At 49.2% G+C, this 60,948-nt stretch overlaps 6 protein-coding genes across 16 annotated transcripts in view; 3 read left to right on the forward strand and 3 right to left on the reverse strand.

Annotated features, from left to right (window-relative positions):
• ELOA (elongin A) overlaps positions 1–1,346 on the forward strand; it is a 16,878-nt gene extending 15,532 nt beyond the window's left edge. Inside the window, exon 11 of the mRNA XM_008148101.3 lies at positions 1–1,346. This exon is cut by the window's left edge and continues 908 nt beyond it. The gene's annotated coding sequence lies outside the window, so the exon portion shown is untranslated.
• Positions 1,347–8,530: 7,184 nt separating this feature from the next.
• PITHD1 (PITH domain containing 1) lies at positions 8,531–14,691 on the forward strand. The gene is made up of 6 exons (XM_008148099.3): positions 8,531–8,847; positions 9,501–9,544; positions 9,905–9,982; positions 12,158–12,262; positions 13,044–13,152; positions 13,751–14,691. The coding sequence occupies exons 1-6, from the start codon at positions 8,650–8,652 to the stop codon at positions 13,850–13,852; spliced, it is 636 nt and encodes a 211-aa protein (XP_008146321.1). The 5' UTR covers positions 8,531–8,649; the 3' UTR covers positions 13,853–14,691.
• Positions 14,692–16,778: 2,087 nt separating this feature from the next.
• Positions 16,779–21,309, forward strand: LYPLA2 (lysophospholipase 2). Of its 2 annotated transcripts, none has more exons than XM_054721135.1 (10): positions 16,779–16,824; positions 18,471–18,573; positions 18,828–18,859; positions 18,990–19,055; positions 19,534–19,581; positions 19,672–19,742; positions 19,878–19,951; positions 20,025–20,126; positions 20,216–20,389; positions 20,478–21,309. In XM_054721135.1, the coding sequence occupies exons 2-10, from the start codon at positions 18,496–18,498 to the stop codon at positions 20,526–20,528; spliced, it is 696 nt and encodes a 231-aa protein (XP_054577110.1). In that variant the 5' UTR covers positions 16,779–16,824; positions 18,471–18,495; the 3' UTR covers positions 20,529–21,309. The 2 variants fall into 2 exon arrangements, with proteins under 2 accessions (XP_054577110.1, XP_008146320.1); XM_008148098.3 differs by lacking the exon at positions 16,779–16,824 and adding an exon at positions 16,935–17,070.
• Positions 21,310–21,368: 59 nt separating this feature from the next.
• GALE (UDP-galactose-4-epimerase) lies at positions 21,369–25,453 on the reverse strand. 2 transcript variants are annotated; one of them, XM_028155357.2, is made up of 11 exons: positions 25,408–25,453; positions 23,997–24,122; positions 23,747–23,862; positions 23,552–23,665; positions 23,142–23,318; positions 22,753–22,866; positions 22,592–22,658; positions 22,414–22,499; positions 22,228–22,305; positions 21,901–22,015; positions 21,369–21,756 (listed from the first exon to the last, which is right to left on the reverse strand). In XM_028155357.2, the coding sequence occupies exons 2-11, from the start codon at positions 24,115–24,117 to the stop codon at positions 21,698–21,700; spliced, it is 1,047 nt and encodes a 348-aa protein (XP_028011158.2). In that variant the 5' UTR covers positions 24,118–24,122; positions 25,408–25,453; the 3' UTR covers positions 21,369–21,697. The 2 variants fall into 2 exon arrangements, with proteins under 2 accessions (XP_028011158.2, XP_008146319.2); XM_008148097.3 differs by having other exon boundaries at positions 25,404–25,444.
• Positions 25,454–26,403: 950 nt separating this feature from the next.
• On the reverse strand, positions 26,404–39,679 carry HMGCL (3-hydroxy-3-methylglutaryl-CoA lyase). Of its 7 annotated transcripts, none has more exons than XM_008148095.3 (9): positions 39,562–39,679; positions 38,149–38,232; positions 36,473–36,580; positions 35,742–35,837; positions 34,185–34,333; positions 31,212–31,275; positions 29,674–29,862; positions 28,250–28,375; positions 26,404–27,050 (listed from the first exon to the last, which is right to left on the reverse strand). In XM_008148095.3, exons 1-9 carry the CDS (start codon positions 39,622–39,624, stop codon positions 26,949–26,951), a joined length of 981 nt encoding a protein of 326 aa, XP_008146317.1. In that variant the 5' UTR covers positions 39,625–39,679; the 3' UTR covers positions 26,404–26,948. The 7 variants fall into 7 exon arrangements, with proteins under 7 accessions (XP_008146317.1, XP_054576973.1, XP_054576977.1 ...); XM_054720998.1 differs by having other exon boundaries at positions 31,206–31,275; XM_054721002.1 differs by lacking the exon at positions 39,562–39,679 and adding an exon at positions 39,444–39,528 and having other exon boundaries at positions 31,206–31,275.
• Positions 39,680–42,527: 2,848 nt separating this feature from the next.
• FUCA1 (alpha-L-fucosidase 1) lies at positions 42,528–57,283 on the reverse strand. 3 transcript variants are annotated; one of them, XM_008148094.3, is made up of 8 exons: positions 56,869–57,283; positions 53,344–53,478; positions 50,599–50,736; positions 47,572–47,677; positions 46,561–46,761; positions 44,854–45,041; positions 43,655–43,754; positions 42,528–43,356 (listed from the first exon to the last, which is right to left on the reverse strand). In XM_008148094.3, the coding sequence occupies exons 1-8, from the start codon at positions 57,243–57,245 to the stop codon at positions 43,216–43,218; spliced, it is 1,386 nt and encodes a 461-aa protein (XP_008146316.2). In that variant the 5' UTR covers positions 57,246–57,283; the 3' UTR covers positions 42,528–43,215. The 3 variants fall into 3 exon arrangements, with proteins under 3 accessions (XP_008146316.2, XP_054577098.1, XP_054577099.1); XM_054721123.1 differs by lacking the exon at positions 53,344–53,478; XM_054721124.1 differs by lacking the exons at positions 50,599–50,736; positions 53,344–53,478.
• Positions 57,284–60,948: the final 3,665 nt, after the last annotated feature.

The following is a 60,948-nucleotide window of genomic DNA, read 5'->3' on the forward strand; positions in this document are numbered from 1 at the left end:
TTAGGGTTGTTTTTTTTCCTTCCCTGTTTTTCCTTCTCCCATTAGCATGGGAGAGAAACACAAATACATGGCAGGGCTTTCGGTAGGGTCCCCCCACCCCCCAGATACAGCATCAGAATTTTAAAAGCCAGCACTTTAATCTCAATCTCTATGAATTACTACTAGAAGTGAATGGTTTTAAAAGTTGTAATGCTATGTTGGGAATTTTGTCTTTGCTTTCTTGAAAAGTAAGATCATGTGATTGAAAGAGCACAACACTTTGCTATGTTTTGTAGAGAACTTTGCAGCTGAAGCTCTCTCTACTTTCCGAGTGTGGAAGCCAGAATTTGGAGGGAAGGGCCAACGTAGCAAAAGTGTCCAAGCTGTAGCATCAGGGTGGGAGAGAACCGCAGGGCGTCCATCTGGTTTGGGAAGGGAGGGCCGCACTTTTGAGTTTACTAAGGAGCAAGATCAGTGCTTTGCTGTACAGGCGCCTGTTGTGATGTGACATAAGTATTGCTCTGTTTTAATTTGCTGTTTTTTAACTGGGTGAAACATTATTTCTCTTAATGGATTTTATTTCTCTTGATTGATTGTATTGCCATTCCATCCCTATCCCCAAATCTTAGGAATATTAGGAAGCCTCTTCCCTAAAACCAAATGAACATCTGGGTCAGGTGCCCAGAAAGCTTCCTCCAGGTGTCCACCTTAAGTCTGTCTCTCAGCTGTGTGTCCAAGTCTGTCATTGAGACCAGTTTTTCACATTTCAAATTCAGTTGTGTATGATTTAATTTCCTTTATTAGGAGTCTTTAGACAGGGAGGGGAAAACACATTTTCATCCCAACATCACCTCCATAAAGGTTTTTAATCACCCCTGTTTGCATAGAGCCAGGTCTTTCCTCCTCCCCTTCCAAGCATGTCTGCATCGGGGATGTGACTTGGTGAAACCAGGAAGGACGGAAGAGGAGAAACCAAATTTCTAAATGACCTCCTCACCTGGGTGCTTGAAATGGCTGCAGAGCAGACATAGGATGACGTTGAACTTTTGGTCTCATTTGTGAAAACGTGTGCAATTTTTCCCCCCTATGCTACACTACATACAAATCAGCAAATTACAAATTAACCCTTTGTGATCGTTGATATAATGAGCAGTTTCTTTAGGGCTTTCTCTTTCTTTCCGGGAAGCGGGAGGGGAAGGAGCAAGGTGTCATCCTGCTCTTCATTTGTATTTTGGTCCCAAAATGTAAATATAATTTTCTATGTTACTTTTTTGTGGTAACTACTAAGATGAATATTTTAATTAGATAAGTTATATGAAATGAAAGAAAAATTCCATGTCTAAATAAAAAACAAACAAAAAATCCCATATACTGGTCTTTCTCCCTTATTGTGTCAAAGAATGGAAGTTGGTCACAAAAGGTCTGGTTCCTAGCTGTGAGGCAGAGATCTTAATCCCTGGGCTGGATAAAGGGGGGTTGGATTTTTGTCTGTAGCATAGCAGGCTGGGAAAGCGGGGAGAGCCCTGTAGACAAAGGGAGGGACTCAGGTAAAAAGGAACGAGTGGGGACCAGGCACTGTCCTTTGTTATACTTGGAGCCCTGGACTAAGCTATTAATCCCATTATAGTTGAAGCTGAGGTTCAGACCATGAAGCAGCACAGCCAAAAGCCGTATAGCTAGGAAGTAGCAACAGAAAGGATTTTAAATTCAGATTCTCTGACTGCAAAGAATGCCCCTCCACCTTTTAGTCACTTCTTGTGGGTGTGAAAGACAGAGGAGGTCTCCTCAGTCCTACACTGGCTTCCTAATGAGAACATAATGAACACTGAAGCGGACAGGTCATGCCAACAAGGAATTAATGAGAACCTGCCATGTTGGCTGAGCTACTGGAGTTTCAGCAGTTGCTAATGGAGCCAAGGGCTTGGTTTCAGCCCCTGCACACATCCAGTGGGTTGGATCTTCCCTTAAACCTGCATCTCACAACGACACAGTCTTACTACCCCTTCTCTCCTAAAGAAGGCATTTTGGGTGTATATATGGTCTAGACTTATTTTCTCCAATTCTTTATTGGATCTAATTCTCACTGTTAGAAATTACTATGCATTGAAGTTAATTGTGGAACATGGTATCTGATGGATGACTTTATCCAGAATTTGTAAGTTAGCCCTTAGTCCCTTATTTATTCAGCATTTGCTGAGCCTGGACCTGTATTAGACCCTGGACTACAGACTAACACAATCAAGTCTGGCACCCAGGTAAGAGTAACTGACTCTGCTGGTTATGCACCTACTATGTGCCAAGCAGCACTCTGTCTTGTATACATTGTCTCCGTTATCACAATGATCCCACAAGGTAGGTGGTCATGGCCCCATTTTAAAAATGAGAAAACAAGCACAGAGCAATTAGGGGCTTGCCCAGGGTCACACAATCAGTGAGCAGTGATGCTGTGTGTTGGCCTGACTCCCAAGCACACATTCTCAGTCACATTTAACTATCTCATAATCAAACATATATACCCAATGTAAGGCTTCTGCAGCAACGCTGACTCCAATGCAAAAGATGCCGGGCCAAGGCCCCAGTCATTTCTAAGAATGACTTCTTTTGTCTGCTGCACCTAACTGATGCCCAGAAGAATCCTCAGCATCTGGCTAATTACCTTGACAAATGCCTCCGTCACAGGGCTTCTCCACTCGCATTCCACATCCACTGTGTCTCTCCCTGGTTATTGGCTAAATGGTGACAGACAGTTTGTCTTCACAGGTCCACAGACTTCTCTTGCTGTGATGCCTACTGTCTTATTTTAAAAATTTTTGAGGAATATGAGGAAAGTTCGGGTCATCAAGATTGTATATAGCTATCTATACCTGTGTTTCTCAAACATAGAGTTTCAGGTTGGCCCCTAAGCTATGTCCAGAAGTGACATCCATCATTTCCATGCTGTATCATTGGCTGCACCTAAATTAAAGGGGACAGGAAAGGACAGTTCATCCATGTGCCTGGACACAGAACTGATCTGCTAAGAGCACCAAAGACTCCAAGGGCAATCACAGTGCCCTGGGTAATCCACAAGGCCACCCAGTCTCCAATCCCACAATTCCTAGATGTGTGCCCTTGAGCAAGTCACTTAACCTCTCTGCGGATCAGCCTTGCAGAGCCATCGTACAATGATCTGGGTCAGGCGTCCTCAAACTACGGCCCGAGGGCCACATGCGGGTGTTTTTGCCATTTTGTTTTTTTACTTCAAAATAAGATATGTGCAGTGTGCATAGGAATTTGTTCATAGTTTTTTTTTTAAACTATAGTCCGGCCCTCCAATGGTCTGAGGGACAGTGAACTGGCCCCCTTGTTTAAAAAGTTTGAGGACCCCTGATCTAATGAGTTAAGAGAAACATGTAAAGTGCTTAGAAAAGTGCCTGGCATATAAAAAGAGCTCAGAACATGCTAGTCAGGATGCTGGTGATGAATTAGGTGAATTAGCCAACATGGAATGGGCATTTATTAAAGGATTGTTATAACTGAAGTTCTGAGGAAAAAAGACTTGTCCAAGGTAACCCAAATACAACATGGTGGTTAAGAGCCTGAGCTCCAGAGTCTCAACTTGGCACACAGTAAGTACTCAATATTATCTTTAAAATTTGTTTTTATTGATTTCAGGGAGAGGGAGAGAAAGAAACGTCTATGATGAGAATCACTGATCAGCTGCCTCCTGCACACCACTTACTGGGGATCAAGCCTGAAACCCAGGCACGTGCCCTGATTGGGAATCCAACAGTGACCTGATTCATGGGCCGATGCTCAACTACTGAGCCACACTGGGCTGGGCCTCAATATTAATTAATATTTGGAGGAGGCTCACTGTGGTAAGAACACAGACTCTGGAGGCCTACTGCCTGTGTTCAAATCCTAGTTCCACTATTAACCAGCTGTGTGACCTCTTGTAAGTTACTTAGCCGTCATGGGCCCTGGTTTTCTTATCTATAAAGTGGAGATAATAATAGGACACTTGTAGTTGTAAAGATGAAAAAATACACGTATAAATAAGGCCCTTTGGACAGTGCTTGACATATTATTAGTACCATTTGCATACTAGCTATTATCATTATTACATTCTTCAGTTTGCCACAAAAGTGTTTTAGCCTCATTGAGATAAGCAATATGGGAAAATAGATACAAATTCAGTTTTTTGGTGTTTTGTTTTTGTTTTTTTTAATAATTAGTTTATTTTTTTGTTAATTCTCACCCAAGGATATTTTTCCCATTGGTTTTTAGGGAGAGTAGAAGAGAGAGGAAAAGAGAAACATCAATGTGAGAGAAACACAGTCATTGGTTGCCTCCTGCATGAGCCCTGACCAGGGCCTGAGCCTGGGAGGAGCCTGCAACCAAGGTATGTGTCCTCGACCAGAGTTGAACCTGGGACCTTTTGGTCCACAGGCCAACACTCTATCCACTGAGCCAAACTGGCTAGGGCCAAATTCAGTTCTTTAAAAAAATTTTTTTATTGATTTGAGAGAGAGAGAAAAACATTGATTAGCTGCCTCTTGCACGAGACCTCCCCCCGCAACAAGCTGAGCCACACATGCCAAGGCCAAATTCAGTTCTTGAATAAGAAAATGTTTGCAGATGGAGCCTGGAAGTAGGAGAAAGAAAAAAAAAAATGGAAGCTCTTCCCATCTGCCCCAGACTAGCCCCAGAAGTCAGTGAGATTCCCATTTGGCTTCAGACAAATATAGGAGTGCAAACCAAGCAGCAGGCGGAACAACAGAGGCTAAGGCTGATTCCCAAATCAGCTAAGTGCAGTTTTTTCCAAATTCAGCCTTCTAAGCAATTGCTGTTTTCCATCCAACCAGACGGGGGCGCTGAGTTGAAAGGCTTGCTTGGCAATAGCAATAGACAACTATTTAACCTTTTCCCATCAACCCAAACATTTTTCATGCATTATCTCATATTACCCTCCTAATAAAACCCTTCAAAGTAGGTACTTTTACTCCCATTTATGTACCACAAATCTGAAGCTTAGAGAAGCTAAGCAACTTGCCCAGCAGGCCATTCCTAATATTGTGGGATTGGGTCGAGAGTACAAAAGGAAGCATACTTAAAAGGTTATAAATGGAGCTAATAAAATGTGAAATAAAATACTGCCTATTCTGCTGCCTTGACAATGAGCTGGAAGGCCACATTCACATTTCTGAGTCTCATGGAACTCTGTACTAGAAGACAGTGGTGAACGGGGGAGAGCAGGGTCCTTGCCCCGCCCCCTTCTCGTCATATCCCTAAATATTTCCCTGCAAGGGGTCTTGTGCACATGCAAGCAGATGTCCTAACCTGTATGCCCACGTTCTGTACTAAGAGTTTCTAAACTGAAAGGGCCCATTAGGTATCGGGCACAAAATGACAGAAGAGCCACATCATCGCGTGTCAGAATACTAGGTTACCAAGAGAAGATCTTAAAAGCTTCTAGAAAGAAACTGAGGGGAAACCCAGACAAAGAACCAGGAATCAAAATAACATCGTACTTATCAAAGCTAGAAGAAAACAGAGAAATCGCTCAAAATTCGTAGAGAATTGAATCCTCAGTCAAATTACCAAATAAATATGAAAAGAATGAAGGCATTTTTAGGTGTCACTTAACATGTAGGTAGAGTGGTAGCCACCACTAAGGTGGCCTCCAGTGATTCTACCTCCTGGTGTTCACACCCTTCTGTGGTTCCCTCACACCTTGAGTATGGCTGACCTGTGGGACCAATGGGATACTGCAGAATTGCCAGTATGTGACTTCTAAGACTCGGTCATAAAAGACCTTGTGGTGTCCCTTGCTCTGCTGAAAGCCAGCCACCATGTCCTGAGGATACTCGAGCAGTCCCAAGGAGAGGTTCATTTAGCAAGGGACTGAGGCCTCTTGCCAAGAGCCTGCCCCAACTTGCCAGCCATGTGGGTGCACCGTCCTGGAAGTGGATCCTCCAGCCCCAGTCAAACTCTCAGAAGACTTCAGGCTCATGAGCGAGCAGAGCCAGAACCACCCAACTAAGCCAGAAATTGTGAGACAGATGTTTTCAGCCATTAAATTTGGGAGTAATTTGTTACACAACAAAAGATAACTCAGGCACCGCCAACAGTGGTTGAGCGTCAACCTATGAACCAGGGCACATGCCCGGTTTGTGGGCTCGATCCCCAGTGTGGATGTGCAGGAGGCAGCCGATCAATGATTCTTTCTCCTCATTGATGTTTCTCTCTCTCCCTCTCCCTCTCCCTCCCTCTCTGAAAGTCAATTAATATATATATATAATTTTTTTTAAGAGAACTCAGGTATACTGGGGTGGGCAAAGTCACAGTGTTTTGCAGTTCTTCCACTCAAAAGGTGAAGTCTATCCACCCTTCAATTTGGATTTTGCCAATGAAACTTGTTTTGGCTGAAGGGACATTAGCAAAAATTATAGAAGCCGAGAGTTAAAAAGTGCTTGTGCAACTGGATCTCCCCTCTCTTGCTCCTGGAACTCTGATACTGCTGCCATAAGCTCAGGTAGCCCAGCCTGCTGGAGACATGTGGCCCATCACCTCAGGTGACAGCCAGTATCAACTGGATATGTGAGTGAGGCCATTCCAAACTACCTAGCCCACGCCACCTGGCTCAGAAAAGAACTTCCCAGGCAATCTACAGAATCATGAGAAATAAATGCTTGTTGTTTAAAGCTTTTAAGTTTTGGGGTGATTTGTTACACAGCATAAACTAATTGATACAACATATTTACTTCCTGGGAATCTTTTGTTTCAGGAAACTATAGGATGTGCTCAAAGCCTGGTTAGTTCCTCAATTTATCTGGTTTGGGGCAAGTTAATTCACCTGTTTCACCCTCTGTTTTCCTCATCTTCAAATTGGAGATAACAGTGGGTAACACCACCTATCAGAGTTCATGTGACAGATAATTGAGATGAACTGCATAATGTGCTCAGCACAACGCCTGGCCCATCATGCTCAATAAATCAGTCAAGGATGACAATGATGCAAATGACAAAGAAGCCAAAAGGGAGAAGTCCTCAGTAAGGCCTGGGTTAGTCCTGCAGGGGGACACAATATTTCCAAAGAAAGGCTACTGAGTGTATCATTCAATTCAACATTTACTGAGCTAACACATGCCAACCCCCTTGCCTGAAACTGTGATGTGACAGCAGGGATAATTCGTGACATTGAGCTATGTTGAACCAGAGCCAAGTTTGCCTATTTCACAAGGAATTGAACTAGGACATCAAAATATTTCTGAATGAAACGCGAACATTTGGATATTTTGGTTTGTATTTCACCAACCTCATCTTGTCTGTATGCTCCAGATCCAGAAGGGGAGAGCAGGGGAAATCCAGCATATCCCATCACTCTCTACATCCTGTGTTTTCTCACACACACACCCCGTTTCTCTATCTGCAAAATGGGGAAACTCGGTCCTGTTCGGCTCCCGAAGGGCTAGCAAAAGATGGGCACGGGAAAGCGCTTCAAGGGGGAAGAACACATTCTATCCTGAAACCAAAATCATTTCAACTCTAAACAGCGGCTTTCAATTATGTTGACTTCAGTCCACAACATGAAAAACATTTTAAGCTGCACGTGGGTGCACAAACCCAAAACGGAAACAAAGTTCCATGAACTGGGACTTAAAATGAGTGATACGTTCTGACTTTCTTATTATATTCTATTTTACTTTTGGAATACTGGTCATATACCTCTAAATGGACTTTAAACCCCTTTAAATGGGTCGCACCCAGCCCTTTGAAAAAACTGCTCTGAATTATCCCCCGGGGAGGGAACTTCAAGGTCTAGCTCCAGGCCAGGCCTTGCCCCGCACGGCACAGGGGGTAAAGCGAGACCCTGAAGCCAAGGCCACGCCGCTGGAAAGTGGCAGCGCTTGGATGTGAATGAAGACTTGGCTCAGCCATTGAATTCTTATCATGTGTCAGCCACCGGGCCGAGTTCTTTTCAGTGCGTGATGTCGTTTAATACTCACTGCGATCCTACGAAACAGACATTATCATTCCCACTTTACCGATGAGGAAAGCAAGTCTCGGGATGGGGAAAACGACTTGTTCAGAGCGTCACCCCGTCAGGAGCAGACTCGGGCCTTGTCTCCAGGTCCGGCCCTCCATCAAGCCCAGGCTCTCGCCCGCCGAGCCCACTGCGGAGAAAGTGGGGGTGAGATGGGTTTGTAACGTCTAAGCGCCCAAACGTGCACCTGTGAGGCGGCGATAACGTCGTCTCCCCGCTCGCCGGGGCCTTATCACTGCGCACGCTCCCCTCCGCCAGCTCCCGACACGTCGGCGGTAAAAGAAAAGCACCGGCTTGAGCCTAAGCGGAAGGAGGACTCGAAACCCAGCACCGCCATCTACTCGGAACGCCGGCTTCACGTCTCTGCCCTTCAGTTTCAAGTCGGTGAAACGGGGCTGGCAATAGCATTCGTCCCCAGGATTAAAAAAAAAAAAAAGGCAACAGGAATTCCCAGGCACCTGGAAGCGCGGGTCGAACGTCAATCCTCTCCGAGCCCGCCCCCTGCTCCCTGGACGCATGCGCCGCACAGGGGCGCCTTTTACGACGCGGCGGCCGCGGTGCGCTTGGCGGCCGGTGCGGAGGGAACGCGGGGCGAGCGGCGGCGACGGGGCTGAGAGGACGCGCGGGGCTGCGGCGTCGCCATGTCGCACGGCCACAGTCACGGCGGGGGCGGCTGCCGCTGCGCCGCGGAGCGCGAGGAACCGCCGGAGCAGCGCGGCCTGGCCTACGGCCTGTACCTGCGCATCGACCTGGAGCGGCTGCAGTGCCTCAACGAGAGCCGCGAGGGCAGCGGCCGCGGCGTCTTCAAGCCGTGGGAGGAGCGGAGCGACCGCTCCAAGGTGGGCCTTCCAGGGCCGGGGGCGGCGAGGCGGGGCCGCGGGCCGTCCGTCCGCTCTGTCAGCCTCCTTCCCGAAGTTAGAAATAACGACAGCCCGATTGCTGAGCGCTTTCCGTGCCCATCTTCTGCTAGCCCTTCGGGAGCCGAACAGGATCGAGTCTCCCCGTTTTGCAGATAGAGAAACGGAGGCCCAGAGAGGGAAAGGGGCGCAGCCAACGTTCGGTGGGTAGTGAGGGGAGGTGGCCATGAGGTTCCTCCCCTCCCCTCCCCCATTTGACCACTGGTTCCAGTGGCTGCCTGATTGTGTCACCTGGAGACCAGCCTAGGGCGATGAAGCTTGTGACCCATTCTAGAGCGTTTCCCATTGTGGGGTCACGGAGCCATTTGAAAGTCGTGGGCCGCATAGGCTCAGATCTTGGCGCACAATTTCGGGGGCTGGTCGGCCCTGGAAGTTCATTCAGGGGCTCCCCATTAAGAACCCTTTGATTGGATGGTCTGTGGCTATCAACTTTTTAATATTAAGTGCTGAAAAGCCAAAGGAGGTTAACCATTGTGCACTGCACTCTGGTTGTAGAACAGGGTCAGATAACCTGAAATTGTAGGCTCTCAGCAAATGTTTGTTGCTTTCTCCTCCCTCCTCCCCATCCCCTCCAGTTTGTTGAAAGTGATGCAGATGAAGAGCTTCTGTTTAATATTCCGTAAGTATCTCCTTGGTGCTTGCCTCAGGCTAAATACCCAGTTGCCTTATCAGGACTCATTCATTGGTTTTGTCAAGAACCATCTGTGTCTAGAAATGGGGTAAAGGACCGTGGTGGGTTTGAGGAGGAAAAGCGTCATAGATTTCTTGGTGCAGGCGAAAAAGATGTATTCGTTGAAAGATAACTGAAAAGTCAAGGTAAATTTCTTGGAGCTGCACAATGCCAGAGGCAGACAGGATCTTAGGGATGACCTAGTACAAGCTGACACTTGAACTGAAGCCCAGAAAGGGGAAGGGTCTTGCCTGGCGTCAGCCGAGATTCAAACCCAGGTTGACAACCTTCTCTTTTGCGTTCTGGCAGATTTACAGGCAACGTCAAGCTCAAAGGCATCATTATAATGGGAGAGGATGATGACTCACACCCCTCTGAGATGAGACTGTAAGTGTTAAGGGCTTATGCCCCCAAGAAGCTGCTAGCTCTCTCTTTTCTCTGGTATTAACTTTATTCCAGAATAATATAATTCTTTCTTTTTACTGGCTGAAATATCCCCTCCCCCCCTTGAAATAATGTTAGTCTTGTTCTGCATCAGAATATACTTATCTCTTCCTGAATTAACGACTTTCTTAGTTAAGCATCTTTAAGACCAACAGCTTGTCTCTTTTTCAAAGTGCTTCCGTGGCACCACTTATTCAGAGAGATCCTATTAAACGCCAATTGTTGATGACTTAGCAGTTTTCTTAATGATCCAGCTGCAGATCTCAAATGATTCTACTCTTTCGGTTAGCTTCAGAATTTCCCCTTGCTTTTTCATACAGTTATATATAATCTTTCCGTGTGTTTCGCTGACATGGAATTACTCCATTTGAGTTTGTGTGGCCTTTAGTTAGTAAAATTATATATACCTCTTGGAACACTGGATCTGTTGCCACCAGAGCTGGCAATTCCCCCCTCCCCCGTTTTTGTTTTGTGTTTTTGTGTGTGTTCCCCCCCCCCTTTTCTTTAAATATGTTTTTATTGATTTTTAGAGAGAGAGAGAGAGAGAGAGAAACGTCAGTGTGAGAACATAACATCGAGATAGGCCACACACATCCCAACAGGGGATTGAACCCTGACAGGGAATCAAACCCTGACTGGGAATCCAACTGGCTTCCTTTCAGTTCACAGGACAACACTCAACCAACTGAGCTACATCGGCCAGGGCTAGTACTCCCTTTTTAACAACTTGCCTAAAAGAAGAGAAAATTGCTTTTGGAGTATTGAAGAAACAAATATTAGAAGAATTTTACAAAAAATTGCTTCTGGCCCAGCAGGTGTGGGTCAGTGGTTGAGCATTGACCCATGAACCACGGGTCAGGGCACTTGCCTGGGTTGCCTGCTCGATCCCCAGTAGGGGGCAGCAGGAGGCAGCCTGTCGATGTTTCTCTCTCGATATTTATATCTCTGTCTTCCTTCCTCTAAAAAATCACTAAAAACATTTTTTTAAAGAGAAATATGTTTTTTAAATAAAATTGCCAAAACCGGTTTGGCTCAGTGGATAGAGCGGCGGCCTGCGGACTGAAAGGTCCCAGGTTCGATTCCGATCAAGGGCATGTACCTTGGTTGCGGGCACATCCCCGGTAGGGGGTGTGCAGGAGGCAGCTGGTCGATGTTTCTCTCTCATCGATGTTTCTATCTTTCTATCCCTCTCCCTTCCTCTCTGTAAAAAAATCAATAAAATATATATTTTTTAAAAAATAAATAAAATTGATCAATATAAAACATATTTAAGAAATTAACACTATTTTTTAATGTTAGGAACATGAATTTGAAAGAAACTTCACATATTTAATCATTTTAGGAAAACAGTATGTTTGAGTTAATGCTTATGGATTGGATTGAGAAGACTAGACATTCATGTACTGTGATTAGGAATGGGCTCTGGAATAAACTGCTTGGGTTCAAATTCTGTTTGTACCACTTGCTAGCTGCATGACTTTGGTACTTGTCTTCTCTAAACTTCAATTTTCTCATATGTTAAATGGCAGTAGTAATAGTATAAATCTCATAAGATTGTGGAGAGAATTAAATGGTATAAAACATATAGAGCTTAGAATGAGTCATTCATCAGTTGTGTGCCTCATGCACCCTGACCAGGAATCGAGCCTGCAACCTAGGTGTGTGCCAGGTTGGTGTGTGGGACAACGCTCCAATCAACTGAGTCCTGTAGTGGAATTTGGACACAAAAAATGCTTGAGCAGTGGGTTGCCTGATCTTATCTCTTAACTGTTCAATATGTTTCTGCCAAAGTATTTCCCCTCATGAGTAAGCTGTTTTATTGAAACATCCTCGGCATGGCCTGAATGCGCTGAGTCGCTTATTTTCTCCATGCTTTTGCTGCATGTGACCTAGTTTGAGCTATCTCTTTGTGTATGCTTCTCATGTGATCCTAACCCACTCAGAGATGCCATTGGTGTATGTTGCAATTTTCAGCTCTTGTCGGATTAAGGTATTGGTGAAAAAAAATGCCATTTCCAAAATTTGATCTCTTTGGTAGAACCGAAGGCAGTTGTCAGTAGTAAGTTTTGAAAAACTTAAAAATATGGTGATGCACATTTCTTTATTTTCCTTTCTCAGGTATAAGAACATTCCACAGATGTCCTTTGATGACACGGACAGGGAGCCAGATCAGACCTTTAGTTTGAACCGGGATCTTACAGGAGAATTAGAATATGCTACAAAGTAAGCACTGGGCCCATCTTCCATTCTCTGTGGCTTCTTTTCTTTTTGAATTTTAAGCTTTATTTATTTTTTAAATTGAACTTGTTAAAGCGACATTGGTTAATAAAATTATATAGGTTTCAGGTGTTCTGTGGCTTCTGCGGACCAGCAGGCGCTCCCTCATTTACAATGAGCATATGTGCATTAGTGCTTGCTGGGCTTGCAATTTAGTTTTGGCCCATCTCCTGCTCGCTTAGCATCAGAAACAGGTTAAAACAGTGGAGGAGATTTGATCCTTGGCTTGGTCAATTTTTGGCAGAGATTCGATGCAAGCCACAGATTTGTTAACTTGTAAGCAATTGGCAGATCTGAATGAGCTCCTAGGATGGCCTTAGGAAAGATGCTTTCAGAATTCCTCTGCACAGTTGGCTTATAACAGGTCAAGTTACATGTGACCACCTTATTTCTTATTTCCTAAGGGGAGGTCAACGCTGAACTCGCGTTATCATCTCTGCTTGGTCATACAGCATTTCTTAATCCTCCCTTTGAGGACAGGGCCAGTGTTGGCTCACTTTTCTATCCCTATTGCCTTAGACAGGATCTGGCAAATGCGAGGTAAATGTTCACGGAATTAATTGCTTGTCCAAAGGAGAAGAATGAGACATAAGACCCCAAGAATGTTCTGTGACATTTGCCTAGGTTTTACCACAAGTTAGAGCTGGGATTGTTGCTTTTAACATTGTAGTGAGATGCTAATTGAACTCTAATCTATGTCTTCTCTCCCCACTCCTTCATCCTCTAGAATATCTCGTTTTTCAAGTGTCTATCATCTCTCAATTCATATTTCAAAAAACTTTGGGGCAGATACCACAAAGGTCTTGTATATTGGCCTGAGAGGAGAATGGACTGAGGTAAGATGGGACAGGAAACGTTGCCCTCTCCATTATGTGTACATACGTATATATATCTTCATGATGTGGTAGTGAGAGCTTTAAGAAAAGGAAAAAGAGCAACTTGAGACATTGATTGCTCTCAGTCTGTTTATAATTTTTCTTGGTTTCATCACTTAAACTGCCTTTGTCATTTGAGAGGCTATATAGATAGGTATTTTTAAGAGGGTTGAAATAAAACAGTTGATATCAATTCAGTTTTTCAGTTTAAAATTGTTTCAGTATTATTTTTGTTCAACATTTTTAGTATATTATGTGCTGAACCAAGCATTCATTCAACATTTCTGAGAGTCTTTCTTATTCCAGGCAGCAGAGATAAGATGATAAAAAAGAGAGAGAAGGTCCTTTTCTCAGGGTGCCTCCAATATAGTGGGGGAATGAATCTTCTTAGTTATGGGGTGAATTATTGATAATGATCTTTGCAACCTTCTCAAGATAAAAGGTATCAGAACGGGGAAGAGATTAGATGATGACTTCTAGAAATGGACCTGAATAAGGACTACTGAACTGTGTCATCTGGAAAGTAGCCAGCTGACCTAGCATCTCAATTTTCTTGCAGTTTCGCCGACATGAGGTAACCATCTGCAATTATGAAGCATCGGCCAACCCAGCAGACCACAAGGTCCATCAGGTTACCCCACAGACACACTTCATTTCCTAGGGGCTGGCCAAGGCTCCCCAGAGGCTCTGTGTCAGTGAAGATGTGTGACAGCCTATTGGGAAGGACAAAGAGATGGGGCTCCAGAGAGAGTTGACTGCCACAGACTCTGCCAAGCTTTGTCTTTGGGGCTTACTGCAGAAACCTGGCCCATGGAAGACACCACACCACCGGGAGGGTTGTGTGGGTGCCCGGGGACAATCATGGTTCTCTAGGGCCCTGTAGGAATTGGGTCTTGGTTTGGTCAGTATCTGGCAGTCATGGATAATGCCTGCCTTTCCAGTCAGTGTGGCCATGGGATTTCAAGTGTCTTACTTTGTGGCAGGATTTTTGTGTGACTTTTTTTTTTTTTTTTTATGGCAACTATTCCTGGGTTGCAGTAAACTTTCTGAAGCCTCAGCATTGTGTTCGTATTAGCCATCAGGAAGGTCTCCAACTAGAAATACTTGTCCCTGCTTGCTCCTTCTCCCTGTCATCATTTAGCATTCTTGTCAAGTTGCTCAGCTTGGAGTTGTCTGTCATGCACTAGTGTGCCATGGTTATAGCTGGAAGAGCAGGACTCTCCTGATGATGCTTAATTAATAGCTTGAGGAGAAGGTCTTCTTTCCTACTGCCTAGGTAAGCAGTCTGGGGAGAGCATGGGCATCTCGTTTCTATGTTTGTGGGTATCTGGCCCAGGTAAGATGGGGCCTTAGGTAAGATTCCCCTCGGGACATCCTCACTGTTTATTAGCTTCTAGCTAGTGTTGTAAGGCAAGTGCCAGAATTTGGAGATCTCAGTTCTTGTCATGGCTTTTTATTCACTGTGACTAATAAGCTTCCTAATAAATCCTTGCCAAACTTCTTGCTTGTGTATTCTTTTGAGTTCTTGGTAATACTGATGAAACTTTTACTCTACTGGGAACTGTATATAACTTTGAAGTTTGTTGTTTTGGACCAAGTAGATAAAAATGCTACAGTTATATCAAGACTAGATCAGTTTTTCCAGGAAAGGTTGAGCTTAATTTTGTACAGTAGACTAAAAACACTCCTGTACCCACCGACCCACTCAATATTTTGTAAAGAGGAAGATGAGGTTAACCTTTATTCCATTTCTCATGAAAGAAAACTGTATAAATGAGGGAGACCAGCTTCTGGAGTTCAGAAGAAATGAGGGCGAGGAAAGTAAGTGAGCAGCACCTACAGTCCCAAGGTGGACCCAAGACTTTGGACTTAAAATTTGAAACTCAGGAGAGAATTGAAGTTATCTACAAAGAGGATTTCGAATGGTCAGTATTCTCTCACTTGCAGAAAATAGAAACAATTGCTCATGGGAATTAGTATTGAATCTGATCCATTCCTCTAGGGCAGGGTTAGAGAATCTTTTTTTCTGCCAAGGGCTATTTGGATATTGCAATCATTCATGGGCCATACAAAGTTATCAACTTAAAAATTAGCCTGCTATATTTGGTCAAACAATTAACTCGCTCTAATGCCTTGGCAGGGCCAGATTAAATGATTTCTCAGGCCTTACACAGCCCGCATGCCAGACATTCCCCACCCCTGCTCTAGGGCTTTGGCCCACACTATGAGGATATACCCACTGTTTACCCAGGCCATCGAATGTAAAGCCTGCCACCACTAAACTCTGTCGAGCCTCAACATTTCTAAAATACCGCCTGAAACCAACCAGAAGAAAATGCAGTTATTGATGAACTAAGGGTCCTACTCCTCAGTTGTATCATTTTGGAGATAAAGGACTGCTTTAATTTGGAGTATGGAGAAACAACATGAGAAGTCTTGGGACAGGATAGCCCTTCATTAATCCACTAATTAAAGCACAATCACAGGCAGCCTCTGGGACTTGGCCTCTGAATTTGAGATTTCACTCTGAAGAATTTGCTCAAAGTGCCACAGTGTCTCAGGAGATTAGGAGTGCGGAAGGAATTGTTCATAACATCCAGTAGGGATTCTGTCGAGGGTGGGAGTAGCTGTGTAGTCTTCATCCGCTCATCCCCTTTCTGGTCCTGGGTCTTTGGCTTGCTGTGGTCCTCTGGACCTGAAGCTTTCCTGCTCTGGGGAATCCTGGTATTTTAGGTTGTCTCTGTGACCTGTTGAGCACTTAGACCAAACTGCCTCTTACCCTGGGAGAAAATGCTTGGTTGAGCTTCCAAGTTTACTCTTTTGTTTTTTTCAGTTCCAAGAAAAAATAGTGTAGGTTTTGCTGAAAGAAGGAGTCCTGAGCTGCCGAGGGATGAGCACTACTCATTGTTTACAGGTGGCCACAAGTTCTCTCAGGGACATCCTTCAACTCAGTCTGCATCCCCTTCCAGCTTTTCCGTGGACCCTGATCCCCATTTCCACTTCACCAGTGCGGCAAGGAGCAAAGGGTGACTCATTGGTACCCAAAGGAAGCCCTTGTTGTCCTTAATAAGAGCTCGGTGATGGTGGTATTTGTGCCCTCTGCACGGCATGGCTTGCCCTGGGCAGAGCTAAGACAGCACTGCGCAGGCCCGTCCAGCTGTCCTGCTATGACCTGTGTCATTTTCCCAGGGTCGTTTTTAGAGTCATTAGGCCTCACACTGGTTTTATGATGTATTAAGCATTTCTCATTTGAGCCTGCCAGCAAAGCTGTGAAGTAGGCAGGGTGGTTATTATCACCATTTTACAGTCCAGAAAGCAGTGCAGAGTGTAATCCTGAGATTGCTGTTTACTTCCGCTCCCTGGGCCTCAGTTTCCTCATTTTAAAAATAAGACTGGAGGACTAGAAGGTCTCTCAGGATATTTAAGGATTCCACCCACGATCCTGGGCTAGGGCAGGAAAGCTTGTGGTGGACAGCCAAGACCATCCTGAGGGGTGGACCTGGGCGCGGCGCAGGGCGGCGGGGAAACTTCCTGCCCTGGTGCGGAACGCCTCCTTCCGGACAGCTTTCCTCCGGGGGGCGCCTGGTGGCGGCAGCAAAGGGGCGCCTCGGATACGCAGTCTGAATTCTTCAGGTGACTGCGGGCTGAGTGGCGGGGAGGGGCCCCAGGTATCAGCAGGGCAGCTCCCGTCTGGTGAAGGCCCGCCGCCCACTTCCGGGTTCCGTACCCCTGGCCAGGCTACTTCCGGTACCGCGATGGCCGGGTTCCCGGGACGCCAACGGAAGTTCCGGCGGGGGCGGTGGAGGGGGAAGAGTGTGTGTCTGTGCCGGAGAAAGAGGAGAACCGCCCGAGAGGTCTCCTAACCCCCAGGGAGTGAAGGTACCCAGTCCCGGACCAGCGGGCGGAGGAAGGGCGCTGCGGGGGGGTGGGGGGGGCGGGGGGAGTCGGGCCACACGGGGGTCCCGGTGAGTGGGGAGGAGGCGCCGCGGTTGTGAGATGGGGGTGGGGAGTAAGGTGCGGAGAGGCGCTGGCCAGGCTTGGGCACTTTGGGGATCCAGAGGGGTGAGAAGTGGGATCCGCGCGTGATGAGAGGGACTTAAGGTCGGAAGTGGAAGATCCCATTGTGAGGCGGGGGCTCCCCGCGGTCAAAGGTAAAGCGACCCTTTGTGGGCAGGAGCGGGTCCTGGGTCAGGGTAGAAAATGTCCCTGGAGGCCGGGGGCGACCCTCGTTCAGAACGGAAGTTCTCATTGTGGGGAGTGGGAAACCCTGCGTCGGGGTGGAAGTTTTTAGGGGAGGGAGGGAGACCCCAGGCCGGGGGTGGGGCACCATTCTGAGACCGGAGGACTCTGGGGTGAGAGGTGGAAGGAACCCCAGTTCAGGGTGAAAGGTGTGTTCCCTAGGGTGACGAGGTGAGGGACCCCACTGTGCAGAGGGCACTGAGTGGAGGGAGAGCTGGGCACCGCAGGGAAGGGCAGGCACTTGGGGGCAGGTAGCAGAAGCTTCTGGGGAGTTGGGAGGATGCTCAGGGTGAAGAGGAGCCAGCCTGACATTCTTTTGTGTGTCTGGGAGTCTCAGAGCGCGGTCAAGCTGGGGGACCCTTCTGGAGTCGGTGGGCAGCAGCGGCAGGTTGCCCCATTCAGGGGAGTGTGGGGCACCAGTTAGCGATGGGTGGTGGGCTGGAGTCTGTGTGCCTTGGGGGACATGGGCAGCCCCCAGGAGTTCTGGAAATGGCCAAGCCAGAAACTGCTGTGAAGGCTGGGTGGGGGCTGGATGGGAGGGAGGTTGGAGAGAATATGGGGGGTCCTGGGGCGTAGGGGCTGGAAGTTTATTTCCCTGGCATTTCCCTCCCTTCGTTTCCCAGTAGGGCTAGGAGTTGGGGAGGAAGGGACTCAGGGGCGCTAGAGGAGGGGACCATTGGAGAGCACTGAGAAGGCAGCTACGGGCTGAGGGCTGTTAGTGGGGGAAGGCTGCAGGGGAAATCCCTCCTCCCACAGCCCCCAAGCTCAGCCTTTGCCCATCTCTAGCAAGCTCAGGCTGTGTGGTGGCCAAAACCAGGGCACTAGAGGGGGCAACTCTGCTTCTCATCCCTAGAATGGAGGCAAACGTCCTACCTGCTCTACCCCAGGACTTCCCCGCCTTTCTGTGCGCTCAGGACAGAACCTTGGGTGCTGTGTGGGGCCGATGGCCTGAGTGGGCCCTGGGTTTGAGGCTCTGCCCTGTGTCAGGAGTCTGTCCGCTGCCGGAGCTTGCTCTTGACCGCTCCCCTGAATTTGCACAGGCCCCAGCCTGGAGCCCTGCAGTGTATGTGTGGTAACACCATGTCTGTGCCCCTGCTCACCGATGCTGCCACTGTGTCTGGAGCTGAGCGGGAAACGGCTGCGGTAAGGGTCCTCGCGCACCCACAGCAGCTCCCGGGCCAGCTGGGGAACTGGCTGGAGGGGGCGTGGGAAAATGGAGGTGGCAGTGATGAGAAGGGAGAAGCTTGGAGGTCGGGGGCTGGATAATAACCTGTTTGGCTGCTACCTTGGTTCCCCCAAGGGGGAGGGGGAGGAGTGGCCAGAAGTTGGACAGTAAGGAATGATAGCAAGATGATGACTACCCTCTGCCCATCTGTCCACTTCTGATCCTTTTCCAGGTTATCTTTTTACATGGACTTGGAGACACAGGGTGAGTGAGCTGGGGAGTGGGTGTGCCCAGGGGAGGTGGGGACGGTCCAGTTGGCAGGGCCAGAGCGGCCTGTGCCTCCCTCCCTTTCTCCGTCTCCACATCGGGGCCTTGTCTCCCCTCCCTCCCACAGGCACAGTTGGGCTGACGCCCTCTCCACCATCCGGCTCCCTCACGTCAAGTACATCTGTCCCCATGCGTGAGTGTCACCCTAGCAAGGGAGGGGCTGAGGGAGGAATCAGCTAGGAGGGCGATCCTGTGGTCCTGGGTCTGTTCTCTCCTGCCCGCGGCATCCTGGGGCCTGGGCAGGAAGTGCCATTTTCAGCCTTTACTCCTGTGGAGCCCCAGGAACGGAGTCCAGCCCCAGCCCTCAGCCCAAGGCCTCCTAGACCCGAGCTCTCCTAGAACCAGGACCCCCTGCTCCCCTTCCCCAAGTACTCACCCGCTGAGCTGGAGCCCCGGCAAGCTGAGCGCTGGGCTCTGCTTCTCCATCTCTACTGCTGATGCTTAACCACAGCTTCCAGCCCCACGTGGTGGCAGGTTGCCTGGCAACACCTTAAACACAGGCCCTGCCTGCTGGGAGGGGCCCCCAGGGGCTGCTCTGCCCTCTCCTGGGATCACGGCGATGGCTCTCTCATCCCTCTGGGGCATGACGGTCCTTCTTGTGTTCTCCCCAGGCCTCGGATCCCCGTGACACTCAACATGAAGATGGTGATGCCCTCCTGGTGAGTGTGGAGACGGGCAGCGGGAGCTGCGGGAGTTGTAGGGGGCTGGCTGGGGTCTTCCTGTAGCTGCCAATGCCTCTGCTTTCCCAGGTTTGACCTGATGGGGCTGAGTCCAGATGCCCCCGAGGACGAGGCTGGCATCAAGAAGGCAGCAGAGAACAGTAAGGCCCCGCCCCTCAGCATGCTCGCTCTCCCCCACCCCACCTCCAGGAAAGCGCTGGGCAGTGCCTCTGTCTGGTTCTTTCCTGGGGGCCCCTCCAGCAGCTTTCCTCACCCAGTCATGCCCCCTCCCCCAGTAAAGGCCTTGATTGAGCACGAGATGAAGAATGGGATCCCTGCCAATCGGATCGTCCTGGGAGGCTTTTCACAGGTGAGGGGAGAGGGGGTGGTGGGTAGTGGGTAGGTGAGTTGTGCCCTCATGACTTACTCTCTCCTTCCTTCAGGGTGGGGCCCTGTCCCTCTACACGGCCCTCACCTGCCCGCACCCTCTGGCTGGCATTGTGGCGCTGAGCTGTTGGCTGCCTCTGCACCGGGCCTTCCCCCAGGTGAGTGTCTCCATGCCCCCGTCCTGCCCTTTGCGGCTCCTGGGGGCATGGGAATTGTGCTGAAGCACTGAGTCCTGTCTGGCCCACAGGCAGCCAATGGCAATGCCAAGGACCTGGCCATCCTTCAGTGCCATGGGGAGCTGGACCCCATGGTTCCCGTACGGTTTGGGGCCCTGACAGCTGAGAAGCTCCGGACCGTTGTCACACCTGCCAGGGTCCAGTTCAAGACTTACCCAGGTGTCATGCACGGCTCCTGTCCTCAGGTCAGTGGTAAAGGGCCGCTTCCTGCTCCTACCCCTCTCCTTCCTCCCTCCCTCCACCCGGAGCCTCTGACAGTGCCCCTCCCCCCAGGAGATGGCGGCTGTGAAGGAGTTTCTGGAGAAGCTGTTGCCTCCTGTCTAACCAGAGTGGCTGGCCCCCAGCTCACAGGGGACCCAGCACGTGTGGCACCATCTTGGATCTGAGCCGGTCGAGCCCCGGTCCCCACCCTCCCTGACCCATCCTCTTCCCACGGGCCTCTGAGGCAGGCGGGCCCAGGCTAGCCAGGCCTCCTTCCTGGCTTTAGCCACCTGGCTTCTGCAGCAGGGGCTGGGCTGCTTTCTCCCCTTTTCCCGGAGGTGGGCCCCCTGGCAGCAGTATTGGAGGGGCTGTAGGCAGCGGGAGAAGGGGCCCAGCCGCTGACCCACTCACTCAGGACCTCACTCACTAGCCCCGCTTTGGGCCCCCTCCTGTGACCTCAGGGTTTGGCCCAAGGGGCCCTCCCAGGCCCCATCTACCCCTCCCAACTGATTTGCCCAGATAATCGTGCGTCTCTCCTGCCTCCACTCCAGCTGCTTCTCAATCATGAATGTGTCCATGGCCCCAAGCCCCTTGCTGCTGTGGGCTACTGGCCCGGGCAGGAATGTTGGCGAGGGGCAGAGTCCTTGGAGGGGGCCTTTCTTCAGCCCTTTCTGGTTTGGGGGCTGGGCCCTGCCTCCCCATTACCTTCCTCCCCCACAGGCCTGGAGCCTGCAGGGCTGGACTGAGGCTCACGGTCTCCCCCAGCTGTGTCACCCCATGTTGTCCCCACTCTAGGGCCAGGGGAGGTAGGGAGAAGTTGTGTCTCGTCTTCTGTCTCCATGTGGTTTCAGGTGTTTTTCTTGTTGTGTCCTGGATTCCGATAAAATTAAAGAAATTGCTTCAACTCTCAGGCCTGTCTGATTCTGTTCAAGTGGTAGGGAGAGACCGTGTGTGAGAAAACGCTCCAGTGTAAGAAAACTTTATTTTAAATACTTTGGAGAGTGCCTTCACGGCAGTATAAATTAGTGCCTGGGAGGAGGGTGTTAGTCTCACGACCCTGCCTCCCCCACTCGCTCTTGGTGGTCCCGATGGGTTCCCAGCCCCTGGGGAAGAGAAGAGTTAGAGACCATGGACTCCTCATCAACATCACCGGAGCCCTTGGCCTCATGCCTGTGGGCTGGGCGGGCCTGGCTGGGGTTTGAGGTAGGGCAGGCTCTGAGGCCCCCGGGGCCTGCCAGATGCTGGAGAGCAGCAGTTGTGTCTCTTCCTTTTCTGTCCGTGGTAGGAGGGTCTCAGGCCTGTGCGCCAAAGCCGGAAGGGTTCTGCTTCTGCCAGCGCCACAGGTCTTCACCTGTGATCGGGCGAGGCGTGTGGTCAGGTCCACAGTGGAATGCAGGGCCCCCACCCCCTCAGGTAGCCCAGTGTAGGCATCACCCAGGCCCAGTCGGCCCCTCCTAGGCCCGAGCTCGCTCCCACAGGGCGGGCTAGCACTCACACATCCTGTCTAGCCCTAAGGCTGCTGTCCAGCCCAGCTCCTGGAGGGCCAGGCTCGGGTTGGCGTAACAGGCAGCCACGTCACCTTCCCGCCGTGCCACCACCTTGTACGGGATCTGCAAGACAGGGGAGACAGTTGTAGCTTGGCCAAGCTAGCCCTGGCCTCACCCAGCCAGCTGCTGACCTCAAGAAATGGAGGTGCGGGGTGCAGGGCAGGATCTCTCTCGAAGGCACATAGCACTAAAGCAGTGCCCCTCGGGTAGGCTAGTGGGAGGGGCCAGGCCTACCACGGAGAGTCAGGTGGGACGGGGCAGGGCAGGTGGTCTACCTTCCTCCCGGAGGCCTTCTCCATGGCCTGGACCATCTGCAGCACCGAATAGCCTGTGCCCGTTCCCAGGTTGTAGATCTGCCCAGGAGAGAATAGTGTGTGGAGGGGGCGGGACTAACCACCGCCCTGTCCCCATTGCCCAGGACTCCACCTCGCTCCCCTCCCTCCCGTCGTCTTTCTCCCTACCCGGCAGCCACACTGATCCTTCAGTTTCCTCAGGGCTGCGATGTGGCCCTTGGCCAGATCCACTACGTGGATGTAGTCCCGGACGCCTGCAGAGGAGGTGGGGGGGCGGTTCAGTACAGTCTATCCCACTTCAGTCTCCCTCTTGGCTCCCACCTGAATCCTCCTGATCCTGGCTCACCTGTGCCATCCTCTGTGTCATAGTCGTTGCCAAAGACATTCAGTGCCTCCCGTCGCCCAATGGCCACCTGGGGTGGAGGTCAGGTCAGCTCTTCCCTCAACACCAGTTGCACCCCTCACTCTAGGGGTTGAGGAAATGCTCCCCCCGCCCTTCTCCCTTACCTGGGAGACATAGGGCATGAGGTTGTTGGGGATGCCCTGGGGGTCTTCACCAATGCAGCCCGAGGCGTGGGCGCCCGTGGGGTTGAAATATCGCAGCAGCACTGCATTCCAGGTCTGCGGGACACGGGTCAGATGATGGGGAGTGAGGGTACAGGCTGTGTCCCAGCTCAATGCAGAGGCCTTTACCTCTGATGTCCCCCTGTGCCTATTCTCTGTCCCTGGAAAGGAGCAGGGGGATCGGCCCTCCCCAGGTGCTGTGATCTAGCGCAGTCACTGCCGCTTCCCGAGCTCTAGCGTCCTCCTGGGTGGGCGGTGCTTAGAATCCCATCTGTAGGCTCACAGTAGGCTCATGGGGGCAGAGCCAGGGCTGGGTCCAGGGGATCCCTCACCTTGTCTGCCTGGCACAGGTCCCGGATCATTTCCTCGATGAAGTACTTGGACTTGCCGTAGGGGTTAGTACAGCCACCCGTGGGGTGGGCCTCGTCCAGGGGCAGGTACTGGGGGTTCCCATACACGGTAGCCGAGCTGCTGAATACCAGGTTCTTCACCCCGTGCGCTCTCATAATCTGGCCGTGGGGGGGAGGTATCAGTTATTCCCAGCCCCCATACTCCTTCACAGGTGGGTGGGGCTGAGGTATGGGCACTCCCATGTACAGATGGGGAGACTGAGGCAGAGAGGTAAAGAAAGACGTGTCCAAGATGGTACAGGTTTGGGCCCTGCCTGACTCTACCCCCCTTACCCACTGTTTGGCACTGCCCACCAGGCCCTCCCAGTGTCTGTCCTTGCCCCATGTCTCACCTCCAAAAGTTGGATGGTTCCTGTCAAGTTAACTCTGTAATAATCCAGAGGCTTCTGCACTGACTCGCCCACGGCCTTGAGCCCCGCAAAGTGGATGACCGCCGTAAAGCTGTGCTGCAGGGACAAGCAGGGTCAGAGCTGCTTTAAAAGACCCGGCCCTCAGCAGTGCCCCTGCCTAACTTCCAAGCCCCCCACCTTTTTGAAGAGACGCTCCAGGGCTGCCTGGTCCAAGATGTCCATCTCCTCAAACTCCAAAGAGCGGCCTGTCAGCCCCTGAACCCGCCGCAGGCTCTCAGGCATGGACCCGCCTCCTGGTTGAGCACACACAGGCCATCAAAATCAGAGATGGGGTCCTGGAGACTAGCCAGACACACACCCCTTGGAGGTGGTACCCAGGGTTTTCCTTCCGTCCCCCCCAGAAGCCCAGCCCCCACCCCACACTCACCGCGGATGGCATTATGGAAGTTGTCGATGACCACAGGGGAGTAGCCCGCCTCCAGCAGCTCCAGCACCGTGTGGCTGCCGATGTAGCCAGCCCCGCCGGTTACCAGCACCTTTTCTGCCATTGCACCTGGACCAGAACACAGAGCCTCAGAGGTGGCTGAGGCTGGGCACTCAGCTCCTTCCAACTGGAGTCTGGCCTCAGAGGGAGGCAGTAGTGCGTCCTAGTTAATAGGGTGGCTCTGGTGTCAGGTCTGGGTACCATCATGTTCTGGCCTTAGGCCTTGGAGATCCCTTATGTGTAATCTGGCTCCTGGGCCCTCGCTGTACACAGCCCCCCGACTTACTCCCTCAGGGGTCAGCTGGGAGGAAGCAGGAAATTACCAGGTGGTTTCAGGGTGGGGTCCTCTGCCAGGCAGGCCGAGCCCAGCTCTGGGGCTGCAGCACTGCTGTCCTGGCATTGGCCCCACCCCACCCCAGGCCAGCCAGGGCCAGCTGGATCATTGGGGTTTGGAGCTAAGGATCCCGCCCAACTCTAGTCCTCACTGAGCTGGCCGGTGTAGACGTGGCCTTGGCATCCACTCCCCTGCAAGGTGTGCACCCCGCCCTGAACAAACAGCACAGAGGGGATGGAGGGAGAAGGAAGCTCCAGACACTGAGGCCTTTCATTGGGGAGGCCTGGCCCGCAGCCGCCTCCTGCCAGGCTGCCTCCAATGCCTCCTGGGCTCATCCAGCTCCAAGCAACTTGGCTAAGCGACCTCGCTGTACCGGGCGCATTTTTGCATTATTTTCCTGAATTCTCCCAGCATCCTGATGAGGCAGATATTATCACTGGCACTTTACAGACAGGGATAGTAAAGTCAGGGAGATGAAGTAATTTGCCTGCGGTGACACAGTTTGTGGTAGCTGAGCTAGAATCCGGATCTCCAGGCTCCCAAGCCAGCCCCTCGCCCAAGCATTTAGCCCTTTACCCCACTGCTTCCCGCTGGACTCTGCCCTGGATGCCGAAACCTCCCCACCCCCACGCCACCGAGGTCCATGCACTGTGCGGATCCCCAGAAAGTTGTCTCCCTGGGAAGTAGAAAGGTTGGTGAAGCGGTCAACCCGTGCCGGCCGGCGGGGCGACCCAGCTCAGCTATCGCGTCCTTGGCTTCCCCAGTCTGCATCAGGGATGGGAGGGGGCGCTGGGTCTCCGGCAGGAATCTGGGTCCCGGCTAGGAGCCGGCCGCGCCAGGAGTCCCCAGGCTGGGAATGAATGACCCCTGGCCACCCCAGCCACGGCAGCGGGAGCTGGGCGCCACGGGGGCGAGCCCTGGCGGTACAGCCCGGCCCCCGAAACTCTCCCTCGCTCCCCGCGGACCACCGGCCCCTCGCGAGTCCGCCCATTCGGCCCCACACTCCCTTCCCGAACCTGCCTCGGACCGCGCGTCCCGCGCTGCCTCCAGCGGTGCCACCTCCCGCACCTCGGTCCCTTTAAGGGCCCACAGCCCACCTAGCCCCGCCTCCTCCACGCCCTCAGCGAACGTGTCAATCGGAAACCAAACTACGGGGCGCCGGGAGGACCAAGGAGCTGCGGTTGTGCGCCGCGCGCTCCCACGGAGGCCAGCAGTGGGCGGCGCAGCCCGCGCGGGAGCGGCTGGTGGAGGGGGGGCGTGCGGCCGGACCCGGGCCCGGGAGCCGAGCGGCGGAGGTCCGCCCCGTGGTGGGTGCCCGGGTCCCGCGCCAGGCGCGAGCGCTCGTTTCGCCTGGGAGCGGCGAGGGCAGCGCGCCGGGAGAGGAGGCTTGTGGGAGCCACAGGCCGGAGCGGGGCCGACCAGCCCCTCCTGGCTCCCCCGCAGGTGCTCCAACCTTTTGCATCTGCCAAGCCCTTTCTTCCGTTGTGTGAAGACACAGCGCGTGGAACCAAGGCGAGAAGGGGCGGCGCCGACCGAAGGGAATGGTGCACGTCGCCCAGAGGCCCGGGTGCTGGGAAGTCTAGTTCGAAACCCACTAAACTGGAGGGACCTCTGAACCTGAAGTAGGGGTTCCGCGCCGATTGCGCTCAGCTGCTAGTTCAGCCTTCACACAAACTAGTCCCCCAGCTGCTGGGAACGGTCCGTCTGCACCTGCCTCCCACAGTGGGTTAAAAAGTGGTTGTTTCTGTTTAAGATGAAGGTAGGGCTAGGGAATGATGTGTATGAAGGCGTGACATACTGAGTGATGAAACCCGAGCAAAGAAATAAATGCACAAGTAGGAACGAAGGTACCCAGACTTGCTCTAGCCCAGACCCAGAGGAGCACCCGGCCACCGCTGCCTGGGGGAGCTTGTGCAACAGCCCTGGTCAGAGCCAAGAGTAAGCCCAAACCACCGATTTCCAGTCACTGCTTCTGAGGCTCAGGTGGAGAAACGGAGAAAAATCCAAAGATTAGTCTGCGTTTTCCTCTCAGAGTGAGAATAAAGATGTTTTATTCCTCTGCTCTCATATATACACACATCTGCAGAGTCCTGGAATGGTTCCATGTCATTAAACCTTTAATTACAGAGCTGTTTTCAAAAATCATGTTCAGAGTGGAGATTTTTTTCAGAGGTGCTAAGTTGGCAGCCCTCAGCCCTCCAGCAAACGCCCTCTGCCAGCTCAGGGAAAAACCGTCCATGCCTTTTGTCCTACAAAGTCAGAGAGCAATGGCGCCAAGGCCATGGCAGGGTTGCGCTGTGTAGCCACCTGGCAGATGTCACCCAGAGGTAAGACTTGAGGATCAACCCAAGCCAGGGAATTGGGTCCCCAAGTGCCCTCAACTCCTGGGTCCAAGGTGAAGGGAGGCCTCTTACCCCCAAAGCCTCTCGGTCATACTTAGGTGTCCTGGGGGTGAGGAGCCTGTTCCTGTTCATGTCACTCCCATTTCCGTGTGTCCATCAGTGAATCCTCCGACGTGCCCCTATTCCCACAGTCCCTGGAGCTTCAGGTGGGCAAGGGGCTCACAGCTTACACGTAGCCTGAGCCACTTTGGAGCTGGTTTTTCTGTTAAGGGCTTGACAGATAAAGGTCCCAGCTTCCAGGAGCTTCTGGAAGTTCACACCCTTTGAGAAACAAGTTGGAAGATGCAGTAAGTCATGACATGCCCTCAACACCCAGGGAAACATCAGATTGGACAGACAACTGTGACACTAACAAAGAAAAGGTGGCCCTGGCCGGTGTGGCCCGGTTGGGTGGAGCATCCCTCTGTACACCACAAGGTGGTGGTTTCATTCCCGGTCAGGGCGCATACCCGGGCTGCAGGTTCGATCCCCGGTTGGAGGCAACCGATCAATGTTTCTCACATTGGTGTTTCTCTCTCTCTTCCTCCCTAAAAAAAAATAAAAAAATTTTTTAATGAAAAGAAAAAGTGAAGGTGCAGACAGACAGGCTCTTGTTCCTCTGATGATGGACACCAGCAAGCTGCCTGAGGTCATGTCCTTCTGGCATCGGGCCCCCTCTGTGTCCCCTTGTTTAGGATGCCTCAATCTGCCAGGCCACCACCGGAATAGGAATCTCTGTCGTCAGTCTTCCATCTCCAGGGCCTAGCACAGGGCCTGGCCCACAGTGGTCAAAAAGTACCTATTGGAGCAATGAACTGTGAGGCAGAGAGTGAAAACACCTACTGAAGGGGCCACTCCAGAAAACCTGTTCATACAATAGCTCCTACTGACTGAGGTGTACTGTGTGCTCAGTTCTGGGCTAAGCAGTCTACGTTTTCTCAGTTAATCTTCATAACGGCCCTACAGGATAGGTGCTGTTATCATTCCCATTTCTTAGGCCCAGAGAGGTGAAGTAATGTGTCAGGTCACACAGCCTGTGAGTGGCAGGACAAGGTTTTAAACCCAGGTCCGTCTGATCCCCAAGCACGGCTGCTGCGCTTCCAACCCGCACTGGCTGCCCTTACCGACCCTGACAGAGCCCTGGGGCTGTCTAATTCTACAGAGAACAAAACAAAGGTCTAAGACCACTGACGCAGTTCAGGTCACACACCTGACCCCTTTGGGGGGCTCTTTCCTTACACCCCGGTGCCTCCTTAAACTAAACTGTCAAACTCACACTGAGAGCCTGGCCTTCTCCGGGCCTGGATCACCCACACTCTGCTATCTCAAAAGTACACAATAATCCCCTGGCTCCCTTCCCTTCTTAACTGCTCCTCCTTCCCTCCTCCACTGACCCCCCAAAAAACAGTAACTACACAAGCCCATCAGCTTCTGTCCTCTGGTTAGTTCAGGGCTGTGGCCACAGGGGCGGACAAGCTTACCGTGTGAATGCCCAAGCCCTCCAGCATGTAGACCAGGTCCTCGGTGGCCAAGTTCCCCGATGCCCCCTGTGCATAGGGACAGCCTCCAAGTCCTGCCACAGAAGAGTCCACGACACTCACTCCCATCTGGAAACAAGAGGGTGGGGGCACAGGGCTGTCACTGTGGGGGCCAAAGCCGACAAAGCTGGTCCTTATAAACCTCCCAACTGCTGCTGCCTGCAATTCCATCGCAAGTTATTCGTCCCTTTGGTTTATGATTCTGTTAAAGTGAAAATCCCACTGAAAAGGAGTGTTTCTCTCTTTAGCTCCAGGCCAGTGAGTCTTTTTGGTGCTTTCTCTTGTTTCGGTCAGACACTGAGGCCTTTCACTGGGGAGGCCTGGCCTCTGCCAGGAACATCCCCACTCAGTTCCTGCAACGGTTTCAAGGTTCCGTCTTACCCTTAAGGTCTCAGCCTACAAGTCACTTCCTCAGAGAGGCCCTTCCTGATCACGGACCTAAAGTCACCGCCTCCCACTGAAGGGATTTCGGGTCCCTGTGGTTTACTGTGATTCGTTTATGCACCCTCCCTCACAAGGCTGCTCTCCAACCCCGGGACCCAGGCCATTTCCCCAGGTCAGTCATTTCCTACTCCCCGAGATGACTGTTCCCTTTCTCCTCCTTAGGCTTCTAACAGACCCTAACAACCTTGACAACCACAGCTCTGAGAAAACAGACCCAGGAAGTAACAGAATCGCCTGAGGCATGAGCCTCTCCTAAAGACAACAGCAAGGTGGTCAGACACTGAGAACGTTCCTTCTAACGGGCAGCCAGGCCATGGGCCCCTCATACAGGACCAGCCCACAGGAAGCAAGCCTCAAGGGAAACCCCATCTGAAGTTCCGCTCCGGCCTCGGGAAAGCAGCCTTAAGGCTCCCCCTCTGACCTCTGCCTACCTCTCTGCTGCCTGCTGCTCCCACAGAGGCTCGCACACTCAAACCCACATGCCATCCAGGACCAGGGCACAGCAGTCCTCCCCGGACCCTCCCTCAGTCTTACAACGCAGCGCTGCCAAGCCGCCTCTGCTCCCCTTGTTCAGCTGCTGAACTTCTTCAGGTCCTTCAGGCCTCACTCAGGCCTCTTCCGGCAAATCCTCTCTGACCTCCCAGCTGGGGCGGGGACCTTCCTCAGCCCGTGCCTCCTTCGGGCATTTGTCCTAATGCATCAGGGTTATCCCCCAACTCCCGCGCTGTCGCCCCTCACACACAGACGTAAGAATTTCTGGCTCAGGGTCACATGTCTATGTCCATCATGGTGAGCCCAGGGCCTGCCATGCAGGTACCAGCATCCAGCACAGTGAAGGCTCGCACAGACGACACACAGCTGTCCTGCCGCCACGTCCTTTGAGAAGGGACCCATGCCTTTCTCCTGGGACATGCCTGGATTACCTGCAGGGCCATCAGGGTGTTGGCCAGGGCCTGGCCATAGGTGTCATGACAATGGACAGCCAGGGCAGCCACGGGCACCTCGTGCATGACGGCCGACAGCATATCCTTCATGATCCCGGGCGTGCCCACGCCGATGGTGTCCCCCAGGGAGATCTCATAGCAGCCCATGGAGTACATCTTCTTGCTGACCTGGGACGACAAACAGGCAGTGGGAGGACATCAGCTTCCCCAAGCCCAGGGTCCCGGGCTCCGAAACAGGGGTCCTCGGCCTGTCCAGAACACCTCCACGTCTGAGCACTAACCCAACCGGGCCACAGGCCCCTTACCACTTTGAGTGGAAGGATATGCCTCATTCTTCTCGTCAGGACGCCGGGACGTCAGGGGCAGGCTCTGGGCTCCGACCCCTGTGCTTTCCCCGCACCCGGGTCTCAAACTCCAGTCCTTCCCTGACCCCCTTCACACACTGTGGCAGACCCAGCCCTGGAATCAGTAACTGACCCCTTCTTGTAGTCTGATCCTTGGTGGGGAGATCTGTGAAATCATGGGTCAGAGGTGCCCGCTTTGTATTTTAACAGAAGTACATAACTACTTAAATGTTTAGAAGCCCATTTACAAAGCCCTAAAATCACTGCAAAACCAGAGCAGTGTGAGCCCGGCCCAAGGAGATGCTTCCCTGCACCGTGCTGCTGAGAAGGTGGAGGAAGGATGTGGCGGGGCCCGCACTCAACAATGGTCTGCGGCATAAAGGAAGTGGTGAGCGGAGTGACAGCAGCCCGCAGCCTGCGGGGCAGAGGGACGGCGGAAGGAGCGGCTCTGGAGTGAGAGACGCTGGAGTAAAGGCCCAGTTCTGCTGCTCACTAGCTGTGGGACCTTGGCCAGGGGCTTAACTTCCCCGAGCTTCAATTTCTGCTTCTGAAAACAGTGGCAAGCCTTTGAAGGGCTTGGTGACAACAGGGCTGAGCCATGGAGCAGAGCAGGCACTCTCAATCCCAGGTGCCACTGCTACCATTCCTCACTTTTGGGTGCCACATGGTTTTGGGGAAGAGCAAGCAGGCTTTGGAGGTAAACGAGATGGGGGTGGAGACCTGGTGGCACCACTGGCAACCTGCATGCAAGTTAGTCAGTCTCAACAGTAATAGTGAGTTTGCTGGGTGGGTTTGAGGACTAAATACCATGAGCTCTTGTGTCGCTCACGCGCAAACTCAGTTTCCACACTGTGTCCTCAGGGCTGACTTGGTTGCTGCTCAGAGGATGTGAAGTGGCCTCTGACCAAGACAGGGCACCGCAAGAACCCTGGGGCGGGGGTGGGAGCTGGGGAAGGAGCCTTTCCAAAAAGGATTATCACCTCAATTATCGCCTGTCCACTAACCAGACTGGAAACTCAATTGGAGGCATTTACTCCGCCCACCCGGAGGGCAGGAGTGTTAACAAGGAAGTCAGTGACCCATCAGGAAAGGGTGTCAAGAGGAACCTACACACTCAGGGGCAGGCAAGGAGGCCAACCTCCCCCCACCCCCCACCCTGACACTCACACACACCTCAGCTACTTTGGCCGGGGAGATCTTCCCTTCATAGGGACATCCAAGCACACAGGAGACGTACCTGTGGGAAGACAGGGGGATGGTGTCAATGCCCCCGGTTCTTTGGTCAGCAGGGCTGAGGCAGGGGGCGGTCTGACACATTCCTGGTTAGCCCGAAATCAAATCCCGAACCTGGGCAGGAGGCCAAGTGCCCGGAAAGGCGAATTCAACGATGTGGAGCCAGAACGAAGGTCGTGCTGCTTAGTGCCGGGAGGGGGCAGTGGAGAGCCACCGCAGGGAAGGGAGGGACTAACAGGCCTGTAGTCCAGGAAGCAGGGGTGGCATAGGTTCTGGGGAGGCAGCCTGAGACCAGCAGGGAGAAGGAGCTGGAGAGGGCACTATGAGCAAACCCCTGAGCCGGGCAGAGTGGGGTAAAGCAGAGCACGGGCCAGAGTGGCTGGGGCCCATACGCACAGGAGCGGACCAGGGACCCGTGAAACCAAAGGCAGCGATAAGAGCTGGGCTGGCCTGCTCTTGTGAGCTGCCAGACAATTCATTCACTCATTTATTCAGCTGATATTTACCGAGTTGCCCACTATGGGCCAGTTGCCCACTAGGGTAGCTCAGTGAGCAAGACTGACAAGGACCCCACCCTCACAGTGCTTATTTCAAATCCGGGAGATAGCTGATTAAAGGACAATCAAATGAGTCAATGAGATGATCTCAGAAAGTGACGTGCTATGAAGGAAAGGCCAGGGAAGGCGCCAGGAACCAACAGAAGAGGTCAACAGTGGCTGGGTGACTCGGGAAGACCTCTGTGAAGACAGGACGCTGCGGCTGGGAGACGGGGACGGCCACAGGGAGAGGGTGGGGGCACAGGGCAGGGAGGACCCAGTGCAGACGCCTGAGTTGGCAGAGCAGGCAGTTCAAGACACAGAACAAAGGAAGGAACAGCTGAGGCGCGGAGAGCAAGAGGCAAAGAAGTAGGACATGCAGAGCTGGGCATGGGCTTCACTGCAGGGTCCTGTTAACTACGGTGAGAAGTTTGGGTCTTCACCCTGACCTGTTTGGCTCAGTGGATAGAGCATCGGCCTGCAGACTCAAGGGTCCCAGGTTCAATTCCGGTCAAGGGCATGTACCTTGGTTGCGGGCACATACCCAGTAGGGAGTGTGCAGGAGGCAGCTGATCGATGTTTCTCTCTCATCGATGTTTCTAACTCTCTATCCCTCTCCCTTCCTCTCTGTAAAAAAAAAAAAAAGTAGTTTGGGTCTTGGATGGAGGCGGCTCCTGTTCCCTCCCACACCACTGGGCCTGGGGCTCCACTAAAACCTTTTAGAGTCTAGAAAACTATGCTGCATATTCAGAGGCATAACAAGTATTTCCTGGTTAAATAACTTCAGCCTCAAAGATCTCAGTATATGTTTCTTTCCTGTTTTTTTTAAAATTCTCACCAGAGGATATGTTTTTTACTGATTTTGGGGGAGAGAGAGAGAAAAAACCATGGATGTGAAAGAGAAACATTGATCAGTTGCCTCCCCTACACACCCTGAACCGGGATCGAACCCACAACCTGGATATGTGGCCTGACCGGAATCGAACCCACAATCTTTTGGTGTGTGGGACGACACGTCAACCAACTGAGCCGCTTGGCCAGGGCTCAGTATATTTTTCCATTTAAATTCTCCCCCTTATTTTCCAATCACTGCTGAGCAGGGACAAGTTAAGAGAGATACTGAGCAAAGAGAACAGGCTTGGGTGCAGGCAGACCTGACAAGCCCCTGATTCCCATCCATCCATCTGCCCATTGGTTCCTGAGCACCTACTGTGTGCTAGGCCTTGAGCTGGGAGAGGGGGCACATCTGGACGGAGAGAAATGTGGATTCGGTCTAGTGGGGTGGGAGGCAGGAGGCGATTTAACAAGTAGCCAAGTGCTCCGTTAGAGGATGTCTAAGGGACTATGGGAGCCCAGAGGAGGAGCACTAACTCCCGCTGGGGGACAGAGAAAGCTCCTCGGAGAAACTGGCATCCATGAGGGGACCCGAAGGGCGAACAGGAGTTAGTCCTGACAATTAGGATACAGGAGGAAGGGAGTGCTGAGTCTATGGAAAGTGTGTGTAAAGGCCCAGAGGCAAGAACAGGTGACAGATGGAAAGAAGTTCCAGCTGGGCTGGAGGGAGCAGCGAACAAGGAGGCTGCACGGAGCAGAGGCTGACTCACACAGGGTCTTGTGAGCCGAGTGGGAAAGTCTGGAGTTGGGAGTCACCGTAAGGTGTCTAACCAGGAAGTGATGTGGTCAGATGTGCATTTTTTTTTTAATCGAGGATGTATTTTTATTGATTTTTAGAGAGAGGGGGAAAGAGGGGGGAGAGGAGGGGAAAGATGTGAGAAACACTGATCAGTTGCCTCCCATATTCACCCAACTGGCAATCGAACCCAGCGCATGGGACAATGCTCCAGCCACCTGAGCCCCGACCAGGGCCAGACGTACACTTCTGAAAGCACTCTGGCTGCGATGTGGACAGCTGTGTGACCTTCCAGCAGACTCTCCATCCTTCCTGAGCCTGTCTCGTCACCTGTAAGTGGGGCCAGTCCCCTCCTTGCTGGCCAGCTGTGAAGTTACATGTGACGATTCCTGGCACTGCTGCTATTAAAGATGTGTCTTGGAGACTTAAGAGGCCGAGGGGACTCTTTGGGAACGTGTGAAGAGTTGGTGGTGTGGCCAGGAGTAAACTGACCTCCACAAAACGTGTCTAGTGTCCTGTCCTACTGGGTTTCCTCTGGTGAACTGACCCAAAGATCAGGTTTGGAGAAAGCGCTTGCTAGGATTTCTTCTGACCACATCTGCTCTGGGAAGGATGTCACGGGGTGGAGCTTAGGCTGTCTGCCCACAGGATGAGTTGTTGTGGGGGAGGGTCACTTGGGTCAGAGTCTGGTACTGGCCAGAATGGTACTGAGGAAAAGTCAGGCAGCACCGATGTGGTCTGACTCACCCCCGCACAGGGATGCCGGCTGCCTGAGCTGCCTTCAAGATTTGGTCAAACCGCTGCAAACTCTCATCTATGGAGCAGTTGATGTTCTTCTTGGTGAAAAGCTCAGAGGCAGCTCCGAAGATGCTCACTTCCTTGGCTCCAGCAGCCACCTGCCAACAGCCAGGGGAATTCCTTTTAGCGTTTTCCTCTTCAAGGAACCCCAGAGTGACAAAACCCTTGTCTTACCATGAATTTTATGATATATGAATGTTATGGATTGAATTTTGTCTCCCCAAAAAAGGTATATTGAAGTCCTAAACCCCAGTACCTCGACATGTGTTCTTATTTGGAAACAGGGTCATTGTAGAAATAATTTATTAAGATGAGGCCATATTGGTTCCTCTCTAATATGACTGGTGTCCTTATAAGACAGCGGCCATGTGAAGACAGAGAGACACGAGGGGAAGGCCAGTGAAGATGGAGGCAGAGATTGGAGCGATGCACCTACAAGCCAAGGATGCCAACGATTGCTGGTGGTCACCAGAAACTGAAGAGAGCATGGAACAGAGTCACCCCAGCGCCCTCAGAAGAAACCAACCCTGACACCTTGATTTCAGACTTGTAGCCTCCAGAACTGTGAGAGGATACATTTTTGTGGTTTTCAGTCACCTAGATTTTCGTATTTTGTTATGGCAAGCCTGGAGAATTAATACAGTGAGTTATCCTATATAATAAAAGCCTAATATGCTAAATGTCCAGTCATCCGTTCAACCATTATCAAAGCATAATATGCTAATGATATGCTAAGGATGCTCAACTGCTCGCTATGATGTGCACTGACCACCAGGGGGCAGATGCTCCAATGGTAGGTTAGCTTGCTGCTGGGGTCTGAATGAGTGAGAAGGGCTAGACACGCCCTGGAGCCCTCCTTCGGTCCCTCCCCAGCTGGCCAGCCTCCCACATCACTCCCTGGCCCCAATCGTGCACCCATGGGTCCCTCTCCCCGCCGAGTGCATGAATTTCATGCACCAGGCCTCTAATATCTCAATAAGAAAGAAACCTTGGTCTTCCCTCAGAGACCAACATTGCCCCTGCCCTCACCATTCTGGAAGTCAGTCACTCCTAAAAGAAGCTTTGCCTCAATTTGGAATCAATATCTCCAATGATGTTCTCATCTAAAGTTATAAGAAAGTTGGCAGATTCTAGCAACTACTGTTGAAGCTCTGTGGAGTGCTTGCTTACCTTTCTTGAAAGAGAAAATGGGTAAGAGCAACAAAACTACCATTGAGTAAGCACTTTTCTACCAGGCTCTTGCTAAGAAATTCATGTGCGTTTTCTCTTCTGAAATCTTCACAATGTTACCCTATCATGAAGCCTATTTTATAGGCGGAACCTGAGGCCTGTCAAGACCAGAGACCGGGAGTGGCAAGGCCAGGACTGCCTCAGTCTGTCTGACTGTGCTCATCCCCACTGGAGACAGCCCTCAGACAGATGTCCCAGGACAGGGACCGAGGCCCAGGGACAAGGCGGGACCAGTGCCATCAATCTCATTTCAGGGGCCCCCACCAACAAGCTTACCGCTGCCTGATAGCCTTTGAAATTTGGGGTCAGGACTGGGTAGTTGATGCCAGGAAACTTCTGGATGCCCTTCAGGACTTCGCTGTGGTCAGCCATCTGGAACCAGGAGACACGGCAGAGGCATCACCAAGGGCAGGCGGAGAGCTCAGGTACAAAAACCGTTTGTCACAAGATCTCTGTCCTCCAGGCCCTTGGAGAATGAGTCCTTCCGCAGAGCTGGGTCTCCCCAAGGCTTTTATCATTTGTGTGACTGCTGATGGGCCAGGAGGCCCCGGGGTGTGGGCAATAGCCCCAATTCCTCCACATGGCCAATACTGTCAGCTTTACATAGCCGTCACCGCAGTAACAACACTGCCAGCCGTGACTGAGAACACACGCCAAGCTGGGCACTGGGCTCAGCTCCTCTGTGTTATCACACTCAGCTGGAACAGGATTTCTTCCCCACAGACTGACTCTGTGAAGCAGGCAGAATCCACAGGCCAGGCCTAGAAATTCTAGATATCCAGGGCCAGAAGGGGTCACCTGTAGAGGGGATGGCCTTAGCAAGGTCACCAAGCAATTCGAGGGCAGAGTCCAGACTGAATCCAAGCCTCCTGCCTCCCAGGTTACAGACCTCTGAAAGCCAGAGACCAGGAAACCTACGTTCCTGACTTCCACTTCCTCTTCCAGGGCAAATGCAAGCCTTTCCATCCCTCACATCTGAACACCCCTCACTGAGGGCGGGGGCTCACCTGAGGAACCCACTTGGGAGACACAAAGCTGGTGGCTTCTATCACGGGGAGTCCTGCTTCAGAAAGCATGTCTATCATCCTGATTTTCACGGGAGTAGGGACGATACTCTGTAATGGAAAGACAAACACTAGAAGAGACAGCTCAGCAAAGTTGGGAAGCAAATGGCCTCAGAAAGCAGTGCCTGTTAGTTCAAAGTTTTTGCTACAGAAAACACTTGACTATCTCAACTTTTAAATACTAATATGAATTCACATGTAATCCTCACCAATAGATAGGGTACAAAGCGTCTTCAAATTCTACAGATAGCATTTTGCAGCTTATCTGAAAGGGAGTTAATACTTACATGGAAACCATATTTTTCTGCCATACAGGCTTTTTCTTAACTAAAAGTTTGTTAATTTATTGCCCCATCATAAACAAACTGAGAGCAATGTACCCTGGCCTGAAAGGGCAGAGATGGCTAACCTTATGGTTCTTAGGAGACGGGGCCCCCAAAGTATTACATCCTCCTTTTCCATCTCCCAAGTGGCACAGGATCTCATCCTCACATGGTCAGCCTACTGTCTCTCTCCCTCCCTCCCCCACCATGTCTAGTTGCTAAGCAGCTTCTATAGATCCTTCTTTCCAAATCTAATACCATTGTTCCACTATCCCATGTATATAATGGCCCGGTCTCACTCCACCAGTTCATCCCACAGGAATCATCCTAGAACACTTTCCACTGTCTCACTCTACCACTCAAAAGCCTTCCGTGGCTCCCTGGTACCTACAGGACCAGGTAAAAAATCCTAAGGATTTCAAGTCCCTCCATACCCTCCCCCACGATTTCTCTTGTACTGCTTTAATGTAATCTATTCCACAGGTAATTTTGAGAGCGCTTCATATTCCAGGGATTGTGCTAGGTGCTAGGCGGTGCTGCAATGAGCAGACAGACATGATTCTGCCCTCAGGGGACTTGTAGTTTTGTTTCTAGCACGTGCTCAACATTAAAATTAGGCTGGTCATACTTAAGAAAGCTTTCTTAATGCAAAAATAGTTAATACATGATTGTTTCAAAAACACATGCCAAAAAAAAAAAAAAGAAAACCACCCTTAATACCTTCCAGATATGTAACTTTCTAGATCTGTGAAGTCCAGTATGTTAGATACTAGCCGTACATGGTTATATAAATTTAAATGACATGAAGATAAAAATTCATGCTAGTCACATTTCAAGTGCTCAATAGCCACATGTGTTTGTCTAGTGGCTACCACATGGGACAGCTCAAGTCTGGAACATTTCTATCTTACGGGAAGTTCTACTGGACAGCACTACTCCAATTTTCTTCAGGTGGTAAGGAACATCCCCAAGGTTGAATCTTTGCATGTAGCCTTCATGACTTCCTTTGGATAAATCCTCCTACATGGAATTGCTGGATCTAAGGCATGCCCTCACCTTCACACCCCACCCCCCTGGGCCTTGAAATGGACCTGGGACTATCACACCTGTTGCATCACCATCGTAGACTGTTTAGCAGTCACAGGAGCCTGCCTGTTCTCCCCACCAAGCCCTAGGTTGGGCAGAGTGATCATGTCTTGCATGGATAGCTCTGTCAGTCCATCCCTGCTGCACCTACCCTACCACACAAACTCTCAACGCTCAAAAACAACTACTGCGGTTGATTTCCAACTTTACCTTTTCATTTTGTAGTCCATCTCGGGGACCAACTTCCACAATTTTCACCCGCTTTGGGAACGTACTCACAGATGAGGTGCTGACCTTTGGTTTAAAAGAATAAACAAAAATTAAAACAGGAACAGACTGTCACAATTCCCCAGGGGGTGCACACACGCTCACACACACAAGAGGAAGAGGCGATGTGACCACCCCCCCCCCCCCTTGGGAAGGAATGAAAGCACTTTGGCTTTTCCCACGGGGACTTAGGGGGCTTGCTGTGCAATATATTAGAGTGGTGTTTTACCACACTTTTTTGGGTAAATTTGTGAACTCATTATTTATTTATTAAAAAATATTTTAACTGGCTTTTATTTATTTTTTATTTTTTTCCCCACCCCCAAACACCTTTTTAACTGGCTTTTAGAAAGAGAGAGACATCGACTTGTTGCTCCAACTCATTCATGCATTGATTGATTCCTGTATGCGCCTGGATCCGCTCAGACGCCTCTAACCAACGGAGCCACCCCACCAGGGCTTGGAACTCATCTATAATAATAAAAGCGTAATATGCTAATTAGACTGGATGTCCGGACCGATGACCTTCCAGACAAATCCGGGGCTGCAAGGGAAGCTGGTGCAGGCAGCCAGGGGAAGGAAGGCCTACTTTTGCCCGAATTTCGAATTTCGTGCATCGGGCCTCTAGTTATTGTAATGCTTGAACAGATGTAAACACCTAACTTACACTCCTCTTCATTCCTTTCTCCCTGTGTGACTAACTGTGGATGTTGCATAATGAAACCAAATAAACACATGAAGTGTGGGGGGAAAATTCCCCAGTGGGGCAAATCTGAAGGGATGGATCCATCTTCACGAATACTGGGGCCAGAAGCAACACTGCTCACCATTTAACTCACCTTGGGTCTGTTCTAGAATTAAGAGCAGAAGGAATATTTCACTTAGAAACAGAAATAAACAAGAGCCGGGCTGGGCTCCCCGCGCAGGCCCATCCCCAACTTCCTGCGGTCCGGACAGTCCCCACTGCCTAACAGGTGAGCCTGTGGGCGCCGGGCGGGCGGGACGACCTCGCTTCTCCCACCCGGAAGCGGAGGGTATTGGTGACACTTCACTGAGCAAGAGCCCGAGAGTCCGCAGCGCAATTACAGGGAGGAAGGTGCCAGGGTCACGGGAAAGAGCCCTGAACAGGCCATTAGGACACCGGGCAAGTCGCCCCCCCCCTCCCACCTGGGCCTCAGTTTCCCTCATGACCCGCAAGGGATTTGGGGTACACAGGGTCTTAAAACTTCAAGGTCCACCTGACTCTGGCCCGAGGAGCTCTCTGGCTTCACTGCTCAGAACAGCCCACACGAGCCACGCCCCCGACCCGAGCGTCACGGTGCAGTGTGGCCGCCCGCCCCCGGGCGGGGCACTTACAGCCCTGACGGACGCCAAGCCCACCAGCCTCTGCCGCATCGAGCCCCTCATTGTCGCCATCATGGCTCAGCTGACCCGGCGGAGGCCCGGCCGAGGCCCACGTGACCACCCACCTCCAGGTGGGCGTGGCCCAGCAGTGACGCCGGCGCCCCACCCTGGCCCCGCCCCCAGCCCCTCCGCCTTTATTCCTCCGGGCCGGCTCTTCCCACCCGTTCCGGGGTGTTTTTAAGCTCCGTTTCTTTGCCAGGTGAAGTGAGACGCTAGGACTGTAAAGATGAACAAAAATTAGCCAAAGTTTCTGTCTTCATAGGTTTAGAGTCTGGAAGGTGTGGGAAGACAAGATACTAATAATGTCGATGGAAGAATGGGCAGTCTATAGAAAACTCTTAACCGTTTATTTGAGCCAAATTTTGAGGACATGTCAGGAAGCACAATCTCAATGGATTAAGTAAATGCTCTGAAGAATGGCAGTTTTTGAACTTTATACATTAGAATCAAAGAAGGAGCCGTAAGGAGGGTTATATGAAATCTATTGGTGGTAGATTAAGAAGGCACAAGAAACAAAACAAAAAAACTACCAAAAAGAAGGCAGAAGAAAGCAGAACAGGAGGAAATCCCTAGGACTGGATTAAAAGCAAAACAGAGAGACACTTCCTTTACATCGGTGGGTGCAGGACAGTTAATAATTAACATGCACAGTACACAGAGATGGTGTGTGGTCTCCTGCTCTGTAGTCTTGTGCTTTGGTGCCAGAAGTTGTGCCTCTGACATTTCCAAGTTACGTTATACTAGACACACAAAGACAATAAATATATAGGCTCAACGTACAAACTGACCTTTGTCAAGTAAGCTACAGGCCTGTGATGCGACTAACCACTATGACCCACTTTAGTTAGGAGTTTTTATGTTCAGACCATCCTGTATGGTTACTTGCAGTCACCAGTTTGTAAGGCCTGCCATGCGCCTCCTCCCTCCCCGAGGTGTCAGGTTTAGTACGTGGCCCTTTTTTTATTATATGATACTTGTATAATTACTACCTTTCTCAATAAGATGAAGCTTTGCTATTTGCCACACACTGTTTGAGTTCTTTGCATGTATTAACTTATTCGTCATTATCTTCAGAATTCAAACGCCGGTAGTTGACTCTAGAGCAGTGGTTCTCAACCTTCCTAATGCCTCGACCCTTTCATACAGTTCCTCATGTTGTAGTGACCCCCAACCATAAAATTATTTTCGTTGCTACATCATAGCTGTAATTTTGCTACTGTTATGAATCGTAATGTAAATATCTGATATGCAGGATGTCTTAGGCGACCCCTGTGAAAGGGTCGTTCGACCCCCAAAGGGCTCGCGACCCACAGGTTGAGAACCACTGCTCTAGAATGAGTTAGACATCCAGGTAAAAAGGATACAAGAAAAGCTTTCCAGCCCTAGCTGGTTTGGCTCAGCGGATAGAGCGTTGGCCTGCAGACTAAAGGGTCCTGGGTTCCATTCCGGTCAAGGACACATGCCCAGGTTGTGGGCTCAATCCCCAGTATGGGGCGTGCAGGAGGCAGCCAATCAATGATTCTCTCTCATCATTGATGTTTCTCTCTCTCCCCCCTCCCTTCCTCTCTGAAATCAATAAAAATATATATTTTTTAAAAAAGCTTTCCAGACAGAGAGCATAGCATATGCAAAGACATTGAATGCTTAGAGCAGTGTTTTTCAACATACATGTTGTGGTCATAATATCAACTAGTGGATACCAACTTGAAAAAAAAGTTGTGCATTGTATAAGTACTAAGTACTGCTTTGCAAAACTTTTGTTTGTTATTACATATGTCAAATAGGTTGCAATGTAAAATAAATTTCTTAATGTAGACAGTACTTAGAAGTTTTGGAAATATTGTTTTGGAAAAATGAAAATAAGGCCAGAACGATTGGAGAGCAGAGAGAGAGTAGGAAGGGGACTTCCTACTAAAATGAGAGAGACAAGCAGGCAGCACACCTCAAGGCTTTGGAGATTTATATCAATAACAGCGATCCTGCCCTGGCCGGATGACTCGGTGGTTGGAGCATCTTCTTGTACACCAAAAGGTTGCAGGTTTGATTCCTGATCAGGGCACATTCCTAGGTTTTGGGTTTGGTCCCCACATACAGGAAGCAATAGATCAATGTTTCTCTCCATATGGATGTTTCTCTCTCTCCCTTCCTCTCAAAAATAAATTTAAAAAAAATATCCTCAGGTGAGGATTAAAAAAAATAATAACAGCTATCCTAATAGCAATGCAATTGAAGGATTTTAAGCAGGAGATATAATCACAGTTGCATTTTGTAAATAGTAACTGTGGCTACTGAGTAGATCCCCAATGGGTGAGTGCACTACATGGCATTCTCAGGGGAGGCAGAGACGGCACTGTCCCTGCCTTCAAGGGGCTCAGATTTTAGCTAGGGAGAGAACAGAGATGATAAGAGTTCTGTACGATTCCGCAGCACTGACAATTTCCTCCATCATAAGAGTTAAAGCACTACCCACAGAATTTGCAAACCTGTAGCTTGAAACCAAAAAATACTAGCATGGAATTAAAGTAAATGACTTTCAAGACTCGTACACTGAAAACTACAAACCGCTCTCACATCCATGTTTCTCTCTCCCTCTCCCTTCCTCTTTCTAAAAATCAGTTTCAAAAGAATGGTACCAGAAGTGAAGAAGAGAAAACCAAAGAAATTACATTTTTTAAATAATATATTTTTATTGATTTCAGAGAGAAAGGGAGAGGGAGAGAAAGATAGAAACATCAATGATGAGAGAGATCATTGATTGGCTGCCTTCTGCACACCCCTACTGGGGATTGAGCTCGCAACCTGGGCATGTGCCCTTGACTAAAATCGAACCCAGGACTCTTCAGTCCACTGCTTTATCCCCTGAGCCAAACCAGCTAGGGCAGAAATTACATTTTTTGTTCTGCACTAAAGAGGAATGACTGGTCCTTTTAAAACACAGAAACATAAAGCTATAAGCAGTCCATATAGAAACTGAGGGAAGAAAACGATAACGTGTTTTTTGGTAGAAATCATTTGACATTAAAATGTATTTATTTGATTGTATTTTAAAAAGCAGCGCAGAATCACGTCCATTCTTCATAGTATCACCGTACAGACTGAATTTCAGAGCCCTTAGCTGGCTTTGGAAACTTCTGAAGAGCTATTGGTCCAGCATGCCTTTCTTTTCCCTCCAGGCTCGCCTGCTCTTTCAGGGGGTGCTGATGGCAGTGGATGCTAAATAAACAGCATGTGGTTGAGCTTGCCAAACCCTTTAAACCTCCCATAGCCAACAAGGTGAATTGGCTTATTCTTTATCCAAAGTCATTAAGCAAGCCGGTTCTCAAACAGAGAATGGAGGGAAGATTCCACTGTAGACAACGTCCAAAGTTAGGGAAGCATGAACTCAGGGACCTTTAACTGTTTAGTTCCTTCTTCTGCTGATGAGAGAGATGCCAGCAAGGTGGCTCAGATCTTTGACCCATTGACAGAGTAGTGCACTCAGTTCCTTTGATTAAAATATGTAGGAAAAGCCATCTCCGGGTAGAGAAGAGTAGGTTATTATGGGATGTAAGAAGAAAGTCAAAACTGAGCAGCCGGCAGTGCTGCTTTCCTCCTGAACTCCAACGATCACTCCACTCCCACCATCTTTATGGTCCAAGCAAACTCAACTGGAAGAGCAGAGGGTGGTACCTGGGGCAGATAAATGAGGAGACCTCCAGGTGGATTTGTGGACCACTTCAGATCTTTTTGGATTCCCAGCATCGTTACCTGAAGAAAGCAAAAGGCAATGGGAAAAACATTAATGCATTAATGAGTACAGAATACGGCCTGAACATGGTGGAAAACAACCAAGCTGGGCCCGGGAAGGGAAGATCGTCCAAAACAGCAGTCGCCAACCCTTCGGATCTCACGGACCAATGGTCCGCGGACCACCGGTTGGCGACCGTTGGTCTAAAAGGGGAATAAATATGGGAGAAACCTGGGGAAGGAAGGAGGAAGTAGAGAAGACCTGCCGGTTCCTTTTAAAAAAGTTACATCTCTGAAAGGACTAACTGAGGCCCCTTACCTGTGTAGCAGAGGTAGTTTTGGGGGATTTAAGGCTTAAGACTCCATTTTCTGGCCAGTTCAGGAAAATGGCATAAACAGCTGATGCTTTTGAGGTATACCTGGGAAAAAAGAAACATCATTATCAAAGACACCTGGCTTGTTACCCTGACACCTAAGGTTATTACACATAACCTTGTACATCCCCCTTCCTATGACCTACTAATCCCAAGGTCTGTGAGAAGAAAGCAGCCTCTTTCTGGTAATATCTTCTATTTTCACTCTCTATTGGGTTACAAGTTTTCTTTAAAATTTTAAAAATCTTACACCAGTTATTTCACACCGAGGCCTTCTGCCTTATCATTCAAATATTTTTTCAACTCTAAATCCACGTGAAAACACCAGAGGATATAACAAGGGCAAGATGAGCAATGAAGACAAATTTGTAATTCTGAGATTTCATGCTCAGAGAAGAGGATGAAAATCACTAAACGGAAGCTCATCTGAAACAGGGATGGCCATGTTTCCCCTTATCCAAGGACCTACGCTCTATGGTGTAACACTAGCAGATTTATGAACACATCATATATGCCTGGCACTCTGCTGGGAGCTAGTTATTTGATCAACTGCAAAATGGGGCGATGATTCTTCCTAGAGCTACTGTGAGGCATGCAGGAAGCATTTAATCCTCACAGTAGCTCTAGGAAGAATCATCGCCCCATTTTGCAGTTGATCAAATAACTAGATCCACAATTCCAAGCAGGAATCATGACTTCCGCATTTACTAGCTCTGTGATCCTAGGCAAGTTATATTACTGCTCTGGGCCCTCTTTCTCACTTGTAATATGGAGAGAATAACAGTGTCTGTCTGGTGGGCTTGTTGAGGGGATTAAATGGGTGGAAAGAATTTAGAATGGAGCCTTACACATTGTAGTTGCTACACAACTTTAGCTAGTACTATTTTTAATTAGACCAGGTAAAGTATCAAGTAAACTGATTAATGTATTTTGATGCTTTTTGCACTAAACCTATCCCCACCCCAACTAGTCAAAGATACCCTGGTGGCTTAAGCCATAAACTGGGGTACAAATGAATAGCGAAAGAACAGCTTGTGGGTTTCAAGGCGACATCCAGTGCGGCTTCTAACCTTGTGGACCAAGGAGATGCCAGGTCAGGATGGGCACAGTCCCGCTCCCACACACAACAGAAGCCAGGACTCACCATACAGATTCGTTCTTTTCCAGTTGTACCCGCCATGGCTTAGAGGCATAGATAGCCTCCCCACTGATGCTCAGCCACTTCCCAACAGCAAGCAGCCTTTCTTGGAAGATGGGAACAATCAGTCCATCTTTAGTTGGCCCAATGTTGAGAAGATAGTTTCCTCCCAAACTTACTGTCTGGACCAGTTCCTGGAAAGAGTGGAAACAATAAAATCCTACGTATGAATTCCCAGCCTGGCCGAATGCCTAGAACACACAGATATTAAGAGAAGAAAAAGAATCTAGGGCACCTTCTCTCCCTGCTTTGCGAGTGTCCTTTTCCCTTTTGAAAATACTATATATTTTTGTCACTATAAAAGTAAGACAGGATTCTATAAGAAAACGGAAAAATCCTGCTGCAAGATGGAGGAATATATTAACTTGAACTCCAGGGAGTGAACACGGGCACTGCCCTGGAGACTGCCCTTCCAGGTGCCACAGGCAGCGGGAAGGGTCCTGAGTCGGAAGCACAGAGGATGAGCAGGAGCGGAGAACAAAGCACTTGGCCATGAAGGGATCACATGGAGCCAGACAGAGAGAATATGGGGGTCAGAGGGAAGAGGTTTAGAGAGGGTGCTGTGGAGACTTTGGGGAGACTGAAGAGATCTGAAGAATTTCAGGACACTCTGTATGTGATGGGCTATATAAATGTATATGCTGCCCTGTCGGGAAAACATGCTATAAAGAGATACTATAGTCCTGCCTTATCCACCGTTTCGTGTTCCACGGTTTTAGTTACCTATGGTCAACCGCAGTCTGGACATATTAAATGGGAAAACTCCAGAAATAAACAATTCATAAAGTTTAAGCTACACTCCGTTCTGAGCACCTCACTCCATCTCATCCAGTAAGCATCGAGTCATTTCACATCATCACAAGAAGAGTACAATGTAGTCAGATATTTGGGGAAACCAAATTCTTTGGACATAACTTTCATTACAGGGTATTGCTCTACTTTATCATTAGTTATTGTTAATCTCTTACTGTGATTAATTTATAAATTAAACTTTATCATAGGTATGTATAGTATAGGAAAAACAGGGTTCGGTACTATCCTGGGTTTCAGGCATCCACTGGGGGTCTTAGAACATATCCCTGAGAATAAAACATTAGCCCATATAAAATTGATAAACATTTTAATGGTTAAGGACAACCCCCAAATCTACTTAACTATCCCGTTATGGTTGTAAGAAACTGAAACAACCATATGTCCAATTGAAGATAACCCTGGGAAGAACATGTCTGTACATAAAACTCTCTCCTGCAATTACAATGATTCCCTCAGGACAGACTGCTCTGAGTATGTCCCATAACCCAAAGGGTCTATCCACCTGCACGTTCATCCACGGTGCTGCCACCACCCTCAGTTAGAAGGTGGTTTGAGATGGCAGTTAAGAAATAGCTAACTCATGCCCCGCTGGCATGGCTCGGTGGTTGAGTGTCAACCTATGAACCAGGAGGTCATGGTTCAATTTCTGGTCAGGGCACATGCCTGGGTTGTGGGCTCAATCCCCAGTAGGGGGTGTGCAGGAGGCAGCCGATAAGTGATTCCCTCTCATCACTGATGTTTCTATCCCTCTCTCCCTTCTTCTCTAAAAAAAAAAGAAAAGAAAGAAAGAAAAAGAAAAAGAAAGAAAAGAAAGAAAGAGCTAACTCACAGGTGTCTTACCGAAATGATTTCCGATTCACTTGCCACGTCAGAGATGGACATGGTGCGACGGTAGCCCCAGGACCGCTTGTCTATGGAGGTGCACATCTCCCACTTGTGATTTGGCAAACTTGACGGCTGAAATTTATCTGCACAGTTGTAGTATCCTCCATGGTGACAGGAACAGTTAAAACCCCATCGGTCGTTTACCACTACCTCATCCTAAAGGAGGAAAGAGCACTGGGTCATCAAGGGTGAACCTCTCATCTTCCTTACATAACGCAGTGCGATAAATGAAGAATCTATTTGGAAGCCAAGAACAGACTTAGTCTAGAGCAGTCGTATTCAACTGGGGCCATATTGCCCCAAGAGGATTTTGGCAAAGCCTAGAGACATTCTGGGTTGTCACAACTGGGGTGGTACTACTGCCATCTAGAGGCCAGGATGGTGTTGGCAGCCAGGGATGGTGGTAAACTTTTTACAATATAAAGGACAGCCTCTTAGCAACAAAGAAATATTCAGCCCTAAAAGTCAACAGTGCAGAGGCTGAGAAGCCCTGGTCAAGCGATCTGTAACGTTAGAGATGGAAGAGCCGTTTTAAAGATCATCTTGTAAATCATTTATGTGTTCCTCCCACATCAATCTCTCTCTGTCTTTCCCTCTCTCTCCCACTTTCTCTAAAAATCAATGGAAAAATATCCTCGGGTGAAGATTAAAAAAAGAAAAGAATTAAAGAAGAAAAATAAAGTTTATGCTTCAAGGAAGGGGAAAAAAGAATTAAAGGAGAAATCCTTTTTTTAAAATATATTTTTATTGATTTCAGAGAGGAAGGAAGAGGGAAAGAGAGACAGAAACATCAATGATGAGAGAGAATCATTGATTGGCTGCTTTAAAGTAGAAACCTTTAACATCCATTACGTCCCTGGATCCCTAGCACCCCCATGGTGATGTTTTTATTACTCCAGATCTTGTCTCCTTATACTGTCTTCTATCACAACAGATAAATAAGACAGAAGTCCTATAATCACATACCTTAACTGGGCTGTCATTGTAGAGCCAGGAAAGAAAATCTGTGGAGTTCCAGTAAGTATCAGGACTTTCCCAGTCTCCATCGGACCAAATCAAGTCAGGTTTATACCTGAAAGACATGCAATGAGAACGAAGTTTATTACCTGAATCCATTCACAAAAGTCTTACCAATCATTTTTTGCAACACATATTTATAAATCTTCTTTCACCTTTTTTTCTTTAAATCCTCACCCAAGGATATATTTTTATTGATTTCAGAGAGAGGAAGGGAGGGGGAGAGAGAGAGGGAGGGAGAGAGAAACACTGGTTGGTTGTCTTTCAGATGCACCCCAATTGGGGATGAAATCCACAATCTGGGTATGTGCCCTGACTGGGAATTGAACCTGTAACTTTTTGGTGTATGGGACGATGCTCCAACCAACTGAGCCATACCAGCCAGGGCTCACCAATTTTGAAAGTGCCATAAAATTACCATAGTGCAGAGAATGTGGAAAACTAAAGAGACAAAAACAACCACACAAAATGCCTCTGCTATCATAACCATGTTTAATACACAGCATTTGGGAATATTTTCCCCTAATCTTTTTTTTTTTTAATGTCTTTTTAAAAAGTAGAGCTGTAATCAGTATTATACAATTTGGTCTCCTTCCAGCGACTAATTCCAACTAAAAGAATGGTTCTTCAGAACTACAGGATTGAGGTTTCTGCTTTTAAGATGCATTAAGAGCCCTGGCTGGTGTTGCTCAGTGGTTAGAGTTTCGGCCCGTGCACCACAGCATCGCAGGTTTGATTCCCAATCAAGGGCATGTACCTAGGTTTGCAGGTTCAATCCCTCTGGCCCAGTTGGGGTGCATGAAGGAGGCAACCGGTCTCACATCAATCTTTCTCTCTCTTTTTCTTCCTTCCTTTCTTCCTTCCTTCCTTCCTTCCTTTCCTTCCTTCCTTCCTTTCCTTCCTTCCTTCCTTCCTTCCTTCCTTCCTTCCTTCCTTCCTTCCTTCCTTCCATTCACTCTAAAAATCAACAGGAAAAATACTCTCAGGTGAGGAATAACAACAACAAGAACAAGATGTATTAAGAGCCTGAACTATTCTGCCCAATCCATTTTTTTGGACAACTACCTAAAGCTTCGACCATAAAGGATTTATAAAACCCCCTGGCCACAGTTGCCCCTTTCACATGTCATTACTCTGAGCCTTCTGAAGTGTGAGTGTGCGTATATACCTATAAGATAAGCATTATTAGTCCCACCTTAGAGAGCAGGAATCTGACGCTCAGCAGGACAATTTGTTTTAGGTGAAAACACTTGTAAGCAAACAAGAACTGGAACTCAAATGTAAATCTGCCTGCTGCCAACTCCTATACTGTACTCAGTAGTTAGGACAGCAAATAGACTCCAGGAGAAAGACTGTCTGTGTAAGAGGCAAAATATAGCAGAATCTGTGTTTCACTGTGTACGAGAAACTGTACTAGGCATTTTATGTTCATTACCTCATTAGTTCTTACAATGATGCTATGGTGTATATTATCCCCATTTTTCAGATAAATAAACAGATCTAGAAGATTAAGTAGCTTGCTCTAGGCCACACAGCCAGTAAGAAAAAGGAACTGGATTTCAGGTCCAGTTCTGGCTCTAAGCCTCTGCTGGTCTCTTACGACTGTACTATTTCCTTAGAGAAGTCATCTTGCCCTAGCCGGTTTGGTTCATTGGATAGAGTGTCTGTGGACTGAAGGGTCCTGGTTTGATTTGGTCAAGGGCACATGCCAAGGTTGCAGGCTTGATCCCCAGTAGGGCATGCAGGAGGCAGCCGATCAATGATTCTCTCTCATCACTGATGCTTCTATGTCTCTCCCTCTCCCATCCTCTCTGAAATCAATATAAATATATTTTTTACAGAGAGGAAAGGAGAGGGATAGAGAATTAGAAACATCAATGAGAGAGAAACATCGATCAGCTGCCTCCTGCACACTCCCCACCGGGGATGTGCCCGCAACCAAGGCACATGCCCTTGACCGGAATCGAACCCGGGACCCTTCAGTCCACAGGCCGATGCTCTATCCACTGAGCCAAACCGGTTTCAGCAATATAAATATATTTTTTAAAAAAAGAAAAAAAATAGAAGTCATCTGGATGCAAGGAGGGTCTGAGTCCCCACCCCCTAAATCCCCCTAAAATGAGTGTCCAGGCAGAGATAGCTGCCTCTTTTTTTTATATATATATATTTCTTTATTGATTTCAGAGAGGAAGGGAGGAGAGAGAGATAGAAACATCAATGATGAGAGAGAATCATTGATCAGCTGCCTCCTGCACCCCCCACCCTCCCACTGGGGACCGAGCCTGCAACCCAGGCATGTGCCCTTGGCCACAATCGAACCTGGGACCCCTCGGTCCGCAGGCTGATGCTCTATCCACTGAGCCAAGCCGGCCAGGGCAGCGATAGCGGCCTCTTAAGCAATAAAGTGCGAGAAGGGAAAACTAGGAATGAAACAAGATGAAGACAAATCCCAAAGTGAAAGTGGTCATTTGAAGAATAACAATAACATTTATCTGTACAGCTCGGTGACAGGTACTGTTCACATATTACTCTGAGCGCCGTAAGAAGGCATCCTTAGCCTCACTTTATGGTGAGAATCTGAGGCTCAGAAGTGTGATCTGGTTAAGGCTTTGTAAGTAAGGAGAGCCAGGATTCAAAGGCCAATCTGCCGGATGCCAAGTCCCAGGCAGGTCTAGGGCCCATTAGACCCTGTTGCCTCTCCAAGGTCAGACAAAGAAAATGGCACGCAAGGAGGGAACTGAAGTTCTGACTTCCTACCATCTGGGACTGTGTGCTTCAATTTATAAAGGTGATATGACCACATTGCGGGAGTTCTGAAGAGTAGGAGGAAAAATACACTTTGTCTCAATACAACCACCACTTTATTATTCTGATGTCCTCTAGATTTTTTTCATGTTCCACCTTTTCTCCTTTCCCCCCAACTTCTCTGATTTCATTGAGAAAAGTAATAAGGCCAAAAACATTTCTGTGTTTTACCTGTTCACAAGTTCGTATAGCTCTGGCATTGTTTTCCCAAAGACAAAATACTGTGTTTTGAAGCCATTTTTCTTATCAAGTAGGTAGAGTGGATGGAACCATTCGAAGAGTGAGTGATACAGTCCATAGCGTATGTTCCTTAAACAGAAAAACAGGCCAACAACTGTCATTAAGCAAAGAAAAAATAGTTTATTTAAAAACAATCAGTGGCAGCATTTTTATATCTCAGTGAAACGCACCCCTGAGGGCATTGGGGGGCGGGGGGATCCAAAACCATTAACTTAAAAATGATCTCTTATCATTCACAACCAATTACAATGATTGGGTTTACTATGTTTTTGATAGTACACATAACTACTTTTTATACATATATATCTTGACATCAAATGTCATTTAAACCTCCTTTTAACTTTTTTTTTTAAATACATTTTTATTGATTTTAGAGAGGGAGAGGGAGAGACAGAAACATCAATGATGAGAGAGAATCACTGATCGGCTGCCTCCCGCACTCCCCCGCACTGGGGATCAACCTGGGCATGTGCCCTTGACTGGAATCAAACCCAGGACCCTTCAGTCCACAGGCTGACACTCTATCCACTGAGCCAAATCAGTTAGGGCAGTTTGCGGCTCTGTTGACTAATGAGTTTGCAGACCACTGGGATAGGGGCTTAATCACAAGGAACAACAACAGCCTATAATTATTGGAATCGAGAGTCTAGGTCAGTGGTCGGCAAACTCATTAGTCAACAGAGCGGCAAACCACAGCTCGAGAGCCGCATGTGGCTTGTGAGCCGCAGTTTGCCGACCACTGAGCTAGGGCATCTTTTAACTTTTAAGTCAATTATCTCAATAATAACATATAGTCCATTTAAAAAAAATGTTTTATCTGTCGATCATAAGACTACGTGTTGAAGAAATATTGGAAAGCCTTCCAACCCAGGTCCTTTTCCAGTGTCTGATGGACGGCAGGGACCAGGTCTCTCATCTTTGGGTCTCCCTTCATTGTCAACACAGATCTTTGCTGGCATTCAGGGAAGGTTTGGGTAAATGACAGATCAAGAGGGAACTGAAAAGGGCAGTTAAAGAAGCAAAAAGTTAAAGAGCCACTGGGTTGATTCTAACTAATGGGGGCTGGTGTGGGGAGAGATTGACCAAAGAACTCACATGCATGTATGCATAATCCATGGACACAGACAATAGTGTGGTGGGGGTGGGGGGGGGTGGGGGGGTGGGGGGACAGACGGGTGGAGGTGGGTCAATGGTTTCTTGTTTTATTTTTCTAAGATTGACTAATAGTTTTTATTGATTTCAGAGAGAGGAAGGGAGAGGGAGAGATAGAAACATCAATGATGAGAGAGAATTATCGATTGGCTGCTTCCTGCATGCCCCCTATTGGGGATTGAGCCGGCAACCCCGGGCATGTGCCCTGACTTGGAATGGAACTGTGACCTCCTGGCTCATGGGTCGATGCTCAACCACTGAGCCACACTGGCTGGGCTTGACTAATAGTTTTTAACATACCCAAAGGGAAACACGGTTAAAGTGACCTATTTTCATACACAAGAAAGCTTGTTTTGAGTTAAGACTGGTGAGTGTTGCTGAAACACTATGATGCAAGTAAGAAGTAAGGTACAGTGTAATGGCACAGATAAGACAGAAAGAACTGAAGTTGTTTCATTATGACTCAGGAACTAAACAGATTCAAAGAAGATAAAAATCAAGTATCCTGAAGTGTGGATCTAATCAACACCTCAGAGTTTTACAGCAGGACTGTTATCTAAGCACATCAGAGGGAAACTGAATCTCGAACAGGTGACAAGAGTCAGCACTCTTTCTTAAGGGGCCAGGTAGTATTTTAGGCTTCACAGGCCTTGTGGTCTCTATCCTAACTCACAACACATAAATGAACGGACATAGCCATGTCCCAATCAAACTTCCTTGACACAAACGGGCAGCTGGCCCACCCCTTAAATAGCATATCAAGTTTGCCAGATCACAACAGAGCTGAGAGTGGGCATGGCACAAATACCACTTTCCTCCTTACAGGCAAACGTACCCAGAACTGTGGGGTCCAAAACCAGAACACCTGAGTTCAAATCCCACCTCTGCCACTTCCTAGCTCGTTGATCTTGGGAAGCTACTTTAAAAAATATATATATATCTTTATTGTGGAAAGTATTACACCTCCACCTCCCAGGCCTTCACCACACTATTGTCTGTGTCCATGGATTATGCATATATGGGTGTAAGTTCTTTGGTCAATCTCTCCCCACCCCATCCCCCCTTTAGTTAGAATCAACCCAGTGGCTCCTTAACTTTTTGCTGCTTTAACTGCCCTTTTCAGTTCCCTCTTGATCTGTCATTTACCCAAACCTTCCCTGAATGCTAGCAAAGTTCTGTGTTGACAATGAAGGGGGACCCAAAGATGAGAGACCTGGTCCCTGCCGTCCATCAGACACTGGAAAAGGACCTGGGTTGGAAGGCTTTCCAGAAAGAATCCTTCTCAGAGTACAAATGGGCCATGGTGGTCTTTGCTAGGCATCCTTCACCCAACCAGACAGAGCCATGAATTTCTGATGGTGTCACCTTTGGCCACATAAAAACAGACAAGCATCAAACACTGCCAATTCAGGTACTCGCTAAATGCAAACTTCGAAAACACGTGAGAGTGTAGATAGAAGGTGTGGTACACTGGATGACTGTTAGATCAAAGGCAATGATGGACTACCTGCAGTACACACACACCTCTTCCGGATGGCTGTTCCCAACTCACCAACCAAATCACGATGGGGCCCCACATCCTGAGAATTCCAGTTCCAAGACACCAAACTTGGCCAGTTTGTGAAGCCTTCGTGATGCTTTGTTGTCAGGACTACATACCTGTGGACATCAAAACCATATGAGCAAAGAGAGTGGGCAGTGGTGCACGAGTATGAACTCACCCAGCATGACTGCGGCTTTGGAAATGGTAGGGAGAACTGGCTGTTTGAATGTGGAGCGAAGATACAGTGACCACCAACTGTAAATGTGTCTCAAGACCAAAAAACAAAGCAGGCAACTCCACAGAATATAACATTATTATTATTATTTTAAAACTATATTTTATTGATTTTTTACAGAGAGGAAGAGAGAGGGATAGAAAGTTAGAAACATCGATCAGCTGCCTCTTGCACAACCCCTACAGGGGATGTGCCCGCAACCAAGGTACATGCCCTTGACCGGAATCGAACCCGGGACCTTTCAGCCCGCAGGCCGACGCTCTATCCACCTGAGCCAAACCGGTTTCGGCTATAACATTATTATTACAGGGTAATTTAGTTACAGGGATGGAGGGTCGGGGTGGACAGACAACCTTGGTAGTTCTGTGCAGCTCATTCTCCACTGCTTTACAGTTATTGCAGTGAATGTTTTATAGTACAGCTGAACTACTAATGATTGACAAGACACAGGGTCTAAGAAGGCCTTATGAGCCAGGAGCCCTACCTCCTAGTGGTCTTATGATAGAAAATGGTTTAGAATTGACACCGACACCCAATTTGATATAGGTCTCTGCTGCTGTCCCATTCTGCCCACTTACTGACAAGAATCTTTGTGCTTACATTGTAAAGGCTTACAGAACAGTAGTCATCTATATATATAAAAGCCTAAGCGACAACCGGACTATGACACACACTGACCACCAGGGGGCAGATGCTCAACATAGGAGCTGCTCCCTGGCGGTCAGTGCACTCCCACAGCCAACCTCCCTCAGCCAGCTGGCCCCCATCGGCCCCGAATTCGCGTGCACCGGGCCTCTAGTTAACTACAAGACAGTGAATGCTGGCCAGGAACAGTTAGCTTGGTCTAAGTCAGTGGTCGGCAAACTGCGGCTCGCGAGCCACATGCGGCTCTTTGGCCCCTTGAGTTTTTAGCAAAGGCCAGCTTAGGAGTACCCTAATTAAGTTAATAACAATGTATCTACCTATATAGTTTAAGTTTAAAAAACTTGGCTCTCAAAAGAAATTTCAATCGTTGTACTGTTGATATTTGGCTCTGTTGACTAATGAGTTTGCCGACCACTGGTCTTAGTTAAAGCTTGAATAGAGAGAGTGGAGGGCTTACAGAGATGGAGTCGGGTTTGTTCACATCAACATCTGACACTCGCCTACAGGAAACATACTTGTGAGTTGCTGCAGCCACAGCTCCCCAGGGGTATTGCTCCAGGAATGGAAGCAAACTTGAGGAAACCACAGTCCTTAGTCTCCTGCCAAGGAGGAGGCCCAGAGGGAGATGTGCACCTTAGCCCTCGTTCTTCAACCCTTCCAGGAATTAATGATTAGCTTTTCTTAACCTTTGCTCTAAAGAAGAAAGAAATCTCTACTAGAAATAACAGATGACTGAAAAGTAAGCTATTTGTTTTACCAAAACCACATGAACTGCCTCTGATTTATAGAGGTGACAAAAGTCCAAAAGAGCTGGGGAGAAAAGACAAGTGTTGAAATAACCACCAAATCACTCAACCTTTCATTTGCTTTCATGACAAAAAAAGAGATAATTTAACCACTGGCTGGTGTGGGGAGCTCCAAGACTTTAAGGGCCAGATCATATTTCAGGCTCTGAGGGCAATAACCCTTGTAAAACGTAAAAATCAGCCCTAGCCGGTTTGGCTCAGTGGATAGAGCATCGGCATGAGGACTGAAGGGTCCCAGGTTCAATTCCGGCCAAGGGCACATGCCTGGGTTGCGGGCTCGATCCCTAGTAGGGGGCGTGCAGGAGGCAGCTGATCGGTGATTCTCTCTCATCGTTGATGTTTCTACCTCTCTATCCCTCTCTCTTCCTCTGTATAATAAAAAAATATATATAAATAAAATAAAACGTAAAAATCATTCTCATCTCATGCTACTTACAAAAACAGGCAGAGGACCAATCCTTCTGGCCACAGTAAGCAGACCTGGGAGTCGTGAGATTTGGAGTCTAGGACATCAGTTCCCTTCCTCTATCTGGGCTAGTCCCCTGGTCCATGAAATGGGGGGTCTGGACAAAGGATGTTTCCCAGATTTTCATTTTTTTCATTTTTAACTTATGGATCTCTATGGCTCCTAGAAGATAGAGAACACCTCCTCTGTTTATTCCAGCCTTATATTCCCATACATTTAATGGCAAACACTAAATGTCAGTTTAATTTATTAGTAATAAGATACTATTTTTTATTGATTTGAAAGAGAGAGAGAAACATCGATTGGTTGTTCCACCCATTCATGCATTCATTGGTTGGTTTTTTAATGTGCCCTGATCGGGAATCCAACCCCCCACCTTGGCATACCAAGACGACACTCTTACCAAGTGATCACCCGACCAGGGCAGTACAAGAGATCTTAAAGTCTGAGAGAAACTAAAACCTGGACGATGACTGAGGAGACGGCGGTAGAAGACTGCTCTAAGCCAGGAGCCAGGAAACCTGCCGTCTCCATTCTCAGTTTCCTCCAACCCCCGCCACGCCCAGCAGTCAAACGAGTCCTGAGGGCAGCCACTCCCTGCCACACACCTGGCCACAGCCTGCCCGAAAGGATTACTTCTCCAGGACCCGGCCCGGCCGTCAACACCCCGCTGGGCCCTCGCCTCTCTCTTCCCCATCCCAGCACGCTCCACTTTCGGTTCTCGGCACCTTCCACACGCAAGCTCCAACAGTTCTCAAGACAATGCAAACATTTCTTGAGCACTTGAATGTGCAAAGCATTGACAAGAGCAGGTGGATGCGAATCTATACTGTTTCCCAAATACAATGCACACCAGAGCTCCCCTCCCTTTCCCTCTCGGAGATGATAAAGCTGCAAGGAACCAATTACAATCCCTTTCCACAGCCCTGGACGGAGGCGGCAGGGAAGTGAAATCGCCTTGGTCAAGTTCACAGCTGAACTAGGACCAGACTCCATACCACTGGCTTAAAATCCTGGAGTCCCGGTTTTCTTGTCGACCTGGAATGGACAATGAGGCATCACGCTGCTCCATCCATGGAGGGCTTTCCCACCCACCACCTCCTTGAAACTTGTATTTTCTCCTAATTCCCAACCGGACGCACCTTCCCCTTATGATCAAGCATGCCACCTTCAATTCTGCATCCTTCCGGGGACAAAACACATGACCTGGGGTATCTCAAGTCAGACGGATGGCTGTGCGACCCTGGGCGAGTCGCCTAACCTCCCCCCCGCCGCTCGGCTCTCACCAGCCTAACCCCCGCCCAGGGCTCCGGCCCCGGGAGGAGGTGCGCCGCCCGCACCCGCGGCCACTCACTTGGCCCCGGCGGCCTGGAAGAGGTCGGCCCAGTCCTCCGGGTCGAAGAAGCGCGCCGTGAACAGCGGCCCGAAGTCGGCGTAGCTGAAGCCGGGCGGGTAGTTGTCGCTCATGAAGCGCCGGTACTGCGGCAGCCCCTCGCCCTTCCAGTGCCACCAGAACCACTCGCTGCCCCAGGCCGGCACCGAGAACACGCCCCAGTGCACGAACACCCCGAATTTGGCCTTGTCGAACCAGTCCGGCAGGGGCCGGGAGTCCAGACTCGGCCAGTCCGGGGTGTAGCGGCGCTGAGCCCCGAGCGCCCACTCGGCCGCTCCGAGAACCAGCAGCAGCCGCGGCAGCAGCGGCAGCCGGGTGCCCACCGCCCACGACTTCATCCCCGGAGAACAGACTCCGACTCTCCGCCTCCGCCTCCACCATCCCCTCTCACCGCGCAGCTGCGGCGCGAGGCCCCGCCCACTCTGACTAATGATTGGCTCGGTAGGAAAAAGGGGCGGGTCAGCCCTGGCTGCTTGACTACAGAGTCTCTTCCCCTCTTAGTCCGCCAGCCCTGTTGCGCCCTCTAGCGCTTAAAAGGAGAAAAGACGCAAGGAGGCGTTGACAGCGCTCGGCTGGTGGTCTAATGAAAACTTCTGAAGACTTCTTGGCGGGGTTCAGCCGTGGGACTGATTCAATCGTGGGGGTGTAGAAGGCCGGGTGTGTACGGAGAACTGGGTGTAGTGCATTTGGCCGTTGGGAGTCATAGCGGACTTTCTGAGCTGTAGCACACAAGAGCAAGCGGGAGGCGGGAACACCAGATGCAGGGGCATTGTTACCGGCCTGGTAGAAATAACAAAGTAGAATAATGCTGGTAGAAGCATTATGAGGAGGGAGAACACTGGATGCTGAAAGGGGAAGAGCAGGTGTGACCATTTTGCCTATCTAATACTTGCTTTGGGAATTCTGAAGCCATTCCAAGAGCCTAACATCTGATTGGAAAAACAAGACCCATGGACATACAAGCACTACGAAGGAACGTTTTTAGAGCAGTAGGGTAAGAAAATTAAGAGCCCCAAGTCCTACAGCATAGGGAATATAGTAAAAAATATTGTAATAACTACGTATGGTCCCAGGTGGGTACTAGAATTATCGGGTGGAATAACTTCATAGATGATGTAACTGTCTAACCACTGTACTATACTCCTGAAACTAATATAAAATTATATTGAATGCCAACTGTAATTAAAAAATAAAATAAAATAAAAAGAGTCCCAGGCCCTAGGAGTACCTGTGTGAACGTTGTCTGGCAGGGAGGTTACCAAGTCCTCTACAACCTGCATATGCTGTGCATGCTCAGACAGGAGGTGAGGCCATCAGGCGTGGGAAGTACAATGACCCTAAGTGGCACCGCCAGTCCCTACATATCAGTGAGAGAACTGCAGCAGGGAATTTGGGGTTTCTCTACACAATCCCCTTTCCTCCTCTCTCCATTTGAGGGAGGAGAAAACGGAGATCCAGAGAGAGTATAGAAGTTGCTCAAGATGATGCAGCTAGTTGAGCTCAGAGGTGGGACCAGAACCCAGGTCTGCAGCTGTGGAATTTGTGCCTCTCCACATGCTGCTTCTCTCTTGCACCCCGGAAGGAGACAGCGCCTGTGTTGACAGAACCAAGCACTTCCTCATCCTGGGAGTTGTAAGGAAATACAAAGGCAATTGCTGAATAAACAGCTATTCTAATCTGTGTTTCTTTCTCTGCAAGGTTAGGCTAAAATATTGTCCAAAACAGTAAAGCACAGACACCTTAAAAAAACAAAACCAAGCCCATCTTCACACACTTTCTAATGATCAGAGTAATCGTCTTTGATGTTATAGAACTCATCTTGGGGAAGACAAAATGGGACATTGTGAACTTTATTCCTCCTTAACCTTGTGAAAATTAATAAACAGAAACCTCTTTTAAAATGGAGTCAGGAGGCTAGAAGAGAGAACTCTTACTCACATACCACTCAATGGGTACTATTAACCCCAATAGGACAGACATACAATAGGAAGTGATAACTACATTACTACCTAAGCACAAGAAAGAAAAGATCCCTCCTTGCCCTGTAACAGCTCAGCCAATGAGAGATCACCATAACTCAGCCAATGAAAAATCTCCATACTTCAAACTTTTAGTTTCTTCCGGGGGACTCTTCATTTACAACAGCCCCTCCGAAGTCCATCAGAGAGTCTCTGGATTTGAGCATGGTTTACCATTAGACCGCAGGTCCTGAACTGCAATTCTTTATTGTTCCTGAATAAACCCATTTTGCTGGAGAAATATCGGACTGTCTATTTGTTAAAGGTCAACATCCTCATAACCAAAATGCAAATTTGCAGGAGCAGGTGACAGACTGGACAATATTAGAAGTTGGGAAACTGGGTTTCTTGCACTAGACACCACCTAATGGGGTCTCCTTGGGCAAGTCTCGTCCACAGTCTGGACCCATTTCCTCCTCTAAACAATGGGGGCCGTTCTCAGTGATATCCAAGGTGCCTTATCTCCTTGCTCTCCTCCTTCATAAACTCCAGATCTTTACTTAACGCTGAAATAGGAGATTGCGAAAGGAGAGCGGTAGAAAGTCCGGAAGTGCATTTAATTCAATGACTTTTAAGCTCTATATTTATTACAGAAATATTTACTGAGTATCATTTTATGCCGGCCCTTGGGCATTTTCTTTGCTAACATGAGAAAAGAAAGGCATGCCCCAACTTTAAGGAATCACAAATTTACCTTTGAAAAATTATGCCATTTCAACTGGGTTCAGTAGTGTCTCCCAGAACTTCATGTTACCCAGAACCTGTGAATGTTGCCTGACTTGGAAACAGTCTTTGTAGTTGTAACTTGTTAAATTTTGGTGAAATCATACTGGATTGAGAGTGTGCCTTAATCCAATGATTGGTGTCCTTAAAAGAAGACACCAAGAGCCGAAACCGGTTTGGCTCAGTGGATAGAGCTTTGGCCTGCAGACTGAAAGGTCCCAGGTTCAATTCCGGTCAAGGGCACGTACCTTGGTTGCTGGCACATCCCCAGTGGGGGGTGGGGAGGTGCAAGAGGCAGCTGATCGGTGTTTCTCTCTCATCGATGTTTCTAACTCTCTGTCCCTCTCCCTTCCTCTCTGTAAAAAAATCAATAAAAAAAAAAAAATATATATATATATATTTTTTAAAAAAAGAGAGATTAGTGGTCAAGAGGGTAGGCTTTGGAGTCAAACAGAACTGGTTTGGAAACCCCAGCTCTGGGTACGGATTAGCAGTGTGGCCTCAGGCAAGTGATTTTGCCTCTTAGAAGTTTCCTCATGTGTAAAATGAGGATACCAAATCCTCATCGGGTTATTGTGAAGACCAAATGAAATACCTCATTTAAAATACTTAGCCCCCCAAAAAAAGAAAAATAGAGAAAAGTACTTAGCCCAGCCCTAGCCTGTGTTTCACAGTGGTTAGAGCACCAGCCTGTGCACCAAAGGGTCGAGGGTTCGATTCCCAGTCAAGGGCACGTACCTGGGTTGCAGGTTTGATGCCTGGCCCCAGTTGGGGCACGTGCAGGAGGCAACCTATTGATGTGTCTCTCTCACATTGATGTTTCTTTCTCTCTCCCTCCCTCCTTTCCACTCTCTCTAAAAAATCAAAGGAAAACCAATGGACAGAGACAGCAGGGGGGTAAGGGCATGTACAGGAGTGGGGTTGGGGGGCCATGGGGGGATATGGACACATATGTAATACCTTAATCAATAAAAAAATCAAAGGTGAGGATTAACTAACTAACTAATAAACAAACAAACAAACAAGCAAATAACTAAAGCCGAAACCGGTTTGGCTCATGGATAGAGCATCGGTCTGCGGACTGAAAGGTCCCAGTTCGATTCCGGTCAAGGGCATGTACATTGGCTGCGGGCACATCCCCGGAAGGGGGTGTGCAGGAGGCAGCTGGTCGATGATTCTCTTTCATCGATGTTTCTAGCTCTCTATTCCTCTCCCTTCCTCTCTGTAAAAATCAATAAAATATATTAAAAAAAAAAAAGACTCACTACAGGTCAGCTGGCATTTATGACCAGAGCACCTA

The sequence above is a fragment of the Eptesicus fuscus genome, chromosome 9, assembly GCF_027574615.1.
Source record: "Eptesicus fuscus isolate TK198812 chromosome 9, DD_ASM_mEF_20220401, whole genome shotgun sequence".
NCBI lineage: Eukaryota > Metazoa > Chordata > Mammalia > Chiroptera > Vespertilionidae > Eptesicus > Eptesicus fuscus.

Bases quoted from the DNA above. Each gene is read 5' to 3' on its own strand.
- LYPLA2 (XM_054721135.1), top strand. From the start codon at position 18,496: ATGTGTGGTAACACCATGTCTGTGCCCCTGCTCACCGATGCTGCCACT. The intron at 18,574-18,827 runs GTAAGGGTCCTC...ATCCTTTTCCAG, and splicing joins CTGAGCGGGAAACGGCTGCG to GTTATCTTTTTACATGGACT. The intron at 19,743-19,877 runs GTAAGGCCCCGC...CCCCTCCCCCAG, and splicing joins CAAGAAGGCAGCAGAGAACA to TAAAGGCCTTGATTGAGCAC.
- FUCA1 (XM_008148094.3), bottom strand. From the start codon at position 57,245: ATGAAGTCGTGGGCGGTGGGCACCCGGCTGCCGCTGCTGCCGCGGCTG. The intron at 50,737-53,343 runs GTGTGTGTGTAC...TTTCTGTTTAAG, and splicing joins GGAACAGCCATCCGGAAGAG to GAACATACGCTATGGACTGT. The intron at 43,357-43,654 runs GTAAGGGGCCTC...TGCTTTCTTCAG, and splicing joins AAACTACCTCTGCTACACAG to GTAACGATGCTGGGAATCCA.
- PITHD1 (XM_008148099.3), top strand. From the start codon at position 8,650: ATGTCGCACGGCCACAGTCACGGCGGGGGCGGCTGCCGCTGCGCCGCG. The intron at 8,848-9,500 runs GTGGGCCTTCCA...CATCCCCTCCAG, and splicing joins AGCGGAGCGACCGCTCCAAG to TTTGTTGAAAGTGATGCAGA. The intron at 9,983-12,157 runs GTAAGTGTTAAG...TTCCTTTCTCAG, and splicing joins CACCCCTCTGAGATGAGACT to GTATAAGAACATTCCACAGA.
- GALE (XM_028155357.2), bottom strand. From the start codon at position 24,117: ATGGCAGAAAAGGTGCTGGTAACCGGCGGGGCTGGCTACATCGGCAGC. The intron at 23,666-23,746 runs GTGGGGGGCTTG...TTGTCCCTGCAG, and splicing joins TGGAGCGTCTCTTCAAAAAG to CACAGCTTTACGGCGGTCAT. The intron at 21,757-21,900 runs GTGAGTGCTAGC...GCCCGATCACAG, and splicing joins CTTAGGGCTAGACAGGATGT to GTGAAGACCTGTGGCGCTGG.
- HMGCL (XM_054720998.1), bottom strand. From the start codon at position 39,624: ATGATGGCGACAATGAGGGGCTCGATGCGGCAGAGGCTGGTGGGCTTG. The intron at 28,376-29,673 runs GTAATCCAGGCA...TCTTGTTTCCAG, and splicing joins ACACCCTGATGGCCCTGCAG to ATGGGAGTGAGTGTCGTGGA. The intron at 27,051-28,249 runs GTAAGCTTGTCC...TGTTTCTCAAAG, and splicing joins AGGGCTTGGGCATTCACACG to GGTGTGAACTTCCAGAAGCT.